At 48.1% G+C, this 71212-nt stretch overlaps 4 protein-coding genes across 4 annotated transcripts in view; 3 read left to right on the plus strand and 1 right to left on the minus strand.

Moving 5' to 3' along the window:
- LOC103652225 (XS domain protein) overlaps positions 1 to 2410 on the minus strand; it is a 6411-nt gene extending 4001 nt beyond the window's left edge. The window contains exon 1 of the mRNA XM_008677856.3: positions 1 to 2410. This exon is cut by the window's left edge and continues 556 nt beyond it. Within this exon, the coding sequence (XP_008676078.1) occupies positions 1 to 2173 (2173 nt within the window). The 5' untranslated portion in view covers positions 2174 to 2410.
- Positions 2411 to 17658: 15248 nt separating this feature from the next.
- Positions 17659 to 19462, plus strand: LOC118476806 (uncharacterized; the record flags this gene model as incomplete). The annotated part of the gene is made up of 6 exons (XM_035966581.1): positions 17659 to 17674; positions 17793 to 17854; positions 17956 to 18017; positions 18095 to 18977; positions 19086 to 19153; positions 19414 to 19462. Coding segments are annotated over 6 exons (1140 nt in total), but the record flags the coding sequence as incomplete, so codon positions are not given.
- Positions 19463 to 19486: 24 nt separating this feature from the next.
- On the plus strand, positions 19487 to 21215 carry LOC103652228 (alpha-galactosidase 3). Its single transcript, XM_020550916.2, has 6 exons — positions 19487 to 19554; positions 19658 to 19740; positions 19969 to 20059; positions 20267 to 20325; positions 20765 to 20905; positions 20996 to 21215. The coding sequence occupies exons 1-6, from the start codon at positions 19491 to 19493 to the stop codon at positions 21101 to 21103; spliced, it is 546 nt and encodes a 181-aa protein (XP_020406505.2). The 5' UTR covers positions 19487 to 19490; the 3' UTR covers positions 21104 to 21215.
- Positions 21216 to 21705: 490 nt separating this feature from the next.
- Positions 21706 to 22426, plus strand: LOC103650644 (15-cis-phytoene desaturase, chloroplastic/chromoplastic-like). Its single transcript, XM_008676207.4, has 3 exons — positions 21706 to 21884; positions 21994 to 22156; positions 22279 to 22426. Exons 1-3 carry the CDS (start codon positions 21721 to 21723, stop codon positions 22345 to 22347), a joined length of 396 nt encoding a protein of 131 aa, XP_008674429.2. The 5' UTR covers positions 21706 to 21720; the 3' UTR covers positions 22348 to 22426.
- The last annotated feature ends 48786 nt before the right edge of the window (positions 22427 to 71212 follow it).

Below are 71212 nucleotides of genomic sequence, written 5' to 3' on the forward strand. Positions count from 1 at the left end.
CATCATATTCATCATCAAACCGTGACATTCTTGGTGGGGGTATATCATATTCATCAACAACATCATCATCATAGTGCTCATGTCCTGCAAACCCATGATCAGCTTGATACATATCAATCTCATGATCATGATATTCAGGACTCCTGCATCTTTTCCTAGAAACCATAAGGGAAGCTTCTTGATCACTTGAGTAACCAAAGGAATCAAACTCATGTTGATGAGCTAGCCGCCTTGCAATTCCAATAGGTTCAGTTCCAGGGGAGTGGGAATAGTGATCATCACCACCCCTTGCTGTTTGGTACTGTACAGAAGCGTCACCGTTGTAACAATGACGAATTAAGTGCTCTGTGTCCTGATGCATGGATTCAATGCTACCCTCATCTTCTTCAATCCTACGGGATAACCTCAGATTGTCGTTAATCCTTTCATCCCTAAGACCTCTCAAAGATGTTGAGACAGATGTGTGCCTTGAAGTCATTGAGACATTCCCACGTAAGTTCTCTGGTTCACTATGCGTATCATGTACATCGTACTCCAATGATGCAGCTCTTGGTGTATGCTTAGAGTGTGCCTGCCTTGCAATATCCAATAATGTTTCATCACCATGACCGCTTACATGCTCTAATGAACCTCCTGAAAACCTATGAGGATGGTCACTCCCATGCCCCAGTGAGTCATGAGATGACCTGCCAAGGCCCTCCATGATGTATCTGTTGCTTGTCTCGTAGCCAGGTTCAGTGTACATCCTGTATGGATGGTGGTCCTTGGCAGGCAAAGCTGAGGAAGGATCACCAAGAACCTTCAACTGCCTACACGGCACCAGGTCAGACTCCAGCATACCTCTACTAGAGTAAAGACTCTCTGTTTCTCGAATCCTCCCAGAAGGCAGATCATCAGCAGAAGCATACCTTTCAGCAACTCCACCTTTCTCAACAACTAAGTCCCTACTGCCAGAATAATGCCTATCAATATCTCTACTCCTCTCAATGTGTGGGGCATCCTTGTGGTACTTAAAATCGTCATCATCATGCAGCCGCTGGGCGCTTCCAGTTCCAGCACCATAACCATCACTGGCCTTCATGGCAGATCCGCCTGTCAAGAATCCCGTCTCACGTGGCACATAGGGATAAATAGGTGGTGGAGGTGAGAGCCTGCGGTCTTGGGAGTACATGGCGCTAGTCCTTCCCATTTCAGTTGCACTTATTCTGAGAGTCAGGTCACCGTTCGCAAACAACTCGTTCTCCTTTCTGATGCTCCGATGAGGGCCTCCCCTAGGGTAGTCGTCCTTGAGAAGGCTATGGTCGTCAGCGCGTAGGGATGCTGAACGTCCCAGGTCGGACGGGTGGTCTGGGAGCATGTGGGCTGGCGGGGAGTTGTGCCCGAGATCGGCACCGCGGCCAGGGCGGCCGTACCGGTCGCGCTCCTCGCGGCAGGGCGCCCTTTCGTAGTCCCTACCCCCGGGGGGCGAGACGCGGCTATCTCCGTATTCCCTGCGCCCGCGGGGAGAAGCGTGGCGGTCGCCGCCCGGCGAGCCGAAGGCGTCCTTGTACGGCGCATGCCCGCGGCGGGGCGACGCGTCAAGGTGGCCGTAGCCAGCGCGCTCGCGCCGGGGCGGGCTGCGGTTGCCGTAGCCGATGCGGATGCGGCCGATACGGGGCGGGCTACGGTCGCCGTAGCCAATGCGGTCGCCGCGGGGCGGGCTGCGGTCGCCGTAGCCAATGCGGTCGCCGCGGGGCGGGCTGCGGTCGCCGTAGCCGATGCGGCTGCCGCGGGGAGGGCTATGGTCGCCGTAGCCGGTGCGGCCGCCGCCGGGAGGGCTACGGTCGCCGTAGCCGGTGCGGCCGCCGCCGGGAGGGCTACGGTCGCCGTAGCCGGTGCGGCCGCCGCCGGGAGGGCTACGGTCGCCGTAGCCGGTGCGGCCGCCGCGGGGAGGGCTACGGTCGCCGTAGCCGATGCGACCGCCGCGGGGCGGATCGCGGTCGTTGTCCTCGCCCCTCGGGCGGCGTGGGCGGTGGTCCGGGGAAGCGGTGCGGCGGGAGCGGTAGTCGTGGCGCCTACCACGGTCGCCGCGGTACGAATCGTTGCCGGGGCGCGCGTCTCTGCGTCCGGAGCCCGCTCCTCTTCCTCGACCTCTTTTACCTCCACCTCCCCTGCCTCCGCCTCCGTGTCGCATGGCGCCGGCTAGGTCGTAGCTACGGCCTGAGAGTAGGGATCGCCGCTACCGTGACCGGTGGAACGGTGGGTGAATGGCTGTGGGATCGAGGCGGGTTTCAGATCAAGGCCTCAGAATCTCGTACGCGTCAAGATGGCGGCGGCTGTGGCAATAGCCGTCGCCGTAGTGAGGATGGGCGATGGGGTTCGGAGGCGGCGTGCGGAGGGCGGAGGGGAGGGGGATCGCGGTGGGTTCGAGTGCGGTTGGGGGTTGCCACTTTTATGCTCCTGATGTGGTGGTGGGCCTGCATTGCTTGGTTGGGCCTGTGAAGCGCAAGCCCGAACCCCGAAAGACCAAAACAAAGCTGATCCTAAAAAACTAAACAAAGGCAAGTGAAAGGCCGAAAAAAGAAATATATGAAAAAAGATATGAAGTTTTGGGTATGCTTTGCCTTTTGCGGAGAGTTTTTGGATATAGTTTACCTTGTCGCATACAATGGCAGTGAAAGGAATATACAGTATGCTTTGCTTTAGGTGCACTCTTTTCTTATACCCTTGACTACTATTAAGTTAGTACTGTAGACCGCCCCCGCCCCCGCCCCCGCCTCCGCCCGCCCGCCCGCAAACCCCGCCGCCAAACACCTCCGCAGACCACGCTGTCAACGCTGCCGCGAACGACGCAGACCACACCGCGAACCCCCAACGGAAACCGCTCGCCTCGCTGTGGCTGTGATGCCCGCCCGCCCGCGCACACCACGCCGCGAGCTCCCCGCTCCCGCGATTCTCGCCCCCGCCCCGCTCTCCGACTCCGACGGGCGCCATTTTAGGATGCCCCATGATCCTCGTCCCCGCCCCCACGATCCCTTCCATAAGCGCCCCCATCCTCGCCCTTCCATCGCCGCGCTCTCCATGGATTTCGATTCCTCGGCACAGATCGACGCAATCCGTGGAGTCTCCTCGCCCCAGCCTCTCCATGGATTGCGAATCCTCCGTCCGGTGGTGAACATCGACAGCAGGTACGTGATGAACAACACCGACGAGGCCGCCCTGAAGCGAGCAGTGTACAAGCAGCCGGTGTCCATTCTCATCGACGCCAGCGGCATCGGCTACTACAGCGAGGGCGCCTTCACGGGGCCGCGCACCAAGAAGAGTTCTCTCACGAATCCTTAGATCTGAGGCCGTCGTCGCCTCAGCGACCTCATCCTCCATCCCCATCACCAGCTCCTTGCTGCTGCTGTGCTCCACCGTGGGAGCAACAGGGCTACAACAGCTGCCGCATTAGCTGCTCATCGCCCCCATATAGGCGACGACGCCAGCCAGTAAGTCAGTCCGACCACTCTCCCGCGGGATGCTGCCTCTCTGTCCCAGCTCTTTGCCTCCGCCTCCCCTCGTCCTCCATCGCTCCCCTCGTCCTCCATCGCTCCTCTCTGGTGCCGCCGCCACACCACTCTCTCAGGGGGGATCCAGGTCCGATAAACGTAGTTCTGGGCCTCGGCACAGGCAACACGTACTTATGTATCTCTTTGATATGACATAACAGCTACAGATTATTTCTTCTATCCATCTTTTCTGACAGAATGTGTTCATGGCAACAGAAGACAATGGTTGGAATATCCCCAGAAATATGTATCCTTCATTTCAACAGATGATTTTGCGGCCTTCTGATATGTCTAGAAAGCAAGGATCCAACTCCAAACCTCCAGCTTGAAGATCGTGAAGATAGGGTTGTTTGGACTGAAGATTGCAAGCTAATTGGTACTGCTTTACCTTTGGGACTGGAAGGTGAAGTTGGTCCGTTGCTACTCGATGAGCTAATTGGTATCCTTCATGCTCTGTCCAGTTCACGTTCATCTATTTGTATGGGTATGTACTTCTTTGTAGAGCACCAAATTAGAGATTTACTCAATACAACAGTTTGGGCACCTCGGGCTAGACATTTTTAATTTTGTTGTATACTTTCGTACTGCTTCGTAGACAGCAAGCGATGATTGTTGAAACTAATAGTAAGAATAATGCCCCATCCATTGACTCCAAAACCCACGTTCTTTTGTAATTCTATAGTGCAACTTTGTCAATTATTAGGGTCCTAGATTCAGTGACCGTTTATCCACCCCATGTCAATGTCTTGCAACTATATGTTCATCTTAAATGCAGTTCCTTCTTTTTTCAATTGGTGAATAAATAAAATATATAGCCTTGTAAGGCTGACCTGGTTTCACTATGTTCTAGGTTCCCATGTTTACATCTAACACCTTTGAAATGAACATGTGTCGTTTAAAATACAGGAGTTGAGTAGTATTGTAAATCTCTACTACTATAAAGCACCTTTCTACCATTGGCATGCGTTAACACAGTGATAATTTGCAAATGCAAATTAGCACTTTGAACTGCAAAGAGGTCTGTTGTTCACACTACACGACGGTTGATCTTTAGCGACCCTTATTTGGTACCAACTGTTGGTTGCTAAAGGTTAGGGACCGACGGTCAGTCGCTAAATCCTTTTGTAGCAACGGTCGGTTGGTCGCTAAAAGTCTAGAAATTTAACAACTTATGGTTGGTCGCTATAGATGTCGTCGGGGACTAGCGGTGGGTCGCTATAGAGCAAGGATCACTATCAAATCTTATAGCCTGAACGTAGCTGTATATGTTAGTGACTAAAAATTAATTAAAACAAGTAAACATTGATCGCTAAATTGCGTGGTAAACATTTATTTTGCTAATTGTCGGCTACGTGAATGTGAATCCGGAACGAGTATTATTTTATAAATTCGACATGAAATTGTTAATCAAATTATTCTCTAGTAAGATGTTCGAATAGTGGGTGAGATTTGTCTGTGTTCATTTGAATCAGATATGATTTATAATATCGAAGTCGACATCGTATTGGTCTGACCTGTGTATATTTCATCCGAACCAAATTTCTAGATCCTAGCTGCTTGTTAGTACGTGCCTTAGTAATCACAGAAGGAAGAAAATCTCCTATTTTATTTGACATCCTTATCCTCCCGCTGTTATTCTCTTCTCTATTCTTATCTAGTATACCAAATTGAACTCTTTGGTATTCTCTCCAGCACACGCCGCTTAATGGATCTGTGGCCTTATCCAAAGCCTAGACGTCATCTCTGTGTCTCCTCTCCGTTCTTACGTGAAGCAGCCGCCCTCTCCATCCTCCTCACCAGCGCGCACTGCTCCCCTGCTCGACCCCGGCATGGGGCTCTGGTCGCCAGCCGCGACGCTCGCCGTACCTCCTCTCCCTGTCCAGCCTCTCCCTCGTCGAGTCCCTCTCTGCTCTAGTCTCGCCCAGATCTGCACCAGCAGCTCGCCCGGGCCGCGCGCCCTAGCACGCGCTCGCCCAGATCGCGCGCGTCTCTGCTCGCTCCAGCCTTCTCCCTCTTGGTTCTCTGCTGCTCGGGCTCCTCTCCATGGACGTCCAGGTCTCTTCCCCATGTTGGCCGACCCCATGTTCGAACTCCGAAGGCAGACGTCTCTACTCCTCTTCCCATGGCGACCTCGCCTTCACTGCCTCTATTTTTTTCCCCAAGCCGACGCCCTCTCCCTCTTATCTTTCTCTCTGCTGCAGCGCCCAGCGCCTTCATTTTCCCAGCCATGGACACCAGCGTCCTTCTACTCCTCCTTCCCCATGGCTGTGCACCTCTCTGCAGCAACCCATCCGCAACGCCGTCGACCCTCGGTGAGGTCCTGTTCTAGCTCTGTCATTTTAGCGTTCTACGTCGATTGCTAACTCGTGATTTGTGTGTATGTGTGTGATTTTGTGGAGGTATGGCACTTAGGGTAATTGTGATGAAGTGGAATGTTTCAGCACATCATCCACCAGGTGTTCGGTGAAAGGTCCAAGCCAAAAGTCGTCGTCGTTTTAGAATATATCGAGTCGATTCGAATTTGGTGAGCCTCGTCACTATCTTTGCTAATTAATTTGATTGATGGATTGATTAGAAATGTAGCCGATGATTTTCTTGTTCTAACGCGAGTGCGTTGAAGTGATTATGTTTAGGTCCGTTGCCATGTCTATGTGTTGTTCTATGGCGTTGGGTAGGAAAGAGTCTTCCTCTCCATCTTGTGCAACAGTTGTGATAATTTTGGATGCTTGTTTGAATATTTATTTATGCGATGACGTGGTGGCATTCTTAATTGTGAGGTAGCTGTATACATGTTGTATGATGAAACTTGAATTTGGGATGTGGTGTATGCCGAGATATTCTAGTGGATATATAAGTCTAGTGCTATTCAATTGAATGTATTGTTGTTTAGGGCTGCAGAAACAGTTTTAATTACCCAGCAACTTTAGTGAAGTAAACCATGTTTTCTGTAGAAATGTTATATAGTAAAGTTGTAGATAACTCCTTTATCTTGCTTGTGTAAAAATTTCATTACCATAGGTTTAGTAGTTTAGGAGTTATGATTTTTCCAAGTCCAGTTTCAGAATCTGTCCAAATTCTGTACAGGTTTCGAAAATTGGATTGTTTGGCTGAGTTAAACTGAGAATCAGTCATTAGTAATTATAGGATAATTGTAGTACTTTCCTTAAGCTTTCCAACAAATTTTGGATCACCCTTTTTGGTGATCTATAAGTTAAGTTATAGCTGTTTGAAGTGAGATCTCTGAATCTGTCCAAATTTAGACAGCAGAGCCTTTCTCATGTTTTCTGACCTTGATATGCATTGAATTAAGCTGGGATGTTTATAAATGAATTGTAGACAATTCTATTAGCTTTCTAAAAAGTCTAAGATCACCCGATTTGGATGCCTGAAACTCTAGTTATGGATTTTTGAAGTAAGTGTAGTCGAATTCTATCCAAATCTGGACAGAATTTACGTTTAGTACTGTTTGACCTTTCTAAAGGTCGAATCTTGTTATGATGGTAATACAGAAGTTATAGAGTTCTTTATAAGCTTTCCAAAAAGTCTTAGTTTACTATTTTTGGATGAATATCGTGTGAGTTATGAATAAAACAACTGACTGCTGTATTGCTGTCCAAAATCAGCAAGCATTAAGTTGATTTCTTGAAGTTACTCTTGTTTGGCTAGGTTGGATTAGTCAATTTTTGATTCTTGATTGATGAATGCTAGTGAACTAGTAATTATTTAGGCCTTCTGTGGTAATAGTAAACTTAATAATACAGAAAAGGTTTAGTAGACATATATATCTCTACTACTCTATAAGACTCTAATGTAGACCATCTGTGCACCATGTTCTGCCCTCTCACCTCGACCGTACGATTGTCTCTCACCTCGACCGTACGATTGTCCCTTCGCTCGGGTGCGTCGTCTGATCTCCACGCTCTAGTGCGCACGCACCCTACCCTCTCCGCAACCAACCCCTGCGAGATCTGCTCCCATTTCTCTCCGTCTCCCCCATCGCACGAGGTCTGCGCCTTCCTGCTCGCCGTCGGCCCATCTCGACTCCCTCTGCTGCCATCCGAAGCCCGCGCGCGAAGCCGAGAACGAGGGAGAGCTGCTGGTGGCCCTCGTCATCGGCAGTGACCATTCGCTCCGTCAGCGTGCTCCATCTCTGATCCCCAATCCCTCCTTTAGGTTTCGCATTCAGCGCAAGCACAGGTGAGCCCGCCCCGATCCATTCCCTCGAGTACCCCTTTCACTCTCACATCGTTGAAATCCATGGCGTCGTCGCCTGGACACTCAGGGGGACGCTCCTGACCTTCCAGTCACTTCCCTATGAAGGTCGGTCCCGCCGTGGGCGGTGGCGGCGGCGGCCACCCATCGTCGATCATCACCAAGCATACCGCGCGGTCAGGGTCCTCGCGCTCCATCGCCAACCTTTGGCACGCCACGCAATCGGGATCGCATCAGCAAGAAGCAGCAGATCGCGTGGACACAGCGACGTCCGTCACCGACCCGCTCCTCGAGTGGGCACGCGAGGCGCACTGGTCCATGCGGGGTCTCCCCGCAGTAATCTCCCTAACCCGCGCCAATCTCCCTCCCCGTAATGGCGTGCCAAAGCAATTACAGCCATACATGCTCAGATCCAGTTTCCCTCGAGTTCCAGAAACTCCGCCCCCAATAGCCCTCGCGTTTGTAGATCTCGCGTCCTCGATGGAAGGTTCGCCTCCACGCCATTCATGCTGCTCCGTGAGTCCCGCTCCCTTCCTCTTCCTGACTTGTGGCTTCCAATTCTCCTTTCTGCCCTCAGATGGAGTTCTAGATCAGCGCGGCAGGGTCCACGGCACTGTGTCGGGGGCAGCGTTGGAGTTGGAAAAGGGCTGCGTCGCGACCGCGGAGGGAACAACGCCAATGAGCGGTGGAGGTGTTCCACTCCACAACCCTCCAACCCCGCCACTGCCATCCAACCACGTCGGCGCCGAGGTGTACTACCTTCCCTACGTCACCGACGTCGAGTACTACACGACCGGTGGTAAGAAGATATCTTCCACCTCGATCTACTTTGAGAGCCTGCCGATCAACCCTTCACTGGATGATATACAATAGTATGTGCTTTCCCAAGACCCTTTAGTTAAGAAACATGAAATGCTCCTGAATCCCCTTATCCAAGACATCTTTTGGTAACTAACAAAATGCAGGTTGGTGGAGCATTTGCTTATTTTGGCCAAAAGACTCAAGTTTACCATCAAAGTTTACCATCAAAGTATATCCCCTACCTCCCACCCAGAGAAGATCCCATCCACTACCGCCGGGTCGCCGTCCTCCCTTCCGTCGCGCCCCTCCTGTTCCACCCGCTCCGCTTGCTCACCGCAGGTGACAAGCTCGTTGCTCGATCGCTTCCATTTGGGCGGCCCCGTCCCGTGCTTAGATCCGGGCAGGCAAGCGGGCGGGCGGGCTTTGAATTCTGCTCTGACCTCCCAGCGTGCTGCTCCGCTTGCTCCTGTCCCGCGCAGATCGCCCTCAGGATTTTATTCCGCCCTCCGTCTCTGGGCTCGTTTGGATCGAGATGGGCGTTTGCGTGTCCAAGGACACCCGCTGCTGCTGCTGCCGCGAGCCGCACAACAGGGTTACTAACGACAGGACTGATGCTGGTGCGTGATGCCTTCCGCCTTCCATGCCTTTTAGGTGCTTTGCTCTTTGCTGTTTAACTGTTTTGGCGGTTGCTTTTCCCTTCTCCGAGATGTTTTTTTGCTTCTCTTCTGGGTGTTTGGGTTCGCGTATGGCCGCTTCCATCCAGTTCGATGCGTGATATCTGCAGCTGCGTTTCCGCACTGCCGCTGAGCCTTTTTTCGTGGAACCGTTTTTGATTTCGGCGCTCTTTGATAGTTAAATGATCATGGCTGGAAGTAAGCGGACAAAGAATGACACTGCAATATGCTGTATATCTTGTTATGGACAAAGATAACCAATAGTGTATTGATCTGTAGTTAATCAATAAGAGCTTAGGTACACTGATTCAGCAGCAGTAGCAGTGTGTCCTTGACTATATGCCTACCAATGGTTAACAGTTTACTGACCAGAGATCATTGATCTGTAGGTGGATTTCTTTGTACAGCATTAAGAGATTTGTAGCCTCTAAGCCTTATTTGTATGCTTTCAAATTGTCATCGTGTGGCCTCCCTACACCTACATGTTATCTTAGTTCAGATTAGCTAAGACATATATGTCCGTAACTTCATTTTTTCATTTTTGTGCCCTACTAGGATCTCATGCTTAACCTTCTATTGTAGTTATACATCCTGAATGTTGTTAGCTGAAATTAATCATTACTAATGCTATTTATGTTTAATAGTATATTTTTTTACACCGAACTGAATTTTATTACTCATGGCAACGAAATTACTGAAGTTTGTGAAACTTAAACCATTCTTATCCTGAAACCAACTACTCTCATCCTTAACGTAGGGGAATCTTAACCTGGCCGGATTAGTTAAAAATAAGTTAAGTGTATAAGTAAAAAAAGTTTATTGTAGAGTAAAATTGTTAATCTGACTGTTTATGCCACTTTGATTTGATTTTAAAACCAACTACTCTTCTGATTTTGCGGGGAGTAAACCACTAAAGGTTCATTGTTTGATTTTCCATTATATGTGGCACTGAAATATCTTCCCTTTGATAAAACAACTTTGATTAAACAACTAAGGGAGTTCTATTTTTTGACATCAGACAAAAATACTTATTCGCAATAACTTTTTTGAGCATGAAACAGTAATTTTCAAATGTGTGTTGTTTTGTAGTCTAAAGTAAAACGCAATAAACTACCCCCACAGAGAAAGAGAATTGTGCGCAGACCTGGCAAAACAAAGCTTCTTGATAATGTATGCACTAAGCAACCCGGTCTGCCATGAAAAGAATATTATCAGTCAGTCAAAAGGGCCCTGCTCAAATCATCAGAGTAGATTTTCTGATTATTTTTGGCACAGGAAAGAATTCATAAGACGACTCACAAAAGTGGTGGTAGGGGATTACTTACAGCTACTCCATGTATGGTGCTGGTGAAGCACAAGTAGAGAAATTTTCCGATGAAATTCAACAGAACAATAGCATCAAAATTATTAATATCAAGGTTTTCAATTGCATTGAAGAGCACAACAGATGTGGCATCATTAACAACACCTTCACCAAAAACTAGACTATAGAGTAGGGGTGTTTCATCCTGGTTAACACCTGCAAGTAATGAATTTCCAATTAAATTGGCTTCCTATCTCAATTTTTATAAGATAAAATGGCAGATTGTTCAACAACAAACCTGTAAGGTGCAAACAGAATCTGTTGCCGAGAAAATAGCACCAATTGCTGCAAACATGGGTAAAAAACAAGTATTAGCAAATTGACAATGGCATCCATGGTCTAATCAGATTATCAGAGAATGGAAAGGGTCAAGTATATATCCAACCAAGATAGTCCCCAAGCTCGAGTGGACCAACATTAAGTTTCTTGAACAACCCCATAGGCCATAGCACCTGATGTGTTCATTAGACAAAAAATAGAAGCATGGGCAAGACAAGTTTGACGAATACAAGGTTTGAACACGTCATATTTGAATACAATTTCTTGTATGAAGATGACATCCACATATTTCAAGAACTAATTATCAGCAATAAATTATTTGGTGGCCAACTATCAAGAAGCACACTTAATTTAGCATTCATCTAAATTATCTGATTTCATGGTTTCAATTGTATATGCAAGGGCACATTTTGAATTAAAAGGAACTGACTTCTTTTCAATGTCCACTGTTTGCACACCTGATGTGGTAGATTGTATGCCTTTTTTGTTTTCAGTTCATTCCTGAACAAATAACTCAATTTTAGGAATGGTATGAGACTACTGTATAAATAAAAACTACTTAAGCATGAGACAGACCACGTCTTTTTAAAATAACACTCCATGGAGTAAAGCAGACACCCCATCCACAATATGTGCACTTGTCAATTTATTAATTTTGTGACATCTATCTTTTACTGTGGTCTGCCTGAATTGTTTGATTAACAACACCCTAATTCAAGCCATCTGTGGTGTACAACGAAGATGAGGAAATTGTTCTCTAATTCAACCTAAAAATAGACATATATTGTGTTTTAGGTCCTGCGATTAACCAATTGGGTATGTTTGCAACTCACAATACTTTTGTTGCATTATAATGTTTTTCTTAAGAGCTTCGTGCATTTGCTTTACTTCAACATTCATGCCTATTTTGTTTCCGAACGGGTTGTGGTGAATAATTTTACCATTGTTTTTATTTAGTGTTTAGTAGACTGAACAAACTGACCATGTGGTACATTGTATGCCTTTTTTGTTTTCGGTTCATTCCTGAACAAATAACTCAATTTTAGGAATGGTATGGGACTACTGTTGTATAGAGGCAACCGACTTAGCTTTTTTATCTGATTTCTGAAGCTGCTCGTACTGTGCTTCGCACTTTTTGGGGATTCAGTGGCCGGCAGTAGTGATTGTGTTCGCATTTGCACTTTTTGGGAATTAGGTACTAATTCATGACTAAGTTTACTGCTGACGTATTTTAGCTGTCAGATAGTTCATTTTGTCACTTTCAATCATTCCATAGCATTTCATCTCCTTTAGTGCACAGTATGGCAGCCGACCGTGATATTATTACTGATAGTATTCTTTGCATTTTTTCCTGTTTCAGTTGGTTACAACATTAGCCGGATCCATTGCAAAGGGACCACCATTTTGATGCATGGGTAAGAATCTGCATTTTCACCATGGTCTATCAGCTGAATCATGGTCAGCTAACTGCATGTTTACCCTTCTCCTCGCATCTTCACCCTTCTCCGATCCAACAGAGCCCGTGCGGCGATAGTTCAGTGACGAAGCAAATAACAGGTGACGCCCACGCATCGCGCTGCAATCTGGTGGTGGTGGTGTGGTGGTGGTGAGGTCCCAGGCAGCCAGCGATCTGCTCGCACTTTCGCACCAGTGGACGGTGCGTCACTGCTCCTTCTCTCCAGACTCCAGCCATACAGAACATGTATCGCCATGAAAATATATGAACAAGAAACTGAAATTGCCATGAAAATAATCCTCAGTTTCTTGTTCAGTGACAAAGTTGTCAGTTTCTTGTTCTGTCATTATGGAGCACAGATTACAGAATTTGTCGGTTTCTTGGTCATATTTTCATGCATGTTCAGGTGTTGTTAGTCTCAAACAGTGGCGATAATGTCTATGTTACATATTACAGACTGGAGCACACAGTTCTGGTTGATTTCCCCACTTAAGTTATCGTGTTATTATATGGTTCCGTCGCAACGCACGGGTACTCACCTAGTCTATTATTAAGTTGATTCGGTCCTCTTGTGGCTATAAACGTGATATAAGTGCCTTGTGCTTGAGCAGCAAAGTTTAGAGTTGAAATGCTGGTTATATATATATAAGTGTTTTAGGTAATTAAGTTGAGAAAACTAATTAAAATGCTTCTATCCTTATTCTAAATCTTAAATGTCCGATTCTAATAATAGGAGACGAGTTCTGGCACATGACGCGGGTTTTGCGCCTTGGCGTTAACGACAAGTTTGTACCACTGCTTTTCTTTTTTCTTAGACCATGTCATTTCCTCATGAGACTGTAATTAGCTCTTGTATCAATTGGTGCACTGTTTGCTATTGAGTTCAAGTGTGGTTCTCTAAGCTTTAGACTTTGTTATGCACTCGATTCTTTGTATACAGTTGGTCGTGGAAGTACATGGCTTGCAAATTAGTTGTTGTCCCTGCTTAAGCAGGTAGCCTTGGTAGATTATGTGGTGTGCTCCAACAAGTTTGATATGTGAAGCTTATTACTTTTAAGTTTTAACTTGTAAGGCATTTTCAACATCCACGGAATGAGTTAATGACCATCCAACAAATACTTTAACTGCTAAGGTCATGGATATTAGATAAACATAATGATACATTTCGTAGGAGACCTTACTGTTCATATAGATAAAACTGTTCTTGTGGTCTTGGTGAGATGCCATTTTTGACCTGCGTTTTATGTTCCTGGAGCTTATCAGTTACATCATGAAATTTCTCTCACCAACTTGCTTTCATAGGGTTGAACTATTCAATGGGGCAGGCGGTTTAGCTGAAGGATTCATACATAAAGTTGACAAAGGTGGCTCAGATGTTGAGTTATTAGAGGATGTTAGGATCATAGCTCCTCAAGGCATCCAATGGCATGTCTTTGCTGCGTTTGGTAAGTCTTGTGAAACTAATGTACTATGTAAACCAGGAGAATTTTTTTTTCCATCCTGTAATAACTTTATTATTTCTAATCCTCACGGACAATGAAAGGCGGATGTGCGGATTGGCTTATAGAGAAATGTACTGTATGTTACACACATTTTGGGTCTTCTTATTCATTGTCTACTTCTAAGTCTGTTTTGTTTTCCTATTTAGGAACTTGGAGCTTCTAGTGTTACCCCTCTCCTGACAGAACGACGTCACACAATAGCGGAAAATCGGGTGGACAGGCTGCAATGCCTTGTGCTGGCTGCAATTAAACAATGTATGGAGTTTGGGTATCACCTCCGTTCATGGCATGTTAAACAATGTATGGAGTTTGGGAGCCTTAAAACAAGAGGATACAAGTGGCGACATCACAACCCCTACAAGCTTGTGCCTTAAAACAAGAGGATACAAGAAGTTGGAGTGCTTTTGTGAAGGCTTTTGTGAATCACTTGAAGCGTTAGTACTTTTGTGAATGATTTTGTAAAGTGTTTGCAAATATGTGTAAAACATAATAACATGTGTAGGTTTTGTGAATGATTTTGTTGTGGTGCTTGTTGATGGTTTATGTGATGTGGATCTATCATTGTGCAATACTAATTAAATTTGTATATCTATGTGATTATGTGTATAAAAATTGGTGATTTGTGATGCTTTTGTATATATAACAGTTGTTGAATGCTAATTAATGGTATATTATTATTATTAACGACTATAACTAGGGGCAACTTTCTGTTGGTTGCTAAATGTATAGTATAACGACTCACGATTGGTTGCTAAATCTATAGTACAACAACCCACGGTTGGTCGCTAAATATACAATATTAGCAACGGACGGTCGGTCGCTAAAAAGATGTCGGTCGCTAAAGCCTTTAGCGACGGCACTTACAGCGACCATCCTTATGGGTCGCTAAAAGTTTTTAGCGACCAACCGTAGGTCGCTGAAGGCCGTTTTAGCAACCAACCGTAGGTCGCTGTAAGTGAACTGTCGTGTAGTGTCATATTATTTCTTATGAGGTAGTCCTATACACATCATATGCAGAAGGTGATGATTTTGTTTTTGCAGTCATTTAATTTATATCGACCTTTTTCCATTCTAATTTAGGGTGAAATGATTTTTTTGGATCGGTATTGCTATATTGAGCAAGCTATGTATGCTTATGCTATTCAAATTTGCTCATTTAGATGGAGTAGAGAAATCTGGAGGGGGCTCATGGAGATCCTGGGCCATTATTTGCAGACCATAGTGACAGCTTGTTGGACCACTTGGGCACTTGGGTATTAAGTGATTTAAGATTCAGGCATTTTACTTTTAGCTACCAGGAAGCTGGTATGATATAATTGTTGCTTGTTTGTTGGTCTATATGAATGAATGGTTTATACCTCAAGTATTTTCTTGAGAATAATGGGTTGCATTTGGTCTGTGATAACAGAGAAGGAATGATTTCATCCATGGGATGAGAAGAATGATGGGTGCCTAGCCTCATCGAGCTCTTTCACGAACAGTCCATGTCATCAACGTTGGTCAACTTGTAAATTCTTGAGGTCTTTCGTGTTTGGATATTTTAGTTTTATATTTTTTTCTTGATATGTTAATCCCTTTAATTTGCATGTAACTGAATATAAGCTTGTTGATGTTTTTTCAACCTACGGACAGGTGTGTACTTCATTTTCACTGGCATACTTTTTTAATAAACTTCCATTATGTTATTTTTCCTTATCTAGATGAACTGATGTTCAGTTTGATCCTTTTTGTTTCTTTGCAACACCATACCTATGTTTGCAAGTATTTTTTGGTTATCATAAATGCAAGTTCTTACCAATGAAACAAGTATTGGCACAGTTTGCCAAATCTCAATAGGTTATCCTCTTTGTTCTGTGGATCTGTCCCTAATAACTCCCAAATTATACTGCTATAAACTATTTACAATCCATACCTTAGTGACTACATCATTTACATAGATATGTTTGGAAATGTCTTTGAGGGCACTGCTACTTTACACCATTTTATGAAATGTAAGATTATGCTCCACTATGTCTATCGTTGTGCGGTTGGAGTTTCTAGATGTTGAGGTGTGGCGTGTGTGAATGTTTCATGTTTTCCCTCTAGAGTGCATGGCTTATTTTCCCTTGGTACCCTTAACTAAGAACTTGTTTACTTCTCAAGATGATTTTTAGTGTATTTATTAGTGCAAACTGCAAACTGTTGATGTCTCTATTTAGGATTTTATTTGATGTGGTAGGTTACGTGGACAATTGTTTTCAGAAAGTTGTATAGTTAAATGCCTCATGTGCTATTAGTAGCTGGAGTTGGAAGGCATCGAGAGAATCAAGGAACATGAGCAGGTTTCGTGAGGTGATAGAGGGGCTGGCCAAGGATCTGTCAGAAGGACTAACTGGATTCTTCTAGGTAAGCATGTTCATGTCTCACAATGATTCCTTTGTATATGATGAGTTCTGTTTTTTAGTATTGCTGTTTTCAACTTCTGAAATGCTCTTATTATTAATGTCTACCATAATTGCTTATTTCCATTAGCTAAGAACGAAAAAATCAATTTGTAAAAACAACAGTTGCAAAAGTGTATTAGCAGAAATACATAATCTCTACTACTACTTATGTTTCTAATGTAGGCGTCCACACAAGGGAAATGGTGCACGGTTCTGCCGATCTCCCACGCACGCGCATGGAAGCAGGCAGTCCTTCCCCGCCGCCCCCGATCTCGCCCCTCGCGGATCTCGCGCCAGCCCCCGCCCTACCCCCGCCTGCCCTTCCATTCTTCCCCCGTCGCCCCGCCACGGATCTTGCCCCCGCGGATCTCGCGCTAGCCACAACCGTGCACCCTCCCACGCGTGATGGAAGCAGCCCGCCATGCCCCTCCCACCACAACCGCGCAGCACCGTCCCCCGCGCCATCCTGGGCACGGCGCCCCGCGTGGGGCCTCGACGAAGATGGGCTCGACGGAGGTCGCGGAGGGGAGCGGCGAGAAGGAGATGAGCAGCGCGCGGGAGGAGGAGAAGGAGAGCGGCGCGGAGATGAGGAGCGACGAGAGCGTCCCTTCCCCACCGCCCCTCGTCCGCGTCGGCCGCCACCGAGCCCATTTCAAACCCGGAGCCGACGAAGCGTCCGTTCCCGTGGCCGCTAGGCTCGGTGGCTTCGAGAATCCTCGAATAGTCGAGGTAATCGGCCATGTCGTCGCTGACGACCTGCGAGTCGAGCAGCGCGGCGGGAGGCCCCACCCTGGCCGCGGCGGAGGCCGCCTCGGCGTCCCTGGCGTGGCGCGCGGCGGTGTCCTCGGGGAAGTTGAGCTTGGCGCAGCCGTCGCAGAAGCGGAGCGCGGCGGCGTTGTAGGCGAGCGTGGCGTCCTCGGCTCGGGTTCTGCCTCTCCCTCTCACTCCGCCGCCTGCCCTCGCCGCACCCCTCCACCGCGCCCCTTCCCCCGTCGTGAATCTCGCCCGAAGGCGCTGCGGATCCACCGTACTCCCGCCCTGGCACCTCGGTTCCCCGCCATGGACGCCCTGGATCCACCTCCTCCTCCTCCTCTCCCCATCACTGCGCCGCCTGCCCCCGCCGCACACCTCCACCGCGCCCCTTCCCCCGTCGTGGATCTCGCCCATACGCCAGCGGATCTCGAACTCCTTCCTAGGGCGGCAGTTACCCGAGGCTGAGCTCGTGCGCGCGCGTGGGGACCCCATGCTCAGCTCGCGAAACCCTAGGAGAAGCAGGAGGCGAGGCTTGGCTGGCGGCGATGGACGTGGACTCATGCATGGTGACGGAGTCCGACTCTGACGCGTGCGACGGCAGCGGGTTCGGGAGCGAGACCCCCACGGCGTCCCCGTCCCCGTCTGCTTCTCGGTCCTCGTCCTGATTCTGCCTACGAGTCGGTAAGTGGTCAATAAACTCCCTCGCGAGTCGAACCCCCTTCATAGTTGATAGTTCTTCCCCGTGTCGCGTGTTCTGCGCTGGCTAGCGAAGGGTCATGATCCGTGTCGTGGTATGCAGGTTGCGACCAGAGCCATGAGCAGGTCGACCCTGAGGCCCTGGACAGGAGCTTCTTTATGCGGGTTTGTCCCCTTCTCTCGCATGTGTTCATTAGTATCATCAGCCTGTGATGCAATACAACGCAATGTCGTCGATTGATGAATGGTGTGATGCTAATTGGCAGGTCATGGCGGCGAGAAGCCCCAACGTGAGGCTACAGAAGGCTATCGACAGGAAGAACCAGAGGTACCGACAGCTTCCACTAGAGCTGGATGTTTCATCTTCGGTTCAGATTTATAGTCCAGATTCTGATTTTGACGTAGCTCGATGCTGAAATGCCCGCACTCTGCGCCACCGAAGCGTCCGAGAGCTCGGTTCGCGAGGCTGAGCGCAGAGACTGAGGCCGCGGAGAAGGCACCGGTGGAGCCCAAGCCAAGGGTCGAGCGGATCTGCGCCATGCGAGCATCCCCAATTCGCACCAAGACAGCGAGGGTCGAATGTCCCAGCGAGAGGAAGAAGGCACTGACCACGCCGCGGAGCAAGGCCGTTCGGTCGAGGCAGGAGCTGTTCCACAACGTGAAGCACCAGAAGGAGTCGTTGGCCGCTGCAGCCAGGAAAGGGACAGTTGTCAAGTCTCTGTTCATGAGCACGACGCGAAAAAAGGAACCGGTCCAGACGCTAGCGGCAGATAAGAGCAAGGGGGCGGTGTCCGAGGTCTGTTCGAAGCTGAGGAAGCTGAACTTGGCGTGTCGGGAGGTGCCGAGCAGGTACATATCTCAGCCTCAACCGAAGAATACGAAGACTGCCAAGAAGAGTGAAGAGACCACGGTGGCCAAGAGCGAGAAGCGGGGGCTAGAATCCAAAACCAATGCCAAGAAGAAAATTTTAGGACGCTCAGTGAAGCGTGCTAATGCCGGACCTAACGGAGAGAACCGAAATGGTTGCAGCACTGCTGCAGACGAGAGCTCGCTTGCAGAAACTGCTGGCTCCCATCAGGAAAGGAAGGTTGTGCTGCGGGAATTGAGAATCGAGGTGGATGCATCGCGACGTGGCAATTCAGATGACAACAAGGAGAATGTGTCCAGTGCTCTGAGTGAAGAAGCATTGGACAATTCATCACATTATGGAAGTGAAAACAGACTGTTGGAGAACAATGAGAATGTTCCTCTGAAGGAGAATGTTGCTCTGAAGGTAACTGATGTTTCCGTGAAGTGTGAACTGATGGTACTGAAAAAATGCAGCTTTTTACCTGTAGTTAGAATGTGAAGAACCTGACATGCTGTTGTGTACCAAATGCGGGTGGCCAAATTGCAGAAGAAAGTGCATCAAGAGCAGGCAGGAAAGCTCAAGAAAACCACCAATCCTAGGGTCTTATGGGATGGGTATTTACTATTTCTAGGGTCTCAGCGACCTGAATTTTACTTTATTAGCATACAATATGTACCTGAATTTTACTTACAATACAATATGTCTTGCTTACCTTCAATGCTTGCTGAATCAAGATCTCTGTAATGTGCTACCATGCTATTTTAACTTAGGGGCCAGTATGATCCAGCCTTATGGGCTGGCAAAGTGGGCAATAGTTGGCATACAACTGACGACATAACGGTTACATGGAAAAGGTAACCCATGTTCTTTTCAGAGGAAAGAAGAGAGAGAACATTAGCTCTGTCGATGTGCTCTCAAACTGACTTATTTATGTATCTGGTGAAAACAAGCATGACATACATTGCTGATAAGAACAACAAGTGGGCATCATATGCTGGACCTGGTGGTTGGGATGGTAATTATGTTAGTGATGAGTTCAAGCTGTCTGCAATTTGCAGTGCTTTGTGGAGCTGTTCAGTATACTGTTACTCTGTTATTGAACCTCTGCTTTTCTGCAGACCCAGATATGCTGGAAGTAGGCAATGGTGGCATGACCTTAGCAGAGTATCTCTCACATTTTAGCATATGGGCTCTCATGAAGGTAAGTTTTCACTGAGATTGGACCGATGTTGTATGATCATATTTTGAGTAAAGAGGGTCGACCAAAGAGTTTTGAAAAATAAAAACTGTAGTTCATTGAAGATGATGATTGGTATGTAAGTATTACAATTATTGATTCTCCACTTACTGATGTTACATTTGGATGGGAGAAAGGATATGTCCTACTCCTAATGGGTTAACCGCTACCTTATATACTGTTATGCTTCAGGCCCCTCTATTAATTGGTTGTGATGTCAGAAACATGACTTCTGAAACAATGGAAATACTGAGCAACAAAGAAGTAATTCAAGTAAACCAAGGTATTATTTTGATTCTTCTTTCAGAGAGAACATGTTATCCTGGTTTAGCATCACAGGCTACAAAAATATGTTTTTACATAGCAACTGACAACCTTCTTCTTTTTGTATATAATTTCCCAACATATCTTATATGGCAGAACAATTTAAATTCGTCATGTTCATATAATCACATAAACTGTTGAGTTGCATGTGTTTTATTTTCTGCAGATCCTCTTGGAGTTCAAGGAAGAAAAATTTTAGGACAAGGAAAATATGGATGTCGTGAGGTGATTTTTACTGTCCGTTTTCCCACTTGTTGTAGACAATGTTGTAGCCATAGGGTTGTCCTATTGTAAAATATAATTAAGACCACAACGCGTGAGAAAAATTCAGTATTGTAGCCTATGCATGATCAACTTAGATTTAGTAATTCTTTTTATTTGGTAAATGTATAGCCTTTACCCAACCAACAACAGCCTAGCAATGTGCATGCCTGTAGGTTGTCTGTTTGATGTATTAGGCAAAAGCTTCATGTCGTATTCAATGGGATCCAAATCTGCAGGCAATATTTGATTAAATTTTGCATTCGTGATCAAGTGAAGCACAAGCATTTTTTTAGCAGAGTAGTTGGTTCATGCCTATATGGAGAGGCCATCAGAAATGGAACTTTTTTGCCCAGTCTGAACTTTCAGTGCATCAAACTCACAATGTAACTCGTGGTTGCAGGTGTGGGCTGGTCCCCTTTCTGGGAATCGGCTTGTTGTTGCTCTGTGGAACCGTTGTTCAGATACTGCTAACGTTACAATGAAACTGCCAGCAGTAGGCCTTGATGGGTATGCTGCCTATTCTGTTAGGGATCTGTGGAAGGTAAGCCAAAAGGTTTCAATTGCTGCTAATTTGAAGCACTGGGTCAACAAAAAAAACACTTCTAATGGAATCTGCACTGTTTCTTTTCAGCATGAAACTCTATCGGAAAATGTCGTAGGAACTTTTGGCGCTCAAGTTGACGTGCATGACACCAAGATGTACATCTTTTCTCCTGCAACCATTGTCGCTTCGGTTTGATCAGGACCGGTGGATCCAAGATGACAACACCGCTATTATTCAAGGATATGTCACGACAACAAGCGCCTTCGTTTTTCCTGCTGCATTCTGTTCCACCCGAGTGCAGAAGTTCTCAGCATACAATATATACCTGAAGTTTACTTTATTAACTACAATAAAAGACATACAATATCCACCTTAATTTTACTTTATTAACTACATTAAAAAGGTATGGTGCAGTGGTGAGAGTTATCTCGTCATGGGTTCGAACCCATGAAGCAGCCTCTCCGCATTTACGGAAGAAGGCTTGACTGGGTTTATCCCTTCCACAGACCCCACTTACGCGAGAGTCTCTAGCACTAGGTCTACTCTAACTACATTTAAAAGGTCTTATGGCTTATGAGATTTAGAAGGAATTCATTATTAAGTGTAAATATAAATGTCTTGCACATTATGAATTTTAGCCGTGTGTGCACATAGATTATTAAAATGTAGTACTTCAATCATTGGTGAACGTGTCACTGGACACTGAATCATGCTATGTTTGGTAGCAAATGACACAGATGCACACTCACCTGTTTCTTTCCTTCTGTTTTTTTTCTAATTCTTTGTAGGAATACTATGACCCAAACCGTTCAATGTTGGAGTTGGTCTTTGCTCCTGTAGACGAATGGATTGGTCGAAGTGACACTGAAATCATCGATGCAACTATTGAAGAGCTAGCCAAGTTATTTCCTAATGAAATTGCTGCTGATCAGAGTAAAGCAAAGATTCTTAAGTATCATATTGTGAAGACACCGAGGTGAGGATATTTGCTGAAGACACTTCCTGACAGATAACCATAAGTAGCTCTAGCTCTGATAATTTTATGTGTTGTTTTCTAATGTTCGTATTCTGGCTTGCTTTGACAGATCGGTTTACAAAACTGTCCCAAACTGTGAGCCTTGCCGGCCTCTCCAAAGGTCACCTATCGAAGGTTTCTATCTAGCTGGTGATTACACAAAGCAGAAATACCTGGCTTCTATGGAAGGTGCAGTCCTATCCGGGAAGCTTTGCGCCCAGTCCATAGTGCAGGTAAATAAATATACTAACCATGGTCCTGGTTGTGCATAAAAGCATCATATTGCTGTGTTGTTGGATTCATTTCGGTATGATACATGTTTTGCAACTAATGAATTAATATTTACTGCTTCTAGGATTATAGCAGGCTCGCACTCAGGAGCCAGAAAAGCCTACAATCAGGAGAAGTTCCTGTCCCATCTTAGTTGTACTTGGCTTTAGCTATCGTCATCCCCACTGGGTGCTATCTTATCTCCTATTTCAATGGGAACCCACCCAATGGTTTTGTTATCTGGAAATCTGGACTAATATATTTATCCCATCTTTAAAAGTGGTATTTTGAATTAATAGATCGACATGTTAACAACCTGGGTGGGGGTATTTTATCTACTATCTTTACTACTATAATGCACTACTTTTAATAGTTCCAGTCGTGGTTTTTGTGCGTCGCGCCCCCACCTGCTCGCTCGTTCTCCACGCTTCGCTATCCAGGATCGTCCGCTCGCTCTCTAACATCCACAAACGCTATCCTTTGAGCATTACATATCTTTTTGAACTGATTTAGTTGTGCATTACCATTTTATTTAATATTTTGTATGCCGTCGCAACGCACGGGCACCTACCTAGTACCCTTGATGCTTAATTGATTACTAGGTGGGTGTCCGTGCATTGTAACGGGAACATATAATATTGTGATAACTTATGTATAAATGTGTGTTATACTATTATAAAATGGATGACCATGTCCACAGTCGTCCGGGGTGGCGTCGAAGTGAAACTTGGGCCACGGTCGAGCGTGTCGGGCCTGAGGCGCGAGGCCGCCCATCTGCGAGGCACGCGAGGTGGAGTGCGGGGGGCAATCTCGGGGAGGGAGGAATCTCTGAGGGACGACAGTGGAGTGGCAGCACAGATTCATGGGGTCGTGGTGGTGGAGTGGAGGCGCATGATCACGGGAGGGGTAGCGGTGGGAGGAGGGAGGGAGAGGCACGGGCGCCGAGGATGGCCTCGCTTGTGGATTCACATGAGCAGGGCGAGGGAGGAAGAGGCTATCTCGGCCGAGGCATGCCTTGATAGTGGCAGCATAGTTGGCCGGGGGGAGGGGGGCGGGAGGCGCCTAGAGCCAATGTGGCCGCACGCTGGTGAGGCGGCGCAACCGCTTGGCACACTCGTCAGTCAGGGAGACACGGAGGCAGGAAGCGCCTAGAGCCACCATGACTGCACAGTGGGAGGCACGGTCGTGTGCTTGCCGGCCGAAGAAGCGCGGAGGCGGGAGGTGCCTGGAGCCATGGGTAGAGATGGCAATGGGTACTCGAAACCGAATACCCGACGGGTTTTACCCGATATAAAGGCGGGTTCGAGATGATTTCTCTACCCGCGGGTATGTTAATGGGTAAAAACCTCTACCCGTCTACCCAACGGGTACGGGTTGGAACTACCCATACCCGTCTATCCTTGGGTAAAATATACCCGCATCAATACAACTATAACCATCTAATAGAGCACATCTTAGCTAAAATAAAACCCTTCTCTAGCTATCATTTGTCTAGATACCAAGTTATGTAATCATATGATTTGTTATATGTGAAGTTGAAGTTGTTTTTATATGTTTATTTAATATTTTGAATGATTGGTATATTGGAATTTAAGACTTTTCTAGCGGGTGCGGGTTACCCGACGGATAAAAATACCCGCGCGGGTACGGGTATGGGTAAGATTTTATACCCGCGAGTATATATGGGTAACCCGACGGGTAGAATTTTTTTTGATGGGTACGGGTATGGAATGGTACTACCCGACGGGTATGCACCTGTTGCCATCCCTAGCCATGGGTGAATCCATTAATTCTTCTTTTTATTAAAAAAATTTTCTTACCGCTTTTATTTAGATATGGAGTTGAGGGGAGGGGATTTAGCCTTTATTTCACAAATGGATATAGCGGATTCTGTATCCGTATATACAGTATACAGAGATATATTGAAAGTGGACTTGCATCTTAGATGAGTTAGTAGATCATTTCATATAGCTATGTTCTATTTGTAGGAATAAAATAGGGATTGGGTTGTGGAGAGATGGCTAAGTGGTTGATTCTATATTCTTCCCATGGAGATATTCCATTCCAAACGCAACATCCATTGCAATTAATAGACGCCTATGCCGATCAAAGATCTTGCTTACAAAATAAGATGAACTAAGAGTTGCCATCATGTGCAAAGCATTATATTTAGCATTGAAAAAGAGTAGCATACTTTTCATGTCTTTGCAATGCTTGTCGGAGTGAGCCATTGTCCATGTACTCTGTTACCGTTGCAGCAAATCCACCGGGTCCATCTAGAACAACACCATAGAATGCTACTACGTTTGGATAGTGCAAAGATGCAAGCTTGTCTGCCTCATTCTAGGTCCTCTACAGACAAAAGGAAAGTTAGAACATTATAGATTCCATTTAAAACAAAACATTTTATACCATACCCTCTTGCTCAGATACCTTCCTAGCAAAACATCGCTAGTTGATTCTCTTTATAGCAACATCAGAGGCTCAGAGCCTCTCCACTTTCCATGGTAAACAATACTAAAGGTTCCAGAACCCAGTTCACGCAATTCCGAAAGGTCAATGTTCTTTATTATCTGTTATTAACGAAGTGGAAAATAAGGACAACACATATAAATTTTCACATAAGGTGTTGAAATAAATAGTAGGTACACAAAAACCTCAAGTTTATCGATGTCATCTAAAACTTGAATCCCCTGGCTTGTTTTGTCCGATTAATTATTCCCTTCTTCCTGAACTCAAAAGTAAAGCAAAAGGTTACGGCAAATCAATGAACAATGTTTTAGGCTAGAACGTCGTTACCTCGGCCAGGATCCCGTCGACGCCCGCCAGCTTGCCATCGTCGTCGAAGTATATTTCTCTCAGTTTCATGAACGTGTAGCAAGTCCGCTGGCTGTCATAGTGTAACATCCTAATACCCCATTGTGGGTATTTGGGGAAAATCTTTCTATAAAATTTAAATAGATAAGACCCTCTTAAAAAATAATATTATTAAGATATCCCTTTTAATAATAAATTTGAAGATACTTTTAAACAAGGAACTTAAGCTAAGATACCTTTTAATAAAGATTATATATTAGGGATTATCTTCTTAAAGTAAATAAGTAACTAATAAATAGATAAGGTAAGGTTGACCTCTTGATGATAATTTTGGTGAAGCATTTTATGGAGATCATAAACTTGACCTCCAATTCTAAATAAAAAAATAAAATAGTAAATGAGAAAGGGAATGTTTATGAAACCATTTATTCCTCCCATAAATAGATGGCAAGGAAAAACAATAAATAATAGTATTGTAAACAGTAGAAGTTATATTCACTAGGAAATTTGAACTTCAAAATAGGAGTTGAATTTGAATTTGGATTTGAACATGGAACTAGAAACAAATCTGAAGTTTAAAATAGGAGCTACTCTTTATTATCTGTTTTGGAGCACTTGATTAAAGGAATGAAATAATTAAATATGAATAAACTTAAAATTTTGCATAATGGAGATTTCATCGTGCATTAAATAGAATTTTGAAAACATAACCCAGATTCAAATTTGAAATTGTAACTCAAATTTGAGATTCAAATGAAAAGAAAAAAAGAAAAAACATAAAAGAAAAAGAAAACCCTGTGTTGGGCCGCCTCTACTCATTTCGGCCCATCAGAGCATCCCCCCGCACGACCCAGCTGGAAGACCTCCGCGCGCCGATCAGTGGCCCCATGTCGTCATCCTCTGGAGCCGCGCGGCCTAAACCACTCCCACTAGCATGCGGGCCCCCCTTGTCAGCACCTTCTTCTCCGCCGCATCGCCCACGCCAACAGAACGAGTGCGGCGTCCTCCACAATTCTCGGTGAACTCACCCCACGCCCTGGTCTTGCGGTTGTTCGTGCCGGCAGACTATAAGATCCGAGTCCAGGAACCCCCACGTCTATCTCTCCCCTTTACGCTAACAGCCGTGGCGAAGATTTGGGAGCTCGGGCTTGGATCGTGGTAGGGAGCACCCGCCAGCTCCGTTCCCGTCCGCGGCCATTGTCGGGAGGTCCGTGCCGCCTTGGGGTACTTTGCAGTGCTGCTGGGAGGGCGCTCGTGACCGGGTGGAGGTGTTTCGACCTCGGCGGCGACCGGAATTGCTCATCGGTGGCACACCGCCACCGTGGATCTGTGCTACACCGTGGATAGGGCCTGGCACCGCGTGATTCACGGTAAGGCCTCCTTCCCCCGAATCGCGTTCATCTCTATCTCGAGTAGCCTCATCCGAATCTCAGTTTTGGGGCACCAGTGCCATTGGCAGCTGCCGCCGGCCATGCCCGCCGCCGGGGTGGGTCTAGCGTAGTGGCCTGCGCCACCGGGGGGGCATGGATGATGTCTGGGTCGCTCGATCCGGAAGCAAGGGCCAAGATTAGATCTCCGCGTAATGTGTTAGCACCATTAGATTTGAATCCAACGGATCTCGTGACGTACTGGTTTGCGGGAGATGGGGATCGGATCTGGTCCGTTGGAATGAAATATGGCGGCTACCAGCGAATACCGGTTCGATTATGATGGGAATTGAATCCGGACCGCTGGATCATAATCGGATGGCCCTAAACACTACTTACCCCTTCACCGCGGTTATTTTCCAAAAAGCCCCTCCACTTTTCAAGAACCAACCCACAGTCCACACTGAGGGTTAGTTTGAGTCTTAGGTAAATTGTGATTTAGGACCCTGCTAAAAGGGAAATAGGTTCAAACCTTTTCCTAAATAATTTTGGTGGTTGAATTGCCCAACACAAATATTGGACTAACTAGTCTGCTCTAGAATATATGTTCTACAGGTGCCAAAGGTTCAACACAAAACAATAAAAAGATTAAAGTTAGGGTTCAAAAGAAAGGAGTAAAAGAAACCGAAGTGAACCCTGGTCTGGTGCACCGGACTGTCTGGTGTGCCACCGGACAGTGTCCGGTGCATCAGGGTGGATCAACTTCAAACTCTTCACCTTCAGGTTTCTGAGGCCGCACTCCGCTATAATTCATTGGACTGTCCGGTGGGTCACCGGACTATCCGGTGTGCCAGCGGAGCAACGGCTCCCAAGCGCAACGGTCGACTCCAACGGTCGACTGCAACGTGAACAGTGTGCGGATAGTTCGCGCAGAGTCAGAGCAGCGCCAGAAGGCGCACCGGACAGTGAACAGTGATTGTCTGGTGCGACACCGGACTGTTCGGTTGCCCAGGCTGTCAGAGCTCCAACGGTCCAAACCGTCAAAACCCTAACGGTTGGGTAACGTGGCTGGCGCACCGGACTGTCCGGTGCGCCCATCGACAACAGCCCTCCCCAACAGTTGTTTTGGTGGTTGGGGCTATAAATACCCCCAACCACCTCTATTCAAGGCATCCAAGTTTCCAGCATTTTTGTATTCAATACAAGAGCTCTAGACTTCACTCCAAGACACAAACAAGAGATCAAATCCTCTCCCAAGTCCAAAATCACTCCAAACACTTAGTGACTAGTGAGAGAGAGATTTCCGTGTTCATTTGAGTTCTTGTCGCTTTGATCGCTTTTCTTCTTCCTCCATTCTTGTTCTCAAGACATTTGTAATCAAAGCAAGAGACACCAAGTTGTGGTGGTCCTTGTAGGGGTCTAAGTGACCCGATTTGATTAAGGAGAAAGCTCACTCGGTCTAAGTGACCGTTTGAGAGAGGGAAAGGGTTGAAAGAGACCCGGTCTTTGTGACCACCTCAACGAGGAGTAGGTTTGCAAGAACCGAACCTCGGTAAAACAAATCACCGTGTCATCCGCTTCATTTGCTTATGATTTGTTTTCGCCTCTCTTTCAAACTTGATTTTATTTCTAACGCTAACCTCGGCTTGTAGTTGTGCTTAAAGTTTATAAATTTCAGTTTCCGCCTATTCACCCCCCCTCTAGGCGACTTTCAATTGGTATCAAAGCCCGGTACTTCATTAGAGTTTAACCACTCGAAGTGATGTCGGGAGATCACGCCAAGAAGGAGATCGTGACCGGCGGTGACAAGTCTACAAGCCACGGGAAGGCTCCACCGGGGGAGTCCGGCAACAAAATGAAGGGAGCCCCTTCACATACCAAGTCGCATCGGAGTGGCGACAAGAAAAAGAAGATGCAGAAGGTGGTCTACTACGAGACTGATTCCTCGTCGCCATCCACCTCCGGCTCCGACACTCCGTCTGTCACTTCTAAGCGCCATGAGCGCAAGAAGTTTAGTAAGATCCCCCTACGCTACCCTCGCATTTCAAAACGCACTCCTTTACTTTTTGTCCCATTAGGCAAACCACCGGTTTTGACGGTGAAGATTATTGTATGTGGAGTGATAAAATGAGGCATCATCTAACCTCACTCCGCTCTAGCATTTGGGACATTGTTGAGTTTGGAGCGCAGGTACCATCCGTGGGGGATGAAGGCTACGACTCAGACGAGGTCACCCAAATCCGACACTTTGACTCCCAAGCCACCACTATACTCCTCGCCTCTCTATGTCGAGAGGAGTATAACAAGGTGCAAGGGCTAAAAAGTGCCAAGGAGATTTGGGACGTACTAAAAACCGTGCATGAAGGGGATGAGGTGACCAAGATCACCAAGCGGGAGACGATCGAAGGGGAGCTTGGTCGATTCATCCTCAACCAAGGAGAGGAGTCACAAGCAATGTACAACCGACTCAAGACCTTGGTCAACCAAGTGTGCAACCTCGGGAGCACAAAATGGGATGACCATGAAATGGTCAAGGTTATTCTTAGATCACTCGTATTTCATAATCCTACTCAAGTTCAATTAATACGTGGTGATCCTTGATATAAGCTAATGTCTCCCGAGGAAGTGATAGGAAAGTTTGTGAGCTTTGAGTTGATGATTAGAGGCTCCAAACAAATTGTCGAGCAAGGCGGCACCTTCACACCCGAGGTGCAACCCATCGCATTCAAAGCGACGGAGGAGAAGAAAGAAGAGTCTACCTCAAGTAGGCTCCCCATCGACGCCTCCAAGCTCGACAACGAGGAAATGACGCTCATCATCAAGAGCTTCCGCCAAATCCTCAAGCAAAGGAGGGGGAAGGACTATAAACCTTGCTCCAAGAAAGTTTGCTACAAGTGTGGTAAGCTCGGTCATTTCATTGCTAAATGTCCTATATCTAGTGATAGTGACAGGGGCGACGACAAGAAGGGAAGGAGGAAGGAAAAGAAGAGGTACTACAAGAAGAAGGGCGGCGATGCCCATGTATGTCGGGAATGGGATTCCAACGAAAGCACCACCGACTCCTCCTCCGACGAGGACGCCGCCAACATCGCCATCACCAAAGGCCTCCTCTTCCCCAACGTCGGCCACAAGTGTCTTATGGCAAAGGACGGCAAGAAAAAGAAGGTACAAGGTAGAACCACCCCCAAGTATACTACATCTAGTGATGAGGGTAGTTCTAGTGATGATGAAGATAATTTGCTTGCCCTTTTTGCCAACCTTAACATGCAACAAAAAGAAAAATTAAATGAATTGATAGGAGCTATTCATGAGAAGGATGAACTCTTGGATAGCCAAAAGGAATTCCTTATTAAGGAAAACAAAAAGCATGTTAAAGTTAAAAATGCTTATGCTCAGGAAGTAGAGAAAAATGAAAATTTATCTAAGGAGCTTAGCAAATGCCATGACACTATCTCTAACCTTAGAACTGAGAATGCCAAATTACTTGCTAAGGTTGAAAAGAGAAATGTTTGTGATGATTCAATTGCCAATCTTAAGAATGATAATGCTAGTTTAATTGCTAAGATTGACAAATTGAATGAATCAATTTATAGCCTTAAGATTGAGAATGATAAACTAATTTCTAAGGCTAAAGATTTAAATGTTTGCAATGTTTCTATTTCCAATCTTAGAAATGAGAATGCAATGTTACATGCTAAGATTGATGAATTAAATGCTTGCAACCCCTCTACATCCACTGTTGATCATGTTTCAATTTGCATGAGATGTAGAGATATTAATGTTGATGCTATCCATGATCACCTAGCTTTAATTATAGAACAAAATGATCACATAGCTCTACTAACTGTTAAAATTAATGAGCATGAGATAGAAAATGAAAAATTTAAATTTGCTAGGAGCATGCTCTATAATGGGAGACGCCCTGCCATTAAGGATGGCATTGGCTTCCAACAGGGAGACAATGTCGAGCTTAATGCCCCTAAGAGATTGTCCAATTTTGTTAAGGGCAAGGCTCCCATGGCACAGGATAACGAGGGTTACATTTTATATCCTGCTGGTTATCCTTAGCATAAAATTAGGAGAATTCATTATAGGAAGTCTCATTCTAGTTCTCATCATGCTTTTTTGTATAAGAATGAGACATCTAGTTCTAGGCATTCTACCCATGTTAAAATGCCTAAAAAGAAATCTCTTGTTGCATCAAATGAACCCAATGTTTCATTTAAGACTTTTGATGCATCTTATGTGCTTACTAACAAATCAGGCAAAGTAGTCGCCAAATATGTTGGGGACAAACACAAGAGCTTCAAGACTTGTGTTTGGGTACCCAAGGTGCTTGTTTTTAATGTGAAAGGACCCAAGACCGTTTGGGTACCTAAGAACAAGGCCTAAACTTGTTTTGTAGGTTTATGCATCCGGGGGCTCAAGTTGGATCATTGATAGCGGATGCACAAACCACATGACTGGGGAGAAAAGAATGTTCTCCTCCTACGAGAAAAACGAAGATCCTCAAAGAGCTATCACATTCGGGGATGGAAATCAAGGTTTGGTCAAAGGACTTGGTAAAATTGCTATATCACCTGACCATTCCATTTCCAATGTTTTTCTTGTAGATTCTTTAGATTACAATTTGCTTTCTGTTTCTCAATTATGCAAAATGGGTTACAACTGTCTTTTTATGGATATAGGTGTTACTGTCTTTAGAAGAAGTGATGATTCAGTAGCATTTAAGGGATTATATAGAGGGTCAGTTATACTTAGTTGATTTTAATAGATCTGAACTCGATACTTGCTTAATTGCTAAGACTAATATGGGTTGGCTCTGGCATCCCTGACTAGGCCATGTTGGGATGAAGAATCTTCACAAGCTTCTAAAGGGAGAACACATTTTGGGACTAACCAATGTTCATTTTGAGAAAGACAGGGTTTGTAGCGCATGTCAAGCAGGGAAGCAAGTTGGTACCCATCATCCACACAAGAACATAATGACGACCGACAGGCCGCTTGAGCTACTCCACATGGATCTATTCGGCCCGATAGCTTACATAAGCATCGGCGGGAGTAAGTATTGTCTTGTAATTGTGGATGATTATTCTCGCTTCACTTGGGTGTTCTTTTGTAGGAAAAATCTCAAACCCAAGAGACCTTAAAGGGATTCTTGAGACGAGCTCAAAATGAGTTCGGATTAAGGATAAAAAAGATAAGAAGCGACGATGGAACAGAGTTTAAGAACTCTCAAATAGAAGGCTTTCTTGAGGAGGAGGGCATCAAGCATGAGTTCTCTTCTCCCTACACACGTCAACACAATGAAGTACTGGAAAGGAAGAATAGAACTCTACTAGATATGGCAAGAACCATGCTTGATGAGTACAAGACTCCGGACCGGTTTTGGGCTGAGGCGATTAACATCGTCTGCTACTGCATCAACCGACTCTACCTTCACCGAGTCCTCAAGAAGACATCATATGAACTCCTCACCGGTAAAAAGCCCAATGTTTCATATTTTAGAGTCTTTGGTAGCAAATGCTTTATTCTTGTTAAAAGAGGTAGAAAATCAAAATTTGCTCCTAAGGCTGTAGAAGGCTTTTTACTTGGCTATGACTCAAACACAAGGGCATATAGAGTCTTCAACAAATCCACTGGATTAATTGAGGTTTCTTGTGACATTGTGTTTGATGAGACTAATGGCTCCCAAGTGGAGCAAGTTGATCTTGATGAGCTAGATGATGAAGAAGCTCCATGTGTCGCGCTAAGGAACATGTCCATTGGGGATGTGTGTCCTAAGGAATCTGAAGAGCCAACTAATGCACAAGATCAACCATCATCTTCCATGCAAGAATCTCCACCAACACAAGATGAGGATCAAGCTCAAGGTGATGAAAATGAAGATCAAGAGGATGGGCCACCTCAAGAAGAGGACAATGATCAAGGCGGAGATGACAATAATCAAGACAAGGAAGATGTCAAGAAGAACAGGGTCAAAGACCGCCACACCCAAGAGTCCATCAAGCAATTCAAAGAGATCACCCCGTGAACTCCATCCTCGGCAATATTCATAAGGGGGTAACCACTCGATCTCATGTCGCTCATTTTTGTCAACATTACTCTTTTGTGTCTTCTATTGAGCCATACAGGGTGGAGGATGCATTAAGAGATTCGGATTGGGTGTTGGCAATGCAAGAGGAGCTCAACAACTTCATGAGGAATGAGGTATGGCATCTTGTTCCACGTCCTAACCAAAATGTTGTAGGAACCAAGTGGGTATTCCGCAACAAGTAAGATGAGCATGGTGTGGTGACAAGGAACAAAGCACGACTTGTGGACAAGGGATACTCACAAGTCGAAGGTTTGGATTTTGGTGAAACCTATGCACCCGTAGCTAGGCTTGAGTCAATTTGCATATTACTTGCCTATGCTACTTACCATGGCTTTAAGCTCTATCAAATGGACGTGAAAAGTGCCTTCCTCAATGGACCAATCAAGGAAGAGGTCTATGTTGAGCAACCTCCCGGCTTTGAAGATAGTGAGTACCCTAACCATGTCTATAAACTCTCAAATGCGCTTTATGGGCTCAGGCAAGCCCCAAGAGCATGGTATGAATGCCTAAGAGATTTTCTTATCACTAATGAATTCAAAGTCGGCAAAGCCGATCCTACTCTCTTTACTAAAACCATTGCAAATGATTTGTTTGTATGCCAAATTTACGTTGATGACATCATATTTGGATCTACTAACAAATCTACTTGTGAAGAGTTTAGTAGGATTATGATTCAAAAATTCGAGATGTCTATGATGGGGGAGTTGAAGTATTTCTTAGGATTTCAAGTGAAGCAACTCCAAGAGGGCACCTTCATCAGCCAAATCAAGTACATTCAAGATATACTTACCAAGTTTGGAATGAAGGATGCCAAGCCCATCAAGACACCCATGGGAACCAATGGGCATCTTGACCTCGACACGGGAGGTAAATCAGTAGATCAAAAGGTATACCGGTCGATGATAGGATCTCTACTCTATTTATGTGCATCTCGACCGGATATTATGCTTTCCGTATGCATGTGTGCAAAGTTCCAAGCCGATCCTAAGGAAGTTCACCTTAGGGCCATGAAAAGAATCTTGAGATATTTAGTTCATACACCTAAGTTTGTGAAAGGGAAATAGGGTCAAACCTTTTCCTAAATAATTTTGGTGGTTGAATTACCCAACATAAATAATTGGACTAACTAGTTTGCTCTAGATTATAAGTTCTACAGGTGGCAAAGGTTCAACACAAACCAATAAAAAGTCCAAGAAAGGGTTCAAATAAAAAGGAGCAAAACCAACCGAAGGCTGCCGTGGTCTGGCGCACCGGACTGTCTGGTGTGCCACAGGACAGTGTCCGGTGCACCAGGGAGATCAACTCCGAACTTGCCACCTTCGGGTTTCTGGAAATGCTGCTCCGCTATAATTCACCGGACTGTCCGGTGTGCCATGCGGAGCAACGGCTAACAGCGCCAACAGTCGTCTGCAAAAGTGAACAGTGCGTGAACAGTGCACGAACATTGCGTGCAGAGTCAGAGCAGGCGCCAGAAGGCGCATCGGACAGTGAACAGGACCTGTTCGGTGCACCATCGGACTATCCGGTGGCCCCACATGTCAGAGCTCCAACGGTCGAACCATAACGGTTGGGTGACGTGGCTGGCGCACCGGACAGTGTCCGGTGGCGCATCGGACTGTCCGGTGCGCCCTTCGACAGCAACCTTCCCCAACGGCCACTTTGGTGGTTGGGGCTATAAATACCCCCAACCACCACACTTCAAGGCATCCAAGTTTTTCAGCCAACACATTCAATACAAGAGCTAGTGCATTCAATACAAGACACAAATAGAGTGAATCAAAATCTCTCCAAGTCCCAAATTCTACTCAAAGCAATAGTGACTAGAAGAGAGAGTTTTTCCCGTGTTCTTTGAGCTCTTGCGCTTGGATCGCTTTTCTTCTTCCTCTATTCTTGTTCTCAAGACTTTTGTAATCAAAGCAAGAGACACCAATTGTGTGGTGGTCCTTGTAGGGACTAAGTGTCGCAGTTGATTGAGGAGAAAAGCTCACTCGGTCTAAGTGACCGTTTGAGAGAGGGAAAGGGTTGAAAGAGACCCGGTCTTTGTGACCACCTCAACGGGGAGTAGGTTTGCAAGAACTGAATCTCGATAAAACAAATCATCGTGTCACACTCTTCATTTGCTTGTGATTTGTTTTCGCCCTCTCTTTTGGACTCGCTTTTGTTTCTAACGCTAACCCCGGCTTGTAGTGGTGCTTAAAGTTTATAAATTTCAGATTTGCCTATTCACCCCCCTCTAGGTGACTTTCAATTGGTATCAAAGCCCGATACTTCATTAGAGCCTAACCGCTCAAAGTGATGTCGGGAGCTCACACCAAGAAGGAGATGGTGACCGGCGAGAAGCCCGCCACAAGCCACTGGAAAGCTCCATCGGGAGAGTCCAACAACAAAAGGGAGGAATCACCTCCCCGCGTCAAGTCACACCGGAGTGGCGACAAGAAGAAGAAAATGAAGAAAGTGGTCTACTATGAGACCGACTCTTCGTCGCCTTCCACCTCCGGCTCCGACACGCCGTCTGTCACTTCTAAGCGCCATGAGCGCAAGAAGTTTAGTAAGATCCCCTTACGCTATCCTCGCATTTCCAAACGCACTCCTTTACTTTCCGTCCCACTAGGCAAACCACCGGTTTTAAACGGTGAAGATTATTGTATGTGGAGTGATAAAATGAGACACCATCTAACCTCACTCCACGCTAGCATTTGGGACATTGTTGAATTTGGAGCGCAGGAACCATCCGTGGGGGATGAAGGCTATGACTCGGACGAGGTAGCCCAAATCCGGCACTTCAACTCCCAAGCCACTACTATACTCCTTGCCTCTCTAAGTCGAGAGGAGTATAATAAGGTGCAAGGGTTGAAGAGTGCCAAAGAGATTTGGGACGTGCTCAAGACCGCGCACGAAGGAGATGAGGTGACCAAGATCACCAAGCGAGAAACGATCGAGGGGGAGCTCGGTTGATTTATGCTCAACCAAGGAGAGGAGCCACAAGCCATGTACAACCGGCTCAAGACCTTGGTCAACCAAGTGCGTAACCTCGGGAGCACGAAATGGGATGACCATGAAATGGTCAAGGTTATTCTTAGATCACTCGTTTTTCTTAATCCTACTCAAGTGCAATTAATTTGTGGTGATCCTAGATACAAGCGAATGTCTCCCGAGGAGGTTATAGGGAAGTTTGTGAGCTTTGAACTCATGATCAAAGGCTCCAAACAAATCATCGAGCGAGGTGCCACCTCCACACCCGAGGTGCAACCTGTCGCCTTCAAAGCGACGGAGGAGAAGAAGGAAGAGTCTACGTTGAGTAGGCTTCCCATTGACGCCTCCAAGCTCGATAATGAGGAGATGGCGCTCATCATCAAGAGCTTCCATCAAATCCTCAAGCAACGGAAGGGGAGAGATTACAAACCCCGTTCCAAGAAGGTTTTCTACAAGTGTGGTAAGCCCGGTCACTTTATAGCAAAATGTCCTATTTCTAGTGACAGTGACAGGGGCGACGACAAGAGAGGGAAGAAGAAGGAGAAAAAGAGATACTACAAGAAGAAGGGCGGCGATGCCCATGTTTGTCGGGAGTGGGACTTCGATGAGAGCTCCACCGACTCCTCCTCCGACGAGGACGCCGCAAACATCGTCGTCAACAAGGGTCTCCTCTTCCCCAACGCCGGCCACAAGTGCCTCATGGCAAAGGACGACAAAAAGAAGGTAAAATCTAGAGCCTCCACTAAATATGCAACATATAGTGATGAGGATAACTCTAGTGATGTTGAAGATAATTTGCTTGCCCTTTTTGCCAACCTCAACATGTAACAGAAAGAAAAACTAAATGAATTGATAGGAGCTATTCATGAGAAGGATGAACTCTTGGATAGCCAAGAGGACTTCCTTATTAAAGAAAACAAGAAGCATGTTAAGGTTAAAAATGCTTATGCTCAGGAAGTAGAAAAATGTGAAAAATTAACTTGTGAGCTAAGCACTTGCCATGATACTATTTCCAACCTTAGAAATGAGAATGCTAAATTAATTGCTAAGGTTGAGAATTTAAATGTTTGTGATGATTCTCTTGTCAAACTTAAAAATGATAATGCTAATTTGATTGCTAAGATTGACAAGTTAAATGAATCAATTGCTAGCCTTAAGATAGAAAATGATAAATTGATTACTAAGGCTAAAAATTTAAATGTTTGCAATGATATTGTATCTTAGAAATGAAAATGTCATGTTACATGCTAAGATTGATGAATTAAATGTTTGCAAATCCTCTACATCTACCATTGAGCATGTTACTATTTGTACTAGAGTAGAGATATTAATGTTGATGTTATTCATGATCACCTTGCTTTAATTAAACAACAAAATGATCACATAGCTCAACTTAGTGCTAAAATTAATGAGCATGACTTAGAAAATGAAAAATTTAAATTTGCTCGAAGCATGCTCTATAGTGGGAGACGCCCAGGCATTAAGGATGTCATTGGCTTCCAACAGGGAGACAATGTCAAGCTTAATGCCCCAAAGAAATTATATAACTTTGTTAAGGGCAAAGCTCCCATGGCTCAGGATAACGAGGGTTACATTTTATACCCTGCTGGTTATCCCGAGCACAAAATTAGGAGAATTCATTCTAGGAAGTCTCACTCTAGCTCTCATCATGCTTTTATGTATAAGAGTGAGGCATCTAGTTCTAGGCAATCCACTCATGCTAAATTGCCTAAAAAGAAATATCCTATAGCATCAAATGAACCTATTATTTCATTTAAGACTTTTGATGCTTCATATGTTTTAACTAACAAATCAGGCAAAGTAGTTGCCAAATATGTTTGGGCCAAACACAAGGGCTTAAAGACTTGTGTTTGGGTACCCAAGGTGCTTGTTTCTAATGTCAAAGGACCCAAGACCGTTTGGGTACCTAAGAACAAGGCCTAAACTTGTTTTGTAGGTTTATGCATCCGGGGGCTCAAGTTGGATCATTAATAGCGGGTGCACAAACCACATGACTGGGGAGAAAAGGATGTTCTCCTCCTATGAGAAAAACCATGATCCCCAAAGATCTATCACATTCAGGGATGGAAATCAAGGTTTGGTCAAAGGACTTGGTAAAATTGCTATATCACCTGACCATTCTATTTCCAATGTTTTTCTTGTAGATTATTTAGATTACAACTTGCTTTCAGTTTCTCAATTATGCAAAATGGGCTACAATTGTCTTTTTACGGATATAGGTGTTACTGTCTTTAGAAGAAGTGATGATTCAGTAGCATTTAAGGGAGTGTTAGAGGGTCAGCTATACTTAGTTGATTTTAATATAGCTGAACTCGACACTTGCTTAATTGCTAAGACTAACATGGGTTGGCTCTGGCATCGCCGACTAGCCCACGTTGGGATGAAGAATCTTCATAAGCTTTTAAAGGGAGAGCACATTTTGGGACTAACAAATGTTCATTTTGAGAAAGACATGATTTGTAGCGCATGTCAAGCAGGGAAGCAAGTTGGTGTTCATCATCCACACAAGAACATCATGACAGCCGACAGGCCGCTTGAGCTACTCCACATGGACCTATTCGGCCCGATCGCTTACATAAGCATCGGCGGGAGTAAGTATTGTCTAGTTATTGTGGATGATTATTCTCGCTTCACTTGGGTGTTCTTTTTGCAGGATAAATCACAAACCCAAGAGACCTTAAAGGGATTCTTGAGATGGGCTCAAAATGAGTTCGGCTTAAGGATCAAAAAGATCAGAAGCGACAACGGGACAGAGTTCAAGAACTCACAAATAGAAGGCTTCCTTGAGGTTGAGGGCATCAAGCATGAGTTCTCTTCTCCCTACACACCACAACAAAATGGTGTAGTGGATAGGAAGAATAGAACTCTACTTGACATGGCGAGGACCATGCTTGACGAGTACAAGACTTTGGACCGGTTTTGGGCGGAAGCAGTCAACACCGCTTGCTACGCCATCAACCGTCTCTAGCTTCACCGAATCCTCAAGAAGACATCGTATGAACTCCTCACTGGTAAAAAGCCCAATGTTTCATATTTTAGAGTCTTTGGTAGCAAATGCTTTATTCTTGTTAAAAGAGGTAGAAAATCTAAATTTGCTCCTAAGGCTGTAGAAGGCTTTTTACTTGGTTATGATTCAAACACAAGGGCATATAGAGTCTTTAACAAGTCCACTGGACTAGTTGAAGTTTCTTGTGACATTGTGTTTGATGAGACTAACGGCTCTCAAGTAGAGCAAGTTGATCTTGATGAGCTAGATGATGAAGAGGCTCCATGCGTCGTGCTAAGGAACATGTCCATTGGGGATGTGTGTCCTAAAGAATCCGAAGAGCCTCCACAAGCACAAGATCAACCATCCTCTTCCACACAAGCATCTCCACCAACTCAAGATGAAGATCAAGCTCAAGATGATGAAAATGAAGATCAAGAAGAGCCACCTCAAGAGGAGGACAATGATCAAGGGGGAGATGCCAATAATCAAGACAAGGAAGATGATGAGGGTCCAAGACCGCCACAACCAAGAGTTCACCAAGCAATACAACGAGATCACCCCGTGAACACCATCCTCGGCGATATTCATAAGGGGTAACCACTCGATCTCGTGTTGCTCATTTTTGTGAACATTACTCCTTTGTGTCTTCTATTGAGCCATACAGGGTGGAAGACACATTAAGGGATTCGGATTATGTGTTGGCAATGCAAGAGGAACTCAACAACTTCACAAGTAATAAGATATGGCATCTTGTTCCACGTCCTAACCCAAATGTTGTAGTAACCAAATGGGTCTTCCGCAACAAGCAAGATGAGCATGGTGTGGTGACGAGGAACAAAGCCCGACTTGTGGCCAAGGGATATTCACAAGTCGAAGGTTTGGATTTCGGTGAAACCTATGCACCCGTAGCTAGGCTTGAGTCAATTCGTATATTACTTGCCTATGCTACTTACCATGGCTTTAAGCTTTACCAAATGGACGTGAAAAGTGCCTTCCTCAATGGACCAATCAAGGAAGAAGTCTATGTTGAGCAACCTCCTGGCTTTGAAGATAGTGAGTACCCTAATCATGTTTACAAACTCTCTAAGGCGCTTTATGGGCTGAAGCAAGCCCCAAGAGCATGGTATGAATGCCTAAGAGATTTTCTTATCGCTAATGGCTTCAAAGTCGACAAAGCAGATCCTACTCTATTTACAAAAACTATTGCAAATGATTTGTTTGTATGCCAAATTTATGTTGATGATGTCATATTTGGGTCTACTAACAAATCTACTTGTGAAGAGTTTAGTAGGATCATGATTCGAAAATTCGAGATGTCTATGATGGGGGAGTTGAAGTACTTCTTAGGATTTCAAGTGAAGCAACTCCAAGAGGGCACCTTCATCAGCCAAACAAAGTACATTCAAGACATACTCACCAAGTTTGGGATGAAGGATGCCAAGCCCATCAAGACACCCATGGGAACCAATGGGCATCTCGACCTCGACACGAGAGGTAAATCCGAAGATAAAAAGGTATACCAGTCGATGATAGGATCTTTACTCTATTTATGTGCATCTCGATCGGATATTATGCTTTCAGTATGCATGTGTGCAAGATTCCAAGCTGATCCTAAGGAAGTTCACCTTAGGGCCGTAAAACGAATCTTGAGATATTTAGTTCATACACCTAAGTTTGGCCTTTGGTACCCCAAGGGATCCACTTTTGATTTAATTGGTTATTCAGATGCTGATTGGGCAGGGTGTAAGATTGATAGAAAGAGCACATCAGGGACTTGTCAGTTCTTGGGAAGATCCCTCGTGTCTTGGGCTTCAAAGAAACAAAACTCAGTAGCTCTTTCAACCACCGAAGCCGAGTACATTGCCACAGGCCATTGTTGCGCGCAATTGCTTTGGATGAGGCAAACCCTTAGGACTATGGTTACAAATTAACCAAAGTCCCTCTCCTATGTGATAATGAGAGTGCAATCCGCATGGTGGATAATCCCGTTGAGCACAGCCACACTAAGCACATAGCCATTTGATATCACTTTTTGAGGGATCACCAACAAAGGGCGGATATCGAGATAGCCTATGTGAGCACCAAAGAACAATTAGTAGATATCTTCACCAAGCCATTAGATGAGAAAACCTTTACCAAACTTAGGCATGAGCTAAACATTATTGATTCTCAGAATTTTGATTGATACTTTGCACACATAGCTCATTTATATACCTTCGATCATATCTCTTTCATGTGCTATGACTAATGTGTTTTCAAGTGTATTTCATGCTAAGTCATAGATTGAAAGGGAAATGGAGTCTTCGGCAAAGACAAGGCTTCCACTCCACTCCATCGCATTATTTCTCCTTCGCCGTCACTCCGGTTCGCTCTCCAACTTTGGTATAATCCTTCACTCATATATTATTTGCCAAAGGGGGAGAAAGTTTGAGAAGGGCTCATATTTCACTCTGAAGACTCCGTTTTTGGCGATTCATGCCAAAGGGGGAGAGAGTATTAGCCCAAAGCAAAAGGACCGCACCACCACGCCAATTTCAAAAAATTTCAAAACAAAGTTTTTAAATGTTGTTTTCAATTGGTATTGTATATGTGATATATTTCAAAATTGGTATCTAAAACCCTCTTGAACACCAAGAGGAGAATTTCATTGAGGGGGAGTTTTGTTTAGTCAAAGGAAAAGCATTTGAAACAAAGGGAGAAAATTTCAAATCTTAAAAATGCTTTTCGAAATCTTATTCATATACCTTTGACTATTTGCAAAAAGACTTTGAAAAGAATTTCCAAAAGAATTTGCAAAAACAAAACAAGTGGTGCAAAATGGTCCAAAATGTTAAAATGAAGAAAGCAATCCATGCATATCTTATAAAAATGTAAATTGGTTTAATTCCAAAGCAACCTTTGCACTTACCTTATACAAACTAGTTCAATTCTGCACTTATATATTTGCTTTGGTTTGTGTTGGCATCAATCACCAAAAAGGGGGAGATTGAAAGGGAAATAGGATCAAACCTTTTCCTAAATAATTTTGGTGGTTGAATTACCCAAAACAAATAATTGGACTAACTAGTTTGCTCTAGATTATAAGTTCTACAGGTGGCAAAGGTTCAACACAAACCAATAAAAAGTCCAAGAAAGGGTTCAAATAAAAAAGAGCAAAACCAACTGCAGGCTGCCCTGGTCTGGCGCACCGGACTGTCCGGTGTGCCACCGGACTGTGTCCGGTGCACCAGGGAGATCAACTCCAAACTTGCCACCTTCGGGTTTCTGGAAATGCCGCTCCGCTATAATTCACCGGACAGTCTGGTGTAGCACCGGATGTCCGGTGTGCCATGCGGAGCAACGGCTAACAGCGCCAACGGTCGTCTGCAAAAGTGAACAGTGCGTGAACAGTGCGCGAACAACGCGTGCAGAGTCAGAGCAGGCGCCAAAAGGCGCACCAGACAGTGAACAGGACCTGTCAGGTGCACCACCGGACTGTCCAGTGGCCCCACATGTCAGAGCTCCAACGGTCGAACCCTAACGGTTGGGTGACGTGGCTGACACACCGGACAGTGTCCGGTGGTGCACCGGACTGTCCGGTGCGCCCTTCGACAACAGCCTTCCCCAACGGCCACTTTGGTGGTTGGGGCTATAAATACCCCCAACCACCACACTTCAAGGCATCCAAGTTTTTCAGCCAACACATTCAATACAAGAGCTAGTGCATTCAATACAAGACACAAATAGAGTGAACCAAAATCTCTCCAAGTCCCAAATTCCACTCAAAGCAATAGTGACTACAAGAGAGAGTTTTGCCCGTGTTCTTTGAGCTCTTGCGCTTGGATCGCTTTTCTTCTTCCTCTATTCTTGTTCTCAAGACTTTTGTAATCAAAGCAAGAGACACCAATTGTGTGGTGGTCCTTGTGGGGACTAAGTGTCCCAATTGATTGAGGAGAAAAGCTCACTCGGTCTAAGTGACCGTTTGAGAGAGGGAAAGGGTTGAAAGAGACCCGGTCTTTGTGACCACCTCAACGGGGAGTAGGTTTGCAAGAACCGAACCTCGATAAAACAAATCATCATGTCACACTCTTCATTTGCTTGTGATTTGTTTTCGCCCTCTCTTTTGGACTCGCTGTTGTTTCTAATGCTAACCCCGGCTTGTAGTGGTGCTTAAAGTTTATAAATTTCAGATTTGCCTATTCACCCCCCTCTAGGCGACTTTCAGTTTGGTCTTTGGTACCCCAAGGGATCCACTTTTGATTTAATAGGTTATTCAGATGTTGATTGGGCAGGGTGTAAAATTGATAGAAAGAGCACATCAAGGACTTGTCAGTTCTTGGTAAGATCCCTGGTGTCTTGGGCTTCAAAGAAACAAAATTCAGTAGCTCTTTCTACCATCGAAGCCGAGTATATTGCCGCAGGTTATTGTTGCGCGCAATTGCTTTGGATGAGGCAAACCCTTAGGGACTATGGCTACAAATTTAGCAAAGTCCCTCTCCTATGTGATAATGAGAGTGCAATCCGTATGGCGGATAATCCTGTTGAACACAGCCGCACTAAGCACATAGCCATTCAGTATTACTTTTTGAGGGATCACCAACAAAGGGGGGATATCGAGATTGCTTATGTTAGCACCAAAGAACAATTAGCCGATATCTTTACCAAACCATTAGATGAGAAAACTTTTACCAAACTTAGGAATGAGCTAAACATTATTGATTCTAGGAACTTTGATTGATACTTTGCACACATAGTTCATTTATGTACCTTTGACCATATCTCTTTAATGTCTACGACTAATGTGTTTTCAAGTGTATTCTTATGGTAAGTCGTAGATTGAAAGGGAAATGGAGTCTTCGGCAAGGACAAGGCTTCCACTCCACTCTATCGGTATTATTAACCCTTCGCCGTCACTCCACACCGCTCTCCACTTTGGTATAATCTTCACTCATATTTACTTGTACCATTGGCGAGAAAGTAAAGAGGGCTCTAATGTCTCCGTTTTTGGCGATTAATGCCAAAGGGGGAGAGACCGCACCACCACCAATTTCAAAGTTTAAAATGAAGTTTTCAATTGGTATCTTATGATGAAATATTTAAAGGAGGATTTTTTAAATTGATTAGTATTTTTCAAATTGGTATAGTTAATCTTCTTTCAATTGGTAAAACCCTCTTGAGCGCTAAGAGGAGAATTTCATCTAGGGGGAGTTTTGTTTTAGTCAAAGGAAAAGCATTTGAAACAGTGGGAGAAAATTTCAAATCTTGAAAATGCTTCTTGTAATCTTATTCATATACCTTTGACTATTTGCAAAAGTACTTTGAAAAGATTTTCCAAAAGATTTTGCAAAAAACAAAACAAGTGGTGCAAGCGTGGTCCAAAATGTTAAAAGAAAAGAAAGCAATCCACACATATATAATGAAAGTATAAATTGGTTTAATTCCAAGCAACCCTTGCACTTACCTTATGCAAACTAGTTCAATTCTGCACTTATATATTTGCTTTGGTTTGTGTTGGCATAAATCACCAAAAAGGGGAAGATTGAAAGGGAAATAGGGTCAAACCTTTTGCTAAATAATTTTGGTGGTTGAATTGCCCAACACAAATATTGGACTAACTAGTCTGCTCTAGAATATATGTTCTACAGGTGCCAAAGGTTTAGCACAAACCAATAAAAAGATTAAAGTTAGGGTTCAAAAGAAAGGAGCAAAAGAAACCGAAGTGAACCCTGGTCTGGCGCACCGGACTGTCCGGTGTGCCACCGGATAGTGTTCGGTGCACCAGGGTGGATCAACTTCAAACTCTTCACCTTCGGGTTTCTGAGGCCACGCTCCGCTATAATTCGCCGGACTGTCCGGTGTGCCAGCGGAGCAACGGCTCCCAAGCGCAACGGTCGCCTGCAACGTGAACAGTGCGCGGGCAGTTTGCGCAGAGTCAGAGCAGCGCCAGAAGGCGCACCGGACAATGAATAGTGACTGTCCGGTGCGACACCGGACTGTCCACTGGCCCAGGCTGTCAGAGCTCCAATGGTCGAAACAGTCAGAACCCTAACGGTTGGGTGACGTGGCTGGCGCACCGGACTGTCCGGTGCGCCCATCGACAGCAGCCCTCCCCAACGGTTGTTTTGGTGGTTGGGGCTATAAATACCCCCAACCACCTCTATTCAAGGCATCCAAGTTTCTAGCATTTTTGCATTCAATACAAGAGCTCTAGATTCACTCCAAGACACAAACAAGAGATCAAATCCTCTCTCAAGTCCAAAATCACTCCAAACACTCAGTGACTAGTGAGAGAGAGATTTTTATGTTCATTTGAGTTCTTGTCGCTTGGATCGCTTTTCTTCTTCCTCCATTCTTGTTCTCAAGACATTTGTAATCAAATCAAGAGACACCAAGTTGTGGTGGTCCTTGTAGGGGTCTAAGTGACCCGGTTTGATTAAGAAGAAAGCTCACTTGGTCTAAGTGACCGTTTGAGAAAGGAAAAGGGTTGAAAGAGACCCGGTCTTTGTGACCACCTCAACGGGGAGTAGGTTTGCAAGAACCGAACCTCGGTAAAACAAATCACCGTGTCATCCGCTTCATTTGCTTGTGATTTGTTTTCGCCCTCTCTTTCAGACTCAATTTTATTTCTAACGCTAACCTCGACTTGTAGTTGTGCTTAAAGTTTATAAATTTTAGTTTCCTCCTATCCACCCCCCTCTAGGTGACTTTCACCTGCCTTCTCTGGTAATTGGTGCCCAGTCTAGAGATTTATAAAACCCAGTAAAAGTAATTAGAAAATGATTTTTAATATGAAAACAAATGCTAGAACTTGTTTAATTCATATAAAATTCATATGAAGTCCAAATCAATCCATTCCAATTTCTATAGTTTTATAATATTATTGTTTATCAATTAGTGCCACTGTTTTTACATGAAAGTCACATTAAAATTTATATCCTATTTAATCTTGTGCAAAACACATAGAATCTTTAGAAATTCATAACTTAAAATCTATAACTCTGATTTGATCCATTCAAGTTGCGTTAATCTCGTACAAATATTTACTATGCAATAACATCATTTATTATACCATGTCTCATTATTTTATGATTATATATTTATTTAACTTATGTTGGTTAGTCTTGTTAATGTGCTCATCATTATCTACTAAAATATGATCTATGGTCAATTTATAATTTAGATTAAAGTTGAATTAATTACTACTTTAGGTTATCTTTTTTCTAGAATTATAAAATAAAACCTGGTTTTAATCATTTAATCACATCATAACTTGAGGACCGTAACTCCGAATTTAGTGGTTCACGAACTCACGATCTCATAACGACACATAGATTATTATTATTCAGTTTGTACTTATGTTTGGTGTGACGTTAATTTTGTCTATACCATGTCTGTTTGTATTGCTACGACTAGCAGTGAGGTCACGCGGATATGAAGAATCATCCTGGTACCTGGAATCTCAAGTGCCAGGCAAGTTGTGCCCTTGATCATTTCTTTTTACTCAGTCATGTTCTTATTAATCATAATGATCTGCATAGGTTAATTTTGATGGGACCTAATAGGTTACCCCAGTTTGACTATCTTTATACCTTGTTTACCACTGAACTTTTTGTGTAGTACTTGATATTGCTTTATGTGGCTTTGGGTATGGATATACATTATTCATGATTACACTTTTATTATCAGTTTATTATTACTGTTCATGTTAAGATCATTATGTTAATGGGAACATGGAGCAACCACCTAGGAAAAAAGTGCTACCACAAGGGTAGTATGGGATGCCCTTGGCTGACTAATTAGGAAAGCTAGTGGATGACTACCTTACCCGAAAGGGGCAAGGGCAGTAGGGGAGTGGTCAGTGTAGGGAGGTCCTTGGGTTAATTTTGCTGCGATGGCGGTCAGGCGAGAGACCCCTACATTGGAGCTTCCTAGAAAATGTAACGGGTTTTCTGAAGCTAGTGGAACTTTGTAAAGGCCTCGTAGTGTTACCCTGCCTCGCTTCCTTAGTAGAGGTGTATGGGATTCATGACCCTTGGCAGATGGGTAATATGACTTGTGGGTAAAGATGTGCAACCTCTATAGAGTGTAAAACTGGTATACTAGCCGTGCTCACGGTCATGAGCAGCTCGGACCCTCACATGATTAATTTATGGAATTAAATTCAATTCATCGTTTGCATCGCATTGGGATTATTTTATTATTACTTTTATTTATTATTACTATGGTTTGGTATTCACTTACACTTAGTAACTGCTAATAAAATTTTGACCAACTTATAAAAGCAATGCTCAGCTTCAACCTTTAATTTGTTGATTAGCCTTACACTTCACATGAACTCCCACCTTTGGTGATTTCATGCACATTATTCCCCACAACTTGTTGAGCGATGAACAAGTGTGAGCTCACCCTTGCTGTCTCACCCCCCATAGGAGAAGAAAATGTGGTTCCAGAGGAGCCACACAACGAGGAGTTCGATTCGATCTAGGTGGCGTCTCCCAGTTGACTTTATGGCGCCAAGGATGGACTCTAGTTCGATCTATATTTATCATTTATTTTGTAAAGACTTTCGCTATGTAATAAGTATTATGGTTATATTGTGACATTTATCTCTATACACTATTATTATATGTGTTGTCTTCTTTGGCGTATATATGAGATGCACCCGGCTTTGTTCCTTAAAACCCGGGTTTGACACATAGCTGGCCTGGCGTGCCGCGTCGGCGGTGAACCGCACCGCGTTGAGCTGTCCGGCGACGTTGTCCAGCCCACGGCGGAGGTGTTCGCGTGGGCAGAGCTTCGCCATCTCCCCAACATCGAACACCCTCCGACGGTGGAGGACCGCCTTGACGACAGCATCGAACTCCGCTGCCGACCCAGGCATCCTGAATCCGGTCCCGAACATCATCTTCACCAGGTACGCGAGGTCGTAGCTGCCGCGGGACGTGATGACACCGGCGCGGCCACTTACGCAGGCGCAGGCCGAACGCAGCCACCGCGGCGACGCCGTACTGCCGCGTCCAATCGAGATCCACGCCTCTGCTCTGCAGCGCTGCGACGGACTCCACCACATGACGGTGCTGCCGGACATCAAAATCGCGGAAGTTGAATTGCCACACGTACCGCGTGGCGCCGTCATGGCCGCTCGAGAGCACGCACCCCGCATCGAACAACGTGAGGCCGAGCTGGACAGGGTGCAACGCATCCACGTTGCACCTTAGCAGCCTGTACCGCTCCGCGAGCTCCAACTTGTACGCTGGCCCCGCCGGCCGGTACACCGTCCCCAGGAACTCCGTGTCCACCATCACGTACGGGAACTTGGGCAGGAGCGACTCGATTAGGTTGGCCTCACTGTTGAAGTTGTGCGCCCACACCTGGCGCACCTCCACGCGCTGGAGCAGCGAGGGTGTCTGTCGGAGAGGAAATCTCCCCGGCCGGGTGGCGGATTGCACCCGCCCTAAGTCCTGAGATGAGGAGGGGCTTAGGCGTTTCGCTTGATCGTTGGAGTGAAGGGGAAGAACACAAGAACACACAAGGGTTTAGAGTGGTTCAGGCCGCCGAAGCGTAATACCCTACTCTACTGTGAGATGTATTGCTTGAGAGCTTGTATGAGCTAGCGAGTCTGAGACTGCGTGTATGTGAAACGTCGCATGCCTCCCCTTTTATAGCTGAAGGGGGGCATGCACAAAGGCACTGGGCCCCGACATGTGGGCCCAGGAACATAAAGAATATAGTGCTTGGATCCCCTAATGTCTGTTGTTGAGACAATCTTCTTGTGCCCTGACGCCCGAGATCCGCGTATCCTTGGCGTATAGGGGAAGCTTCTTGCGGAAGAGAAGATGGGTGCAGTGCTCCGCTCCGAACCGGCTCACAATCCACCAACAGACTGGTCAGGCACGCCGTCTGCTGGACGACCCTGACGCCGCCTGCCAATGGATTGGACAAGGCGCATTTAATGTCAAGAGGGCTTGTCGCATGTCAGTGTAGTGGTAGGCGGCGCGTCCCCTCCGCAATAAATGCTGAGGTCGAGCAGTTGCATGGGCCTTACGTCAGGCTTGGCCCATTGGCTCACGTCACGGGCCTCAGGCCAAGCGGTAGCAGCGGGGCTCCGTCTGAGCAGGAAGTCCCCCTCGAGAGGTGGACACGTGTCGGCACCGGACCCCTATTCATGTCGGGGTCTCCCAGGTCTCGGAGCCCTGCCAGGGCCCGGTTCCTACCCTGAGGGACCTGGGACCTACCCGAGGGACCCGGTATGCCCTCTTGGGAGCTCCGGTCCCGTTAGTACAGAGGTTCGGAGTCCTTCCGCGGAGGTTAGGACCTATCGATGCACCCTGGGGAGTTTTATCTTCCCTTGCCACGTGATGCTCCTAACCTCGCCCATGTGGTGGGGTCAGGTGCCGCTTCTTGTGCGACCGGGGGGCATTGCACGGCAACGACGCCTTCATACTGTATGAAGGGGGTACCCCTAATTCAAGGTACCGACAGTGGCCCCCGGGCCTACCTCAGGGGAGGGTGCGAGCCTATAGGTTGGGCCAAAATCTGTATCCTGCATAGCCATAGCGCGACTAGGGCATCTTCTTAGTGCGTCGTACTATCTCAGCGCGCGCATGCTGTTAGTTCGCTACTGGCCATACCAACCGCTGTGTCGGTTTTCGCGGTCAACCGACGCGTGGCCCCTACGCATGGCGGTTCAGTCATGTCCCCCAACGGTGGCCTCGAGGCGACGTGGGAGCGAGCGCGGCGGTTCGCCTCTCCTGCGCATGGAGGCTGGTGCCCCAGCCGCGTGACTCGTGGGCCCGAGCCCCTTTGTCAGTGTCCGGGCTGTTCGGGCGCTAGGCGTGCGCTAGGGAGATTTCCCCAGGGCGCGCGGGGGCCCTTTCTTGAAAAGGTGGTCTTCCGCACGCAGTGGTTTTGCTTTCGCATTTTCTCCCAACTGCCCTGCCCTTTCGCCTCCAAGCCTTCCACGCTCGTGCTCCTCAGCTTTTCGCCGCCGCGGTTGCCATAGTCACGCTGGTTCGTCCCGATCGCTACCAGACCGAGGCGGCGCTCGACACAGTGCGACGCCTGCTTGGATGGGGCACGCCTGCATTTGCCAGGAGGATCTGGGCCGGCACCACTCCCCTCGGCGATCTCGCCACTGGGGAGTTTGTGCTTTTCGTTCTCTATCTCTTCTGCGGGTTGGCGCTGCTGATTTCGTCGTTCTTCCTGCTGTTGCTGGAGGAGTTCGGGCTTCAACTCCAGCACCTCACACCCCACTCCATTCTCCAGGTGGCCATCTTTGTCCACTTTTGTGAGATGTTTGTGGGAGTGGTGGCTTGCACCTCCCTTTTCCGCCAGTTTTTCGTGCTGGTGAGGTCTGGGAAGGGCAAGGATCACCTCGGGGCCTACTATTTCCAGTCAAGGTCAGACCCGACAGTGACCTACATTGCCTCCCTTGGCGGTGCGAAGGGGGAGAACTGGTGAAGTGACTGGGTGATCGCCAGCGCTGAGGCTAGCGACCGCCTTGCTCTTCCGAGTGACGGGCCCAGCTTCGAGCGGAAACAATGGAGGGTGAAACCATGCCTCATGCCGGAGTTCGGGCCCATCTTGGACAGGATTAGGGAACTGGCGGTTGGAGGCTTGACCTCAATGCACGTACTCGGGGATTTCCTGAAGCGCCGAGTCATGCCGCTGCAGGGGAGGCCGCGTCTGAGTTGCTGGTTTATCGGCCCCAGCGACATTGGTAGGATCCACCGTGGGCCTGGGACCGATCTGACTTGGGAGGAGTTGGAAATTTTGGTGTGGGGGGTCACCGGCGAGGCTTTTATCCCTGAATCCTTGATGCTTCCCCAGGGGATTTCGCCGCTCTGCGACAATCCTGGGCTGCGGTCAGCGGTCCTGGCCCGTCTGCCGACCCTCGATGAGAGTGGTGTGGCGGTCCGCCAAACCGGTGGTCGGGATCCCCACCGGGGGATCCACATTCCCGGTGCGCCGGGCTGCGTCCCCCAACCAGCTGATGTGGCCCCCAGAGTTTCTTCTGCAGTCCCTAGTCCCTCGGACAAGGGCAAGGGGCCCGCAAGCAGCTCCTCCACTCCGGACGTCGCCAGGAGGTCGGAGGAAGTAAGGCGGCACCGACTGTGCCGCGTTGATGGATCCTTTGTTAGGGATCTTCCTCGAGATTCGGGCTCTCCCCAGAAGCGTCAGAAAACAGCTGGTGGGGCTAAGGAGCCCGAACCTCGAGTCTGGGACGGGCAGAGGGGCGCGAGCCCTCCACCGCCACCATCTTTAGATCAGATACCACCACCGCCGCCTATGTCAGGCCGACCGCCGTCACCGCAGGGGCAGCAGCAGCAACAACAGCAGGGGCGACAGCAGCAGTAGCAACATCAATGTGTGCCTCGCTTCCAAGGCCACTGGAAGGTTAACGGTCCTAAGTAAGCTTAGGCCCTCCCAATGTTCGCTCGATCGTAGCCTTTATGTCGACGGGTCTTGATCCGTCCTTTGCCTGCCAGGGCCTCCTCTTCCTCGGCATCCGTAGGCGTTCCCTCCTCGTCGGCCGCCATGCCTGCCAGGGGGTCCGATTCCCACCGGCATACGCCTGCTGGGAACGTCGCCGACGATCCATCAGTAGCTACCATGGATGCTCCTTCCTCGTCGGCCGCCATGCCCGCCAGCGGGTCTGGTCCGTGTCAGCATACATCTGCTGGGAGTGTTACCGGCGATCTGCCAACGGCTACTGTGGCCCCATCAGTGTCGGCGCCAAGCCCATCATCGGCGGCCGAGGGGGTTCCAGCTACATCTGCCCCCATCGTGCAGGATGACGCTGGTGCCGAGGTGGCGTCATCGAGCCCCCAGGATTCGCCTGTCACCGTCGAGGCAACACCTTCGGGTTCCCAAGTTCCAGCTGGGGGTCCAGAAGCGGCGGTGCCGCCAACATCTATTGCAGACCCTCCAACGGCGATACCGCCGGGTGCACCACCAGTGGTAGGCGTGGGGGCGCATCTAGCTATGTCCCCCAGCCAACTCCGGAGGGTCCGGAGGTTATTCTTGGGCGTCCACTCCGGTCTGGTGCCGAGCCTGGAGCGACGCTGACTCCTCTCTCTCAGGTGCTGATTCGCGCTCACCAGGCCCTCCAGGAAACTGAGGCAGCTATCCAACGAGAGTGGAAGGCGCTCGAGACCGAGCACCAGCGCCTTGGCGACTGGTGCTCCCAACTGGAGAGGCGCACTAAGGCGACATCCTGCCAATTCGCCTCGGAGCGGGCCGAGCTTGAGCAGGAGCGTGAGGACTTCAAGAAGGACAACCGGAAGGTGTCTGACCGAGAGGAGGAGGTGACCCAGAAGGAAAGAAGCTTGGCCAGGAATAAAAAGCACCTAGACCAAAAGGAGGAGGCCATCACAGAACTCCATGATAGGCTGAAAGCTTATAATGCAGTGCTGGAGAAATAGTGGGACAAGCAAGCTGCGGCTGAGGCGAAGCTGCAGCAGGAACTCTCCAACAAGGCTAGTGATATTGCTCGTGTTGAGGGAAACCTCAAGGCGAGGGAAGCCTCCCTGGCGAAACGAACAACTGACCTCGCTTGGCAGGAGGAGGACCTCGCCTTCAGGGAGGAGATGTGGGCAAGGTGGAACAAGCTGCTAGATGAGCTTGAGCTCGAGGCCGAGGAGAAAGTGAAGCGTTTGGAAGGGAAGGTGCGGGCGCTGGAGGGGCAGGTCCGCCAGTTCCAGGCGGCATAGGCGACGCAGTCGGCCTCGGGCCCCCAGGCAGTGGAGGTGTTGAGGAAGACACTTGACGACCTCCGGGCAGAGCAACGCGCCTATCGGGGACCATAATTAGGGGTACCCCCAAGACTCCTAATCTCAGCTGGTAACCCCCATCAGCACAAAGCTGCAAAGGCCTGATGGGTGCGATTAAGTCAAGGCTCGGTCCACTCAAGGGACACAATCTCGCCTCACCTGAGCCCAGCCTCGGGCAGGGGCAGCCGACCCCGGAGGATTCATGTCTCGCCCGAGGGCCCCCTCAAGCAACGGACACACCTTCGGCTCGCCCGAGGCCCAGTCTTCGCCGAGAAGCAACCTTGACCAGATCGCCACGCCAACCGACCGTATCGCAGGAGCATTTAATGCAAAGGTGGCCTGACACCTTATCCTGACGCACGCCCTTCAGTCGACTGAGCCGAAGTTACCGCAGTCACTTCGCCGCTCCACTGACCAGCCTGACAAGAAGACAGCGCCGCCCGCGTCGCTCCGACTGCTGTGCCACTCGACAGAGTGAGGCTGACAGCGGCCAAGTCTGGCCTCGGGCGCCATAGGAAGCTCCGCCTCGCCCGACCCTAGGGCTCGGACTCGGGCTCGGTCCCAGAAGACGACGAACTCCGCCTCGCCCGACCCTAGGGCTCGGACTCGGGCTCGGCCCGGAAGACGACGAACTCCGCCTCGCCCGACCCTAGGGCTCGGACTCGGGCTCGGCCCCGGAAGACGACGAACTCCGCCTCGCCCGACCCCAGGGCTCGGACACGGCCTTGGCCCCGGAAGACGACGGACTCTGCCTCGCCCGACCCCAGGGCTCGAACTCGACCTCGACCTCGGAGGACAGACTCGACCCCGACCTCAGAGGAGCCATCGTCTCGCCCGACCCAGGGCTCGAACCAACCACGTCACAGGGGGAGCCATCATTACCCTACCCCTAGCTAGCTCAGGCTACAGGGAACAAGACCGGCGTCCCATCTGGCTCGCCCCGGTAAACAAATAATGATGGCGCCCCGCGTGCTCCGTGACGACGGCGGCTCTCAGCCCCTTACGGAAGCAAGGAGACGTCAACAAGGACTCGACAGCCCCGACAGCTGTCCTTCCGAAAGGCTCCAGCGCTCCTCCGACGGCCACGACATCACATGAACAGGGTGCCGAAACATCTCCGGCTGCCACGACGGCATGTACTTAGGGCACTAGCTCCTCTCTGCTAGACACGTTAGCACCATGCTACATCTCCTATTGTACACCTGGGCCCTCTCCTTACGCCTATAAAAGGAAGGTCCAAGGCACTCGTACGAGAAGGTTGGCCACGCGGGGGAACGGGACGGCGCGCATAAGCCTCTCGCTCCCTCCCACGCGGACGCTTGTAACCCCCTACTGCAAGCGCACCTGACCTGGGCGTGGGACAAACACGAAGGCCGCGAGTTTCCCCTTTATGCCTGTCTCCCTCTGGTTTCCCCCCTTCGCGCTCCGTCTCGCGCCGACCCATCTGGGCTGGGGCACGCGGCGACAATTTACTCGTCGGTCCAGGGACCCCCCGGGGTCGAAACGCCGACAGCGCCGGAGCTCAGGGCATCGCTGCTTGGGCTAGCGAGGCGAGCACAACGCTAGTACCATTGGGGATGAGTCCCATCCTGGCATTGGTGTGGCCAACGTCCATCTCTGACGCGCTCCCAATATTGGATTCCGCTGCTGACCACCTCCGACGTCTGGATCAGGTTCTTAGCGCCCGCTTGGAGGCCGAGGGCGGCAGACTCTGTCGGTCGGCCATCGAGTACATCTTAACGTGCTTCTAGAGCCACGATCCGACTGTCTCCTTGGGGCCAGTTATTGCGGGTCCGGTGGCCAACACTGAAGATGCTGCTCGGGAGGGCGTACAGGATGTTGTTGACGTGGTGGTTGGGCACTTCCAGCGGGATCCTGTTGACGATGACTAGCCAGGCCTGCATGGAGAAAAACGAGGGTTCCTCTGGGGAGCGGGTTGCAATATGTCTTTGATTTTGTAAGATACTCTTTAGGTACTACTTGTCGATGACGTTACAACTTATCTGCATGCCCTTTTTTCTGCTGTATGCATTGTTGTCGGCTTCTTTCCCGGTACTTGGCCTCCCTGGGATATGGCCTCGACTTGTCGGGGTCGGATGCCAGGATTCTTAAGGTGGCACTGGTGCCATCACTCCGAAGAGGCAAACCCTACTGGGACCCTTCCTGGACACGGCCTAGGCCAGGTATCCTTAACATCGCACCCATAAGGTCCGCCAGCTGGTATTTCTTATCCTTTGATTCACGCAACAAGACCGGCAACAGGGCGGTGGGGCGTGTGTAGTCTTTGTGGTCCTTGACCATGCGGCCGTACGGCCCTAACCACCCCATCGCCTAATTGTCGAGTCTGGCTACTCAATTTGGATGTCGCCATACCAGCTAGGGAGGGAGACAGTAATAATGGTTGTAATTTTAGAAGTAAAATCAGCCAAAAAACAGCTCTGTGGGTCGGGCCCCTTCCTTGTAACCGGATATACATGAGAGCAGGCCAACAGACCGGGCGTATTGAGGGGGACCCGCGAATCTGTTTTTAAGGGAAAAACTTACGGAGATGCTCTATATTCCAGGGGTTGGGGAGGTACTCCGTTATCTGTGGCAAGGCGGACGCATCCGGGGCGGCATATTTCTGTCACCTTGAAGGGTCCTTCCCAGCTGGGGGAGAGCTTGTGGAGCCCTACTCGGTTCAGAATTCGCCTTAGAACCAGGTCCCCGACTTCAAACTTCCTACTATGCACGAACCTCTGGTGGTAGCACCTGGTTGTACCGTGCGTTTCGGACTACTGCTCGCCACCTGTGCCCATCGATGAAGTCCACGTCTTCACGCCGTAGCTGTTCTTGCGCAGACTCATCGAACGACTGGGCCCGCAGAGAGCCCATAATGATTTCTGGGGGGAGGCAGGCTTCAGCCCCGTAGACCAGGAAGAATGGGGTCTCCCCGGTGGCTCGGCTGGGTGTGGTTCGGTTCCTCCATAGCACGGAGGGCAGCTCGCTGACCCAATTTGCACCATGCTTTCTCAAGCAGTCATAAGTACGCGTCTTGAGTCCCCTGAGGATCTCTACATTTGCTCTCTCCACTTGTCCATTGCTCCTGGGGTGGGCCATGGACGCGAAGCAGAGACGGGTGCCGATGCCTTCACAGTATTCCTAGAAGACTCGGCTTGTAAACTGGGTCCCATTGTCTGTAATGATACGACTTGGGACCCCGAACCTGCAGACGATCAACTTGAGGAAAGCAACAGCGGTGCCCTGGGTGATGCTGACCACAGGGGTGGCTTCCGTCCACTTGGTGAATTTGTCGATGGCTACAAATAGGTACCGGTACCCGCCGACAGCCCTGGGGAATGGTCCCAGGATATCCACCCCCCATACAGCAAACGGCTAGGAGGGCGGGATCATTTGCAGAGCCTGAGCTAGTGTGTGTATCTGCTTTGCATGGAACTGGCACGCTTCACAGGACTTTACTAGCTCGGTCGCATCCTGGAGGGCAGTTGGCCAAAAAAACCATGCCAGAAGGCCTTATCGACCAGTGTGCGGGATGAAGAATGACTTCCACACTCCCCTCCATGGATCTCCGTGAGTAACTCACGACCCTCTTCCTGGGTAATGCACCGCATGAGAATGCTGTTGGCGCCACGGCGGTAGAGACCTCCTTCTACCATCGTGTATCGCTTAGCCAACCGCACTATGCGCTCAGCGGAGACATGGTCTTCAGGAAGGATATTTTCCTTCAGGTAGTCCCGAATCTCGGAGATCCATGCATCGGGACCGCTCTGAGTTGCTGACTGCGGTGCTAAGGGGTCAGGAGGGCCCCCCGGAGCACACACTGCCTTTGGTGGGTCTTGGGGCACCACCGGGATCACCGGCTTCGAGGTGCCGGTCTCGCCCCCTTCGTCCAGTCCGGCTGGCTGGGCGGTGGGTCTCAGCAGCCGTCTTTCAAAGGCGCCCTCGGGCACGGGTGCCCGAGTTGATGCCCTCTGGGAGAGGTCATCTGCTGCTGAGTTGTCGGCCTGGGGAACATGTTGAAGTTCCAGGGTTGTGAAATCCTTCTCCAGTTTCCTCACATGGAGGAGGTAAGATGCGAGTCTAGGCTCGTTGCAGCTACATTCTCCGTGGACCTACTTGATGACGAGCTGGGAGTCCCCCCTCACGAGGAGTTGACGGACCCCCAGGGATAGGGCCGCAGTTAGGCCGAAGATCAACGCCTCATACTCTGCCATGTTGTTGGTGGCCTTGAATTCAAGTCGCACCACATACTGCAGTTGGTTTCCGCCTGGGTCGGCGAGGACTACTCCCGCGCCAGCACTCTGCTGGCGGGCGGACCCATCAAAGAAAAGCGTCCAGTGGGGCTCGGTGAAGATCAGGCCGCTGCGCTCCGCCGGTACAGGACCCGGTGCGGGGTCCGACCCCCCGGGGGTACACGGGGGTGGAGTCCATTCCATGATGAAGTCGGCCAGGATCTGACTTTTGACGACATGGCGGGGTTGGAAGTCCAGTTGGAACTCGACGAGTTCTGTTGCCCACTTGGCGATGTTGCCAGTGGCGTTTGGGTTGTAGAGGATGGCCCTTAACGGAAAGGAGGTCACCACCACAACCTTGTGCGCTTGGAAATAATGACACATCTTCCGGGACGCGACCAACACGGCGTAGAGGAGTTTGTGTGTCTCGAGGTACCTGGCTTTTGCCTCGTGGAGGACCTCGCTGACGTAGTAGACCGGCTTCTGGACAGTCCGGGTATCTGTAGCCACCCCTAGACTTCCCGGTTCTTGTCCTCCTTGTGCCTCCCTCTCGGTGACTAACACCATGCTTACTGCTTCCGCCGCTGCCGCAATGTACAGGTATAGCGGTTCCCCTGGCTCTGGAGCAACCAGGATCGGCAGGGAAGCTAAGTGTTGCTTCAGTTCCCTGAAGGCTTGTTCCGCCTCTTCGGACCAGGCAAATGGCCTGATTTCCGCAGGAGCTTGAAGAAAGACAGCGCCCTCTCAGCCAACCTCGAAATGAAGCGGCTAAGGGCTGCCAGCGACCCGGTAAGCTTTTGGATGTCCTTAACACGAGTGGGAGGCCTCATTACCTCAATAGCCTTGATTTTCTCCGGGTTAGCTTCAATGTCCCGGTATGAAACCAGGAACCCCAGTAACTTCCCTGCTGAGACACCGAAGATGCATTTCTCTGGGTTCAGCTTGGTGCGGGTTGCCCGCAGCTTGCTGAAAACTAGGGCCAGATCTTCCACTATAGCCGACCCTTCCCTAGTCTTGACCACGATGTCATCGACGTAAATTTTGACCTTAGGTCCCCGAAGGTCTTGCTCATTGCCCGTACAAAGGTTGGCAAGGCATTCCTTAGACCATAGGGCATTACAACATAACAATATAGTCCATCTACTGTTACAAAAGCGGTATGCTTCCTATCCTCCTTAGCCATCCAGATTTGGTGGAAACCAGAGTAAGCGTCCAAGAAGGATAAGAGGTCGCACCTCGAAGTAGAGTCCACAATCTGATCTATACGCGGCAGTGGATACGGGTCCTTGGGGCATGCCTTATTCAGGCTGGTGTAGTCGATGCACATCCGAAGCTTCCCTTTGGCCTTCGGCACGACGACTGGGTTGGCCAGCCACACCGGGTGATGAACCTCTTCAATAAAGCCAGCGTGCAACAGCTTCTGGACCTCTTCTCGGATGAAGTCCTGCCGTTCCACGGACTGTCTTTGTGGCTTCTAGCTTACTGGCTTGGCGTCCGGGTAAACCTTTAGCTGGTGCTCGATCACCTCCCTGGGGATCACCGACATTTGCAACGGCTCCCAAGCGAAGATGTCGGCATTTGCTTGGAGGAAGGCGACGAGCGCGAGTTCCTATTTTTCTCCCAGATCCCCTGCGATGCGGGTGGTCTGGGAGGGGTCCGCGCCGACCTGGATGGTCTTCGCGGGCCCACCGTCTGCCCCGGTCGGCTGCACTTTCGGTGCCTTGGAGGGTGCCTTGGCACTAGGGCCTCTTCCCCATCGTCCGGCCAAGCGATCTCGACCACCAGAGTGTGTAGCTTCTCGACGGCTGCTAGAGCGGCGGTGTGGTCACCCTACACGGTGAGGATCCCAGCGGGGGACGGCATCTTGAGGACCAAGTACCCATAATGGGCAATGGCCATGAACCGGTACAGGGCTGGCCTCCCGATGATGGCGTTAAAAGGGAGGTTGACCTCCGCGACGTCGAACTGGACGTTTTTTGTACGGAATTTCTCTTCTGTCCCAAATGTAACCGAGAGCGTTATGCTCCCGAGGGGGTATACGGGCTACGGACCCACCCCAGAAAATGGGCGAGAAGGCACCAACCGCGACCCTGGAACCTGCAGCTGTCTGAATGCTGCGTGGCTGATAACATTGAGGCCGGCCCCTCCATCGATCAGCACGTGATGTAGCCGCATGTTGGCGACAACGGGGGCGGTGATGAGCGGCAGCACGCCGGCTCCCGCCATGTTGTCGGGGCAGTCGGATGCCCCGAAGGAGATGGTAGTGCTCCTCCACCGTTGGTGCGGAGCGGTTTTGGGGACCCCTGGGACTGCCGAAAGTACCTCCCAGCATAGGGACTTGACACTCCTGCAGGAGGTGAGCTCTCAGCTTTCGCCGTACATTATGTACAGCTTCTTGCGACAGTCGCCACCGTCACTGGAGTCGGAATCCCCGGTGGAAACGTCCTTTAGGCACCCCTCGGGCGACTGGTAGCCGAGGTCTGGTCCTACCGTAGCCGTGGTTTTCCCGTCAGCTCCCTTCTGGCTTGGTTGGTGGTGGGGCGGCGTGCCATCCTTAAGGGATAGCTCGCGTTGTTCGCTGATGCACCGTGCGAGTTTGATAATCTCATAGCAGTCGGCGACTTGGTGGTGGCTCTTGGGGTGCACCGGGCACGTGTCACCGCTGTAACCCTGGGGCCGTGGGTGCTTGTCGCGCTCGCCTTGGCCCCCGGCAGTGGCGGCAGCAACTGAAACAGCGAACCGTGGCTTTTCGTGGCCGTGGTTCTTGCTTCTCTTTTTCTTCCTGCCTCCGCCCTAGGTGACGACATCTGAGTCGCCCGTCTTGGTAACCTTTACATTTGGTACCGAGTGCCAAGCATGGCCCTCGGTGGCTCTGGCGCACTTGTCAGCCAGAGCGAGGAGTGTGGTGACGTCGTCCAAATCGTGTGTGGCCAATTTTTCCAACATCTTCTCATCATGTACCCCCTGGCGGAAAGCAGAGATGATGGAAGCATCTGAGATACGAGGGATTGTCCCATGTACCTTGGTTAAGCGGGAAATGAATGCTCGGAGGGTCTCCCCGGGCTCCTGCCTCACTGCGTGGAGGTGTGCCTCCACTCCGTGCCGCTGGTAAGCGCTGGCGAAGTTCGCCACGAACCACGCACAGAGCTCTTCCTAGGAGCAGATGGATCCTGGGGCTTGATTCATGAGCCAAGTCCGGGCTAGTCCTGACAGGGCCACATGGAAGTAGGTTGCCAATACGGTGGTGTCTCCACTCGCTGCTGTAATGGCGGTGACATAAACCTGGAGGAATTCTGATGGGTTTGTCGTGCCATCGTACTCCTCCGGCAGATGTGGCCGAAACTTGGGCGGCCACGTCGCCGCGCGGAGATGGTCTGCTAGGGCAGCACAGCCTACTCTAGCCAACGGGATGCCGGCCTGGAATCGAGCATCCCCTGGGGCCTGCGATGCAACCGCTGCGGAATCTTGCCCAAGATTGCCGCAGCGCTCATGCGTCTTCTCCAAATAGGCACAGGCATCTCTGCCCGTGCGTCTGCGGTTGAGTTCATCCCACAGGTCTCCTGGTCCCTCTAGAGGGACCCGCACATTTCCTTCTGCATGTCTGCGGTCAAGCTTCGTTCATAGATCTCCAGTCGGGGCAGTCCTTACTGAGGACGTGCGCTCTGGGGTAGATGCTTCGGGCCGATGCCAGGACGATCGAGGCCTGGGTCTGACCGAGCCAGAGTGCGCCACGCCAAGGAGATGGGTCTACGTCGCCGCACCACTGCCTCATAGCCCCTGGCGAAGCCGTGAGGCTGGGCAAGTGGCACAACAGTTCTCTGGCCGCAGAGAGCGCTCCGGCGGGGGTATCCCCCGTCGGAGTCCGGGATGCCAACCCTGGCGTGTGCCGCCGTGCAGGGCGCATGGCTGCAGCACCAAGCCGAATGGCCAGAGCTCTGCGACGTAGAAGATGCATCCTCCTCCTCCACGGAGAAACTTTCAGAGGTTTCGCCACGATGCTCGGCGATACGGACCATGGTGCTGAGCTGGAAATACAAGCGAAAACCTAACGCCTAGCCCCCTACCTGGCGCCCCAAATGTCGGAGAGGAAATCTCCCCGGCCGGGTGGTAGATTGCACCCGCCCTAAGTCCTGAGATGAGGAGGTGCTTAGGCATTTCGCTTGATCGTTGGAGTGAAGGGGAAGAACACAAGAACACACAAGGGTTTAGAGTGGTTCGGGTCGCCGGAGCGTAATACCCTACTCCACTGTAAGATGTATTACTTGAGAGCTTGTATGAGCCAGCGAGTCTGAGATTGCGTGTATGTGAAACGTCGCATGCCTCCCCTTTTATAGCTGAAGGGGGGCATGCACAAAGGCACTGGGCCCCGACATGTGGGCCCGGGAACATAAAGAATATAGTGCTTGGATCCCCTAATGTCTGTTGTTGAGACAATCTTCTTGTGCCCTAACGCCCGAGATCCGCGTATCCTTGGCGTACAGGGGAAGCTTCTTGCGGAAGATAAGATGGGTGCAGTGCTCCGCTCCGAACCGGCTCACAATCCACCAACAGACTGGTCAGGCACGCCGTCTGCTAGACGACCCTGACGCCGCCTGCCAACGGATTGGACAAGGCGCATTTAATGTCGAGAGGGCTTGTCGCCTGTCAGTGTAGTGGCAGTCGGCGCGTCCCCTCCGTAATAAATGCTGAGGTCGAGCGGCTGCATGGGCCTTACGTCAGGCTTGGCCCATTGGCTCACGTCACGGGCCTCAGGCCAAGCGGCAGCAGCGGGGCTCCGTCTGAGCAGGAAGTCCTCCTCGAGAGGTGGACACGTGTCGGCACTGGTCCCCTATTCATGTCGGGGTCTCCCAGGTCTCGGAGCCCTGCCAGGGCCCGGTCCCTACCCGAGGGACCCGGTATGCCCTTTTGGGAGCCCCGGTCCCATTAGTACAGAGGTCCGGTGTCCTTCTGCAGAGGTCAGGACCTATCGATGCACCCTGGGGAGTTTTATCTTCCCTTGCCACGCGGTGCTCCCAACCCCGCCCATGTGGTGGGTACAGGTGCTGCTTCTCGTGCGACCGGGGGGGGCGTTGCACGGAAACAGTGCCTTCATACTGTAGGAAGGGGGTACCCCTAATTCAAGGTACCGATAGTGTCCTGGGCACCGAGGAGCCGGCGTGCATGGCATCCGTCGTTGGCATCGTGTTTGGGACGAAGCACATGTTCATCGGAGGAGGAAAGGGGGCGCCGCCTGCCAGCCCGGTCGCGCCGTCTACATCTGCTGCTGCTGCGATGACAGCATCGCCACGTACGCCGCGGGCGGCGGCGCGCCCGTCTCCCACAACGGGCTAGAACCCGACATCACATACGTCGTCGTCTGCGGCTTGTAGACGAAGCGCGTCGGGATTTCAGGGAGAACAGGAGTGTCGTACATCGCCTGCCGGTCTGGTCGCGTCATCTGCTACTGCTACAACAACAGCATCGCCGCATACATCGCGGCTGACTCTGCGAGCGTGTCGTGCGGCGGCGCGCCTGTCTCCCACAACGAGCTAGAACCCGACATCACATCTGTCGCCGTCTGTGGCCTGTAGACAAAGCGCGTCGGGATTTGAGGAGAACAAGAGCGTCGTACATCGCCTACCGGTCCGGTCGCGTCATATGCTGCTGCTGCAACGACAGCATGCCGCGTACATCGCGGCTGACTCTGCGAGCGTGTCGTGTGGCGGCGCGCCCGTCTCCCACAACAAGCTAGAACCCGACATCACATCCGTCACCGCCTGTAGATGAAGCGCGTCGGGATCGTGGGGAGAACAGGAGTGCTGCAGATCGCCGTCGAACGCTGGTTCCTCCGCTGGGTCAGCTGCGCCGTCGTGAGGCGAGATTTCTTCGTTGGTGGGGTGGCACGTTCGGTCGTATATCTAGCCTGATTGGTCGGCGGTCGGGTTTTGTTAGTTGTGGGAGGATGGGAGGCGGGCGTATAGCTTTCAGAACTTCTGGGGTTGCAATGAATTTGGGCCGGGGGCGTGGGATAAGACGACTGATGCGTGGATCGAATGGCTGAGATTGCAAAACGACATAACAGACGTCTGAGATTGTATAACGGCAGAAAGGCAGACTACCCCTTACAGCCTTAAGTAGTAGAGATTTTGAGTATTTCGATAGTATATTAGTATGTATAGTTGATGGACATGCCACGGAGTGAACACGTGACATTGTGAAAATTTTCAGAAATATAATGAGGAATTTTACTTGTAACCAAGATTTCGTAAGAAATACATAGCTTACCGTATCTTTTGCAGATTGTAACGTACGGAGTAAGGGTGTAGAACGAGTTTCAGTTTATCAGTACGGTACACTTTCCATCTATGTTTTTTATCTCTACTATTCTATATGAACCTATTGTAGGCGTCCACACCACGGTTCTGCCCGGTGCCCGCGATCGTCCTCCCCCACCCGCCCCGCCATCAGCACCCCATTTTGCTCGGTCGACAACGCGCCGCCACCAATCAACGCCCGCGCATCTTCGTCAATCAACGCCCGCGGATCCGCCACCCTCCTCCCCACCGCCGCCGCAATCAACGCGGTCCTCCCCCACGCGGATCCATGGGCGTTCCTCTCCACCTTCGCCGCAATGGAAGGTCGTTTGTACCACGCCGTGGATCCACCACTCAGTACCGCGCCGTGGATGGCAGACCTCCCAGTACCGTGCCCGCGCTGTCCGCGCATCACTAGCAGCAGCAGCCGCAGACCTAGACACCACCACCACCAGGTCGCCGTGCCAGAGAGCTTGGGGGTTAGGCGGACGACGCAGATGGCGGGGAGGTCTACGACAGGCTTAGGCCCTAGCACAGGAAGTTTCTTGCGTCCATGGCTAGCTCTCGTGGCCCTCGGTTGTCCGCCTCACCGTCGTGCCCTTCATGTTCCCCATCGAGAAGGTCCGACCTTCTCTGATCTCCATCTTGCCCCTGGCAAGCTCGTCACTGCCACCTTGTTATCATTGATAACGTCACTAGGTACGTCCTCCCTCCCTCTCCCTAGATCTACGCGCGGAGGCGCGACGCCGGTGAGTCACGCTACTGATCTACTCCTACTCTCGCAGCAGGTACACGATTCCTTTTTTGGCTCCGCCTAGCCGACGGTGAAGGGCGCTCCTGCCAGGGGGAACTGGCTTGCTCATCACATCACCAGAGTCATGGCTGACCTCGACTTCTACATTGGTGAGGAGGCACTAGCCCCATCCCGCGCCAGCAGCTCGCACAGCTTGAGCTATCCCATCTGCAATGGCTAGGTGGGCGTTCTAGTTGTGTACTGTCGTGTCCAGATGTTGTTGTTTTTCATGACCTTACAATTGATTTGGGCTGAAATTGAACTCTTTCAGGTGGAGAATTGGATACTATGGAGAGGTTCTTTATTTTCTTATAATCAAGACATTATTTTCAAGCCATCACATTGAACGGAGAGCCCTCTACTGTCCCACCCGGGAGTATATCGAGGTTATCATGTTCAAGACGTTTAATGTGCCCAGATATTACTGTCCAACCTGTCCTTGCGCTCGCTGCTGGCTCAGGAGGTACAAATTGCATGTCGTGGGATAATAAACTGAAAAAGGGTGACTTTGTGGATGAGAACTCGGCAACAACTGAAAAAGGGTGTCGATCTGATCTGAGTTCTGTTCTTTTTGGTGTTCCACTCAGGGGAGACGCTCGGCAGCGAAGCTGAAGCAAAGCAAGCGCTACATATACATCCTTTATAACAGTGACGAAGCTAGAGAAACTTAGAAGGGGGATGAGGGGTGCTCTTGCTTTGTGGGTGCATATACATTAACATGGGTAACGAGGTCTATTAAAGATGTTATTTTTTCTTTTAGGATGTGCCACTTCATCTAAGACAAGTTAATATGTGATGCAATTGATTACAGATGTTCTGAAGATGGACAGTGCAAATAGGATTAATGAGAGGTGCTTGGAACTGCAGAAGAACAAGAAGAGTACCAAAACTAAGGTTTATTGATCTTGATTAATTAGTTGTACTATTACCTTTTTGATGTGCTTTCCTAATAGTTGTTGATACTATCCTTTCACTTGTTTTAGCGAAATGTAATTATTGTTTATATGGGTTCCCATGCTATGATTACCGGTGCTTCTTGACCTTTGTTTATTAAGGAATCTCTGTAATTGGGAAATTACTTATCTTCTTTGTTTTGCTTAGCATTTAAATGGACCAAATAATTTAGACATAATCCTGCTGTAATTTTCAGTTCAGTTGATTACTGCTAATTTGTTATTATGGTCGTGAATATGCAGCTTGAGGATGATAAACGAAAGGTGCGCCCAGCAAAGCGCTCTTGTGGTTGCCCGACAATTCTATCAAGGTGCAATTTATCAGGTGCTGAGTGTAATGTACCATTTCTGCTTTAAAGAGTCACTCGTTTTGGGCCTTTTGGCATCTGTGAGTTTTCTTATCTCAAGAGCCTTAAGGTTCTTACACTCCCCCTATATATTATTTGATTTCTCATATTGTCGGGCGCACAACAAAAGGAAGGGAATGCACGAGCATATGTTCTATGGATTTAAAACTCATTCAGAATTCAAATTTATGTTCAAAAGAATTATGGATAAAAGAAAACAGAAAATAAAACATAAAAGAAAAAGAAAAGAAAGAGAACTTACATGGGCTTCGGAACTCTTTTCGGTCCACTTGAGGAAGCACACCACGCGGCCCAAACCCTATTCCACCGCGCGCGCAGCTCTATCACATGGGGCCCGCTTGCCAGTCGCTTGGGTTCACGCGGACTCACTCCGTCCACGATCGCTGGCTTGTGGACCCCACCGGGCATACTCTCGACCACGCGCGGACTCACTACTGTTGCTCTTCCCCATGAGAATCGCACGCCGTGGTTGACCTCGCCGTCCGGTGCGCGGGTTGTTGCACTAGCCACGCAAGTATAGGGTCGTGGGCGCCCAGGGATAAGTACCCGCCACTGCCTTTCCTCGCACAAGTCGGGGGAAATTCTTGCCGTGCGATTAGCCACCGTTGCCGCCGACTCTGCGCCTCGGCAATACCCCGCGATAGCCGCCGTTGGGCCATCCAATCAGTCCGGGGAGCTTCGGATCATCTCGCTGTCGGTAACCCCAGGCTCGCCGGGAGGAATCGGAAACAGTGTACCCACAAATTGGTCACCGTCGTGGAAGATCCGTGTCGGGCCGCTGCGAACCGTGGACGGCTTCCCTAACCTCACCCTTGTCTCTGGTAAGCCCCTGGATAACTTCAGTTTGACGTGCGCTCCGTTTTGCACCGGTTGTTGGGTTGGGGGAAACACGGGGTAGCCATCGCGGTTGTTCACCGGCGACTCGCCACCGTGACCAGGGCGCGGCGCTGCCGTGTGTAGCTCTGGTTGGGGGAGATCACCGAGACCGTTGGATGCGTCATGGACGGTGGAGATTGCATCAGAGCATACCGATTGGGGGAACTGTCCTGGAGCGTTGGATCGAGATCCGTGGGCCACGATCGGAGTTTAGGAAATTAAATCTGAGCCGTTAATCTAGGCATCTGAGGTTCGCGTTGCATACCTGTTCGGCGAGCGGCGATCTAATCTGCACCATTAGCGCGCCATCTAACGACCGAGATCACGAGTTACCTCTTCGGCCGAGAACTTTTACTAAAGAAACCTTGGATCTATTAGTAATCAACCCGCATTCTAGTTCAATGGTTCTCTGTGTCTTAGGAAACTTACCCCGAGACCCATGTGTTCTCTGTAAATAATGCGCCCAATCCATAGCGCTGTGAATTCAATGATTTAATTTTAGAAATTACTTCTTAATACAAAAATAAGTGCTAGGACTTTAATAAATCATAGAAAATTCATATGAACTCCAAATTAACCCATTCCAGTTTCTAAAATTTTGTAATATTATTCTCTATCACTTAGAGTCTCTGTTGTGACATGAAAATAGTAAGAAAAATAATTTCTCACTTAATCCTATTTCAAGCACATTAAACCTTTGGAAATTCATATCTTAAAATCTATAACACCAAAAATTATGATTCCTGATCCTAGGATTTTATTTTAATGTGTAGATTATTATTATGTATTTTGTTTACATGTTTGATGTGATGTTAATTTTCTCTATATATTGTGCTTGTTTGTATTGTGGCGAATAGAAGAGCCTGTGACTGAGGATCCTGGTGACCAGTAAATAGAAGTTGCTGAGCAGGAGCTCATTGAAGGCAAGTTGTGCCCTTGACCACTTTTATACCCAATAATGTTTTTTATAATCATTTACCATGCATAGGTTTAATTTGGATGGGACCCGATAGGTCACCCTATATTGTTTATCTCTTTACCTTGTTATCCCTGAATCACTTGTGTAGTTTTGCTATTGCTTTACATGGTTTTGGGATAATATTTCATTATATCCATGTTCCAGTTATTTTGTTATTCTATTTATGTTCATGTTAAGATCATTAATGTTAATTGGAACATGGAGCTTAACCTGAGAAACACGTGCCACCACAAGGGTTTAATGGGACGCCCTTGGCTGACTAATTAGGAAAGCTAGTGGAAGACTACCTTACCCGAAAGGGGCAAGGGCAGAAGGGGAGTTGCATGCGAGGAGGTTCTCGGGTTGATTTTGCTGTGATGGCGGTCAGACGGGGGATTCTTGCAAGTGCACTTCCCATAAACTGTAGCGGGTTTTCGGAAGCTAGTGGAACTTTGTAAAGGCCTCGTAGTGTTGCCCTACCTCGCTTCCTTGGTAGAGGTGTATGGGAGTCGCGATCCCTTGGCAGATGGGTAACAAGACTTGTGGGTACAGGGTACAACCTCTGCAGAGTGTAAAACTGGTATACTAGCCGAGCTCATGGTCATGAGTAGCTCAGGACTCTCTGATGATTAATTTATAGAACTTAAATTCAATTTGTCATTCGCATTGCATGGGATTATTGTTAATTTTGTTCTATTATTTTTATTAAGGTTTGGTATTTACTTACATTTACTAACTGCTAATAAAATTTTGACCAACTACTTAAAAGCAATGCTCAGCTTTAACCCATGTTGTTGATTAGCCTTATACATCACATGAACTCCCACCTTTGGTGAGTTCATGCCACTGGTTTCCCCACAACTTGTTGTGCTATGATCATGTGTGATCTCACCCTTGCTGTCTCACACCCCCCATAGGAGAAGAATAGGTGGTTCTGGAGGAGCCACAAAGTGAGGAGTTTGATCTGATCTAGGTGTCGTTTCCTAGTTGACTTGAGCCAAGAATGATCCTTAGTTCGTTTTATATTTATCTTTTATTTTGTAATAATACTTCCGCTATGTAATAAATACTCTGATGTTATTGTGACATTTATCTCTATACACTCTGTTATTATATATGTTGTCTTCTTGGCGCATGTATGAGATGCACCCGGCTTTGTCCCTTAAAGCTCGGGTGTGACAGGTCTAGAGGTAGAGGAGTAGATTCCTCACACCGGGTAAGTCTAGCTGAGTACTAGTATACTCAGCCTTGCTTGTGGCATAATTTTTGCAGGTACGCTTCAGGATATGGTTGATGGTGTGACTTGGCCTACCACCCTGCCACCGGGTTGGACGGTTGAATGGGATGCTGCTCCAACAGGAGAGGAGCAGGAGGAGTAGTGGGCTAGGCCTTGCCCTATTCCTCACCTTTCGACGATATCGATTATCCGCTGCAATTTATCTTATGAACTTACTTCAGTTTACTTGAAAAACTTCGATTTATGTAATAACTCCAGTACTTTAATTTGAGGTTTCCTATTTTATTGTATTTCTTCTGTGACTCAGCTTCGAGTGAGCTTGTGGTATTTGATCCTGGATAAGTGGCTTTATCAGACTAGATCTGAGGGACTGACGAGTTATTCCGATTTAAGTGTGTTGCAACCTCTATGGCGTGACTTGGGCACTTAAGCTGGAATAATTCGGGCGGTTCTGCCACATAAGATTCAGTAAAAATACCTATACGCCTTGCACGCTCAGCAGCCTCTTCGGCCCGCTTGGCTTCTTCTCGGGCATCATGGGATTCTTTTTCATTTTTCTTTATAGCTTCGTCGACTATTTCTCGGTCGCCCTTCATCCAAATGTTGGAATAGAATTTCCCGTCCATCAAAGTAGCTTCAGCCGAAGGATCCTTCGTGTTGTCTATGGAGAAGTCGATTTTCGTCTGGGCTGCAACTTTAACATGTTCACAGCCAGTTTTCTCTAAAATTGCTGCAGCCCCTTAGGCACCAACGAAGACACAAAAATCCCCGTGATCGCTAAGAATTTCTTCAAAAGCTTCAGCTTCTTCACCGATCCATTCAATGATTCCTTCGGGATCGCCTCTAATAAATTTTTTCTCCAATGAGTATGCACCCACATTTGCAAAACTATCTTTCAATTTCTTAACACAATCCAAGGATTTCTTGTAATACCACTCCTTCGATTCCCGAAGCTCTTCCACATTCTTTTGCCATCTTGAGCTAGTCCATTCGCTTATTTCTTGTTTGCTTTAGCCACTTCAAAATCCTCATTCTTTTCGGCAAGCTTTTTCTTTAAGTTTTCAACTTCGGCTTTATGAGCTTCGAACTGTGCAGCAAGATTGGCTTCGCTAACGTTTACTCTGTCTGCCAAGGAAAGCAGAATTTTATCCTTTTCTGCGGCTTCATTCCTCAGTCTGATAACCTCTGACCGAAGGTTCCCAAGGGCTATTTGGCAGCTTTAGCCCTCAGCATTCTTTTGTGCCCTTAAAGCATTGCTCAAGATTAAGCCCTACAAAAAAGGGGGAGGAGGATCAGCACAATAGTAAAAGATACAAAAATAATCTGTTTATAAGTCAAAACATTTGTACCTTCAGACTGTTGTAAGCGAGTCTGTCTGCAATGTCATCCTTCGACATTGCAGAGAGGCCAACTTCGAGCTTTGGAAACCCTATGTTCCTTGCCATCCCCTGGCAAACAGATATTTCCTTGTTGTCCGGAAGGCAGTACAGAAAGTCATCTTCATCAGTGCCATGATACACCAAGGATCCTTTTGGGTTCTTTAATTCCCTGGCATAGTGTTTAGCTTTGGCAATCTCCTCTTCTGACAACTGTTTACCCGAAGCATGTCGTACAATAAAATCTAGCTCTTCAGTAGATGCATCGGGGGCAGGAAATTAAACCTTCTTGGGTATGCCATCTTGTTCCAAGTTCAGAGTAGCATCCGAAGGTCATTGTTCAGTTTCAATAGGCCCTGTTTCTGTGGAAACTGAGGGCCCAACTTTAGCTTCGACACGAGTTGCAACTATTTCGGCAGCTTTCTCACTCACGTTGGGCACCTCTGCAGAAGCAGGAGTTGGTACCCTTGTCGACTCCAGGACGGCGTCCAGCATGCTAGCAATCCTCCTCTTGGGAGTTATTGCAGGAACTTTGGACATCTTCGGCAACTCCTGCTCTGGTGGCGGGCTCATGATTATTGGCAGCCCTGCTGACTCCATTTCTGGTTCTTTAACCTTTTTTCCCTGGCTTCGGCAGGATGCTTCGACGCTTGGGCTGACTCAGCTTTCTCCTGTTCCATTTCTTTCGGCACTTCAGCCGATTCTCCCTTGGCACTGGCAGGAGCGGGGTATTCCAGCTCAGCGGTGGAATAAGTCCCCTCTGCAAGCTTAGGTACTCTAGTTGTTTCAATATACCTAGGCCGGTGTGTCAAAACCTTGATCTTTTTACCCTTCGGCATAGCAAAGATGGCCGAAGTAGTAGCTTTTCTTTTCTTTCCCTGCTTTCACGAGGGATAGCAATAGTCTGGGTATACAAAGCCAATTACATCGAAAAATCTGTTCAATCTTCTTTTGCCTCGTTCTCCGAAGGCTAATGTCATAGCATCATCTTCGACCCTCGTGTAGGCCCCAAGCAATTTGTCACTGGTTGCCTCGACACAATTCAGCCACTCATCGTTCGGTTCATCAAATTGTTCTCTGTATCTGAAGGTGTATTTCAGATAAACCAAGCCACCTTGACTGGACCCGCCAGTAGCTTCCTTCGGCATCTCCCAGTCACTAACAAGAGGCCACACTCTATAAGCAATATGCTCTTGGACTAAGTCTCTTGTGCCAATAAAAGTGCATACAGTGTTAAATGTCTTCTAGCATGCTTCAATTTCGTTTCCTAGAGCAGTGGCTGGCCTTCTGATGCCGAAGTGAGACCAAATACGGCGTTGAATGATCCCCCTTATATCTTCTCGACACAAGGAGGCGAGGAGTATAGACGTGGCTTGAGAGTTAAAGTGCCTAATTTGGGTGACCTCGTCCGAGTCGTAGTCCTTGTCCCCTATTTGAGGTACATGCGCTCCATACTCAACAATATCCCAAATACTTTCGTGGAGTGAGGTTAGATGATGCCTCATTTTATCACTCCACATACTCAACAATATTCCTCCTTATGTTTGTTGCTGGACTCCCTTGAAAGAGTCCTCCTCGAGCTTGCGGCCTTTTCACCAGTCATGAGCTCCCTCTTGGCATGATATCCAGACATCACTTCGAGTTATTTAGGCTCTTAATGAAGCACTGGCTTTGATACCAATTGAAAGTCGCCTAGAGGGGGTGAATAGGCGAGACCTGAAATTTATAAACTTAAGCGCACACTAAAGCCGGGGTTAGCGTTAGAATTAAATTCAAGTCCGAAGAGAGGGGAAAACAAATCAAACAATAATCAAGGCGAGTGAACACGGTGATTTGTTTTACCGAGGTTCGGTTCCAAAGAACCTAGTCCCCATTGAGGAGGTCACAAAGACCGGGTCTATTTCAACCCTTTCCCTCT

Source organism: Zea mays, chromosome 3, assembly GCF_902167145.1.
Source record: "Zea mays cultivar B73 chromosome 3, Zm-B73-REFERENCE-NAM-5.0, whole genome shotgun sequence".
Lineage (NCBI taxonomy): Eukaryota > Viridiplantae > Streptophyta > Magnoliopsida > Poales > Poaceae > Zea > Zea mays.

Excerpts from the sequence above, each read along its gene's own strand:
- LOC103652228 (XM_020550916.2), top strand. The coding sequence starts at position 19,491 with ATGACATACATTGCTGATAAGAACAACAAGTGGGCATCATATGCTGGA. Across the intron at positions 19,555-19,657 it reads TGGACCTGGTGGTTGGGATG|ACCCAGATATGCTGGAAGTA; the intron begins GTAATTATGTTA and ends GCTTTTCTGCAG. Across the intron at positions 19,741-19,968 it reads GCATATGGGCTCTCATGAAG|GCCCCTCTATTAATTGGTTG; the intron begins GTAAGTTTTCAC and ends GTTATGCTTCAG.
- LOC103650644 (XM_008676207.4), top strand. The coding sequence starts at position 21,721 with ATGTTGGAGTTGGTCTTTGCTCCTGTAGACGAATGGATTGGTCGAAGT. Across the intron at positions 21,885-21,993 it reads CATATTGTGAAGACACCGAG|ATCGGTTTACAAAACTGTCC; the intron begins GTGAGGATATTT and ends TTGCTTTGACAG. Across the intron at positions 22,157-22,278 it reads GCGCCCAGTCCATAGTGCAG|GATTATAGCAGGCTCGCACT; the intron begins GTAAATAAATAT and ends TACTGCTTCTAG.